The sequence below is a fragment of the Choloepus didactylus genome, chromosome 25 (assembly GCF_015220235.1).
Source record: "Choloepus didactylus isolate mChoDid1 chromosome 25, mChoDid1.pri, whole genome shotgun sequence".
NCBI classification, from domain to species: Eukaryota; Metazoa; Chordata; class Mammalia; order Pilosa; family Megalonychidae; genus Choloepus; species Choloepus didactylus.
In genome coordinates this window covers 3,277,818-3,349,758 of record NC_051331.1, presented here as the reverse complement: position 1 = coordinate 3,349,758, position 71,941 = coordinate 3,277,818, and the positions used below count along the sequence as shown (strand labels likewise).

Here is a 71,941-nt window from a genome sequence, read left to right as displayed (position 1 = left end):
TTTCTACAGCACCGTATGTTCTCCACAGATTGCTTTAAGTGCAAAACTACATGTTTTGTGGAAGAACAGAAAACCTGAAATTTACAAAGGAACCATTTCTTTTGCCCAGAGTATAAAATTGCTCTTAAAAGAAACTTAATTTAATGCTGATGATATTTAATGAAGAATTCCCCTAAGTAGTTCCACCATTGTTATTTCCTTCTAGCTATTCTAATACAATGTAGGAAACCCAGTCAAACTTGAACTTCAGATAAACAACAAATAATTTTTAATATAAATATATCCCATGCAAGATTTGTTGTTTATCTGAAACTCAAATTCAACTTGGCTTCCTACTTTTTTTAAAAAAATATTTTTATTGTGAAATTTAACATGTATACGTAACTGATAATTTTCAAAGTACTATTTAACAAGTAGTTAGACAGCAAATTTCAAAGAATGTTATGGGTTACAGTTCCACAATTTCAGTTATTTCCTTATTGTGAAATGTAACATATATGCAAAAAGGTGATAACTTTCAAAGTACAGTTTAACAAGTAGTTATATAGATAATTTCAAAGAATGTTGTGGGTTACAATTCCACCATTTCAGTTATTTCCTTCTATCTATTCTAATACCCTAGCTTCTAACATATATTTATATAAAGAGTCAGTATTCACAATCCTTTGTTAAATCCTATCTGGTCTGTTGCTACCCCTTCCTCTCATTCAATCACTTTTCTTGATCTTCAGGGGTTTCTAGGCAGTGACCACCCTAAATTGTCCATATTGAAAAGGGGTGTCAACATTATGGGAAAGGGGCTGCATCTGGTTGATGTTTTTAAGGAGGCTGTTGCCTCTGGGTTTTAGGACTTGTCTGGCATAGGAACACTCTGGTGGATTTAAGTTTCTTAGAAATCAACTTAGTGAGTAAATCTTTTATAGAATCTCAGATAGGGACCTAGGTATTTGGGGACTCCTGTTCATTAGGGCTTAGCATTCTGTGGCCATTTGGTATATCTAGCTGGAGCTTGCATAAGAGTAACCTCCTGACAGCCTCAAGATTGAGTGCTTGACTTAAGTAAGGGGTTCCTAATTTCATATAGCATATATTCTGTCCAAGATAAACAATCAGTGTCTCACATAATCTTCACTTAGTTGTACAATCATCAACCCTCTCAATTTTAAACAATTATCATAACAAAAAACATCCAGGAGCTCTTATCAGTTGTAATCATTCATCCCTAGTATCAGTGTAGTACTGGTAACATATTCCTAACAAATATAGTCTATGATATGTATTGGGTAGTTTTTCCATATACTACTCTGTTGTTAACTCTTTGTAACAGTGTCATATCTGAGAAGTATATCATGCAAACACTTATTTATATTTGTAGTACTATCTGTGGGTTACATGCCTTTAAGCAACCACTTTCAATCATTTTCACCTTCAATGCAGCATTGATATTTATAATCCCATTCACGAACCATTATCACCCCTGTGCATTCCCAAACCTTTAAGCTCACCCTCAGTATCACGTCTGTACACATTACATTATTATTATTCCCCCTTTACTACTTTCTGTCTATGTTGAGGGCCCCTGTATTCTACATTATAAGAAGCTGATTTTACATTGTTCAGGGAGTTCACACTAGTGGTAACATACAATCTCTCTCCATTTCAATCAGCATTATGTCTTCAAGGTTCATCCAGGTTGTCACATGTTTCAGGACCTCATTCCCTCTTACAGCTGTATAGTATTCCATCATATGTATTTACCACATTTTGTTTATCCACTTATCTGTTGAAGGACACTTGGATTGTTTCCGTCTCTTGGCAATTGTGAAAAATGCCACTATGAAAATCAGTGTGCAAATGTCTGTTCATGTCACTGCTTTCACATCTTCTGGGTATATACCGAGAGGTGAAATTGCTGGATCACGGGGTAACTCGATATCTATGAGGAACCGCCAAACTGTCTTCCACAGTGGCTACCATTATACATTCCCACCAGCAATGAATAAGAGTTCCAATTTCTCCACATCCTCACCAGAATTTGTAGCTTGACCAGAAATTGTTTGTTTAATGGCAGCCATTCTTATTGGTGCGAGATGATATCTCATTATGGTTTTGATTTGCATTTCCCTAATAGCTAGTGAAGATGAACACTTTTTTCATGTATTTTTTAGCCATTTGTATTTCCTCTTTGGCAAAATGTCTTTTCATATCTTTTGCCCATTTTTTATTTGGGCTGTTTGTACCATTGTCATTGAGTTGTAGGGTTTCCTCATATATGCAGGGTATCAGTCTATTATCAGATATATGGTTTCCAAATATTTTCTCCCATTTCATTGACTGTTTCTTCACCCTTTTGACAAATTCCTTTGAGGTACAGAAACTTTTGATTTTAAGGAGTTCCAATTTATCTACTTTTTCTTTAGACATTTGTGCTTTGGGTGTAAGGTCCAAGAAGCTACTCCCTATTACTAGGTCCTGAAGAAGTTTCCCTACATTATCTTCTAGGAGTTTTATGGTACTATCTTTTATATTGAGGTCTTTGATCCACTTTGAGTTAATTTTTGTGTAGAGTGTGAGGTATGGATCCTATTTCATTTCTCTTTGGTTATGGATATCTAGTTCTCCAAGCCCCATTTGTTGAAGAGACTGTTCTGTTCTAGTTCAGTGGATTTGGGAGCCTTATGAAAAATCAGTTGACCATATATCTGGGGGTCTATTTCTGAACTCTTGATTCAATTCCATTGATCAACATGTAGATCTTTGTGTCAGTTTCATGCTGTTTTGACTACTGTGGCTTTATAATAGGCTTTAAAATCAGGAAGTGTAAGTCCTCCCACTTCGTTCTTTTTTAGAATATTTTTTAGCAGTTCAAGGACAATTTTCCTTCCACATAATTTGATAAGTAGCTTTTCCAAGTCTGCAAAGTATGTTTTTGGAATTTTGATTGGAATTGCATTGAATCTGTAGATCATTTTGGGTAGAATTGGCATCTTAACAATGTTTAGCCCTCCTATCCATGAACACGGAATATCTTTTCATCTCTCAAGGTCCCCTTTTATTTCTTTTAGTAAAGTTATGTAATTTTCTGTGTCGAGGTCTTTTTCATCCTTGATTTAGTTTATTCCTAGGTACTTGATTTTTTTTTAGTTGCTATAATGAATGGAATCTTTTTCTTGAGTGTCTCTTCAGTTAGGTCATTTCTAGTGTATAGGAACATTACTGACTTTTGCGCATTAATCTTGTATCCTGCGACTTTGCTAAATTTGTTTAATAACTCCAGTAGCTGTGTCATTGATTTCTCAGGGTTTTCCAAATATAAGATCATATCATCTGCAAATAATGACAGTTTTACTTCTTCCTTTCCAATTTGGATGCCTTTTATTTCTTTGTCTTGCCAGATTGATCTGGTTAGAACTTCTAGCACAATGTTGAATAATAGTGGTGACAGCGGGCATCCTTGTCTCATTCTTGATCTTAGAGGGAAGGCTTTCAGTCTCTTGCCATTGAGTACTATGCTGGCTGTGGGTTTTTCTTATATGCCCTTTATCATATTGAAGAAATTTCCTTCAATTCTTATATTTTGAAGTGATTTTATCAAAAAAGATACTGAGTTTTGTCAAATGCTTTTTCTGCATCTATTGAGATGATCATTTGATCTTTTCCTTTCAGTTTATTTATGTGTTGTATCACATTGATTTTCTTATGTTGAACCACCCTTCCATGCCAGGAATGAACCCCACTTCGTCATGGTGTATGATTCTTTTAATGTGTCTTTGGATTTGATTTGCAAGCATTTTGTTGAAAATTTTTGCATCTATATTCATTAGGGAGATTAGCCTGTAGTTTTCCTTTCTTGTAGTATCTTTATCTAGTTTTGGTATTAGAGTGATGTTAGATTCATAAAATGAGTTGGGTAGTGTTCCTTTTTCTTCAATTTTTTGAAAGAGTTTGGGCAGCAATGGTGTCAGTTCTTTTTGGAAAGTTTGGTAACATTCCCCTGTGAAGCCATCTGGCCCTGGACTTTTATTTGTATGAAGCTTTTTGATGACTGATTGGATCTCTTTACTTGTGATTGGTTTGTTCAGTTCTATTTCTTCTTGGGTCAGTCTGCGCTGTTCATGTGTTTCCAGGAAATTATCAATTTCCTCTAAATTGTCTAGTTTCATGGCATACAGTTGTTCATAGTATCCTCTTATGATTTTTTTCAATTTCTTTGGGGTCCACAGTAATGTCCCCCCTCTCATTTCTGATTCTGTTTATTTGGCTCTTCTCTTTTTTTGACTATGTCAGTCTAGCTAAGGTTTTGTCAATCTTGTTGATCTTTTCAAACAACCAACTTTTAGTTTTATTTATTCTCTTTTGGTTTTTTGTTCCCCATATCATTTATTTCTGCTTCGATTCATGTTACTTCTTTTCTTCTACTTGGTTTAGAGTTAGCTTGCTGATCATTCTGTAGCTTCTTCAGTTGTTCTGTTAGTTCTCTGACTTTAGCTTTCTTCCTTTTTAATGTATGTATATAGAGCTATAAATTTCCCCCTCAGTACTGCCTTCACTTCATCCCATAGGTTTTGATATGCTGTGTTCTCATTTTCATTCATCTCTAAATATTTAGCAATTTCTCTTGCAACTTCTTTCACCCATTGATTGTTTAAGAGTGTATTGTTTAACCTCCACATATTTGTGAATGCTCTGGTTCTTTGATGGTTATTGACTTCTAGTTGCATTCCATTATGGTCAGAGAATGTGCTTTGGATAATTTCAGTCTTTTTAAATTTATTGAGGCTTGTTTTATGCCCCAGCATATGATCTATCCTGGAGAACATTCTAGGAGCACTAGAGAAGAATGTATATCCTGGTTAATTTAGGATATAATGCTCTCTATATGTCTGTTAAGTCTAATTCATTTATCATATTGTTTAGGTTCTCAATTTCCTTATTGGTCCTCTGTCTGGTTGTTCTATCTATAGAAGAGAGTGGTGTATTGAAGTCTCCCACTATGATTGTAGAAATGTCTGTTGATACCTTCAGTTTTGCCAATGATTGTATCATGTACTTTGGAGCACCTGGTTATTATTATTATTATTTTTTGAATAGGGATGACCTGGCCCATTTGCCCTTCCTGACCATGTGTATCAAGGAGAGCCTGCGGTTACATCCACCAGTCACTGGCATCTCCCGTTGCTGTACCCAGGACGTCATGCTCCCAGATGGCCGGGTTATCCCCAAAGGTGTCCGCAGTGGCAGAGGCAGGGCCTCCTGGGCAGGGTGGTGTACCCTTGAGCATTGGAGGACCTTGTCTGACTGCACCCTTCTCTTGCACAGGGAACGTGTGTCTCATCAGCATCTTCGGGATTCATCATAACCCGTCAGTCTGGCCCGACCCTGAGGTGCTGCCCCTCCCCACTTTCTCAACCTATGGAGACCTGAGGGAGGGGCCAATATGCTGACAGGGGAAATCTGACTCTCCCTCTCCGCTGTGTCCATTTCTGTCTTTTCTGGTGGTGGCTGAATGTCCTGAGAGACCCCCACTCACCAGCCATATCTTCCCCATCCCAGGTGTATGATCCCTTCCGCTTTGACCCAGAAAATCCCCAGAACAGGTCACCTCTGGCGTTTATTCCTTTCTCTGCAGGACCCAGGTGAGGATAGCGTGCGTCTGAGAGCGGGGATGGGAAGGTAGTCTGGTGGGTGGGGCGTTTCAGTGGGTCAGATGTTTGGCCAAGATCCTAAGAAAAGGGGGTGGGTCCAAGGAGGGGTCCTAGGTGTGCTCAGCTCCCCTTCCTCCACATTTGCTGTCCGAATTGGGGGGTGGAGTTTGGGCCAAGCTCAGTGGATATGGAAGCCCACAGGGGGGTCCCATGCACGGTTAACACCCCTCTCTCTCCATCTCTCAGGCTGGTGAGGGAGAGGGTGAGGGTCCCGGGCCAGGTCCAGGAGCCATGGGGGCCTGGTTGGGAGTCCTGGGCACAGTCTGAGCCCCAGTCCCATCCGCAGGAACTGCATCGGGCAGACGTTCGCCATGACCGAGATGAAGGTGGTCCTGGCGCTCACGCTGCTGCACTTTCGCGTCCTCCTGGACGAGATACAGCCTCGGAGGAAGCCGGAGCTGATCCTGCGCTCAGAGGAGGGACTTTGGCTGAGGGTGGAGCCTCTGAGCGCTGGTCTGCAGGGATCCACCGCCACACGGCCTTAGAGCCATCCCTAACCCCACCCATCTATCTTGGCAGATTCCCAGGATAAAACTTTACTGACACATCTATCCGAACCTCATTGGGATTCAGCAGGGGGCACTTGGAGACTCTGGGAATCCAGGGGGGAATGGTGGCTATTGGGACGTGGGGCTGCTGTCTCAGAGCCTAAGATGCTGGCTACTTTGCAGACTGACAGCAGGGATCCCCACACAGATGGTGGGTTCTCCTAGAGCCCAATCAGACATTATTCTGTAGGCCATAGGGAGTCATGGAAGGTGTTTGAGCAGGAGAGGAACCAGGGTTAAAGACACACTTAATGAGCAAGCTTGAGGTTCCCAGTCCAGAAAGAGGAGATCCCAGGGTGGTGGATCTCTTCCCCTGGGCCTTGGGTGCCCCTAGACAAAGACCCCTGGGATCCCTGGACAAAGCAGGAGAAGAGCTGGAGCCCACAGCCTGACAGCCTGTCCAGGACATGTAATTCCCTCCCTGCTGTTTCCAACAGCTCCACCCATGTGTCTGCCCCTCCTAGTCGTTCCATCAGTGATCCCCTTCCCCTGCCTTCAGGGTGTCTCCTCCCTTTTGTCCTCTGGGCTCCCTGATGCTGCCCAGATACCAGCTGAGTCCCCACTCTGTGCTAGGCATTCTCCAAGATCACCAGGGGGTCACTTTGTTGGACTCCTGATATTCATAGCCAAACCACTGGAAACAACAATAAACCCCAAGAGCATGAGCTGTGGAGTCAGATTGCTTGGCTCTGCTGTGTGATCTAGGCAAGTTAATTCTCCTCTCTGTGCTTCAGTTTCCTTATTTCTAAAATGAGACCAGCAACAGCACCTGGGTTGTCCCAATGACTAAATGTGAATAACTTAAAGCTGTTCCTTGTGCCAGCAAATACTAAATAAATGTGACTATTCTTTTGTCTCTCAGAAAGTCTGTCTCTTGCAAATAAAATGCATGCTACCTTTCAAGACTAGTATCTGGGTTACAAGTTTTAAGAGTGTCTTGAAACTCAAAGGCAAGAATTTTAATCTTTGTGTTCATGGACTCAGCTCTCCTTCCCTGAGAGCTGTGCACATGGGAAGCAATTGTTTCTGAAGGTGGTGGGGGCATCTGGAAGTGCAAGGGGGTGGGGATGTCAGAGAAACTTCAGTTAATATCTTAGACTAATATCCTGCTACAAATTTTCTCTTTTTATAGCCCAAGTGTCTCTGCACCACTGAACCTCTGCTGACCCTCAAAACCTTCTCCAGCTGATCTCCTCTCCCTCATGACCTCCCAGGCACCTTGGCCTCCTTCCTGTGCTAATATTTCAGTCTTCTCACCACAGGGTTCTTTACTATGTTTCTGTGGTTACTAAGTTACTATGTAACACTGTTTATTTAAAGATGACAAGCCTAGTCATTTTATAGTGCATATCTGATTGTCGCAATATCTGAAGTCTTTAGCATATCTGTTACGTTGTCTGCCCGTTTTTGCTGGTTTCACTCATGGCTCAGTGTTCTTGTGTAGCTGGAATCTTTGCATATTGACCATCATATTTGCAATAATATTCGTGGAATTTGAAGAAGATGTCTTTTTCAAGAGAAGAATCTTTGGATCCCTGCTGGGCAAGGTTTGTATTAAAGGAAGCTCAATGCTTGGGGCACCTAAAATGACTAAGGCAGTTTAAACTCAAACTGTAATCACTCTTGAGGAGGGTTCCTTTACTTCATTTTACTCTCACCTTGAGCATGTAGCCCTTTGAGATCTCCACTTGTGTGAGGAGGGTCTTCTTACAGATTCTCCTCTGTGTAACACCCCTGGGTTTTGCTTCTTTGTCCCTTTACTGTGAGGCCATCAAAACAGGCTCATATTTCATTGAACGGAGAAATGCCTCCAGGGTAAAAAGTCTAATTTGTGTTCATTTTATATCTAGGCTTCTCCTCTCATTTGAGTGTGTCATCATAATTCTTTTTTGTCTTTTTGGTCATTTATTCATTAATAAGATTGGAAATGTATCCAGTTTCTAAAGTTGTTTTTAAAATGTTGGAAGGTTAATCCAAATAACACAGCTTGCCATTAATGGAAACAGGAAGTCTCAAATGGGATTTCAAATTTTCCTGACCTGGTTATTACTCTACTTGTGGATGTATTATGACTGGCAATTGCTATTGAGGTCATAGATTTCCAGACCACAAAACCCCGTATCAGGGTCTGGGGGGAGGAATGCACCTCACACAGAGATCCTGAACTTTGGACTAGATGGAGGTACCAGTTGGAATTAGAGATTGATTCCTTTAGGGATGATTGAGTATGTTCTATATACAGGAAAGAGGGTAAACATTGTTTGAGTGAGTAGCTAAAGGGGTTCGTTGTGTCAGAGACTACTAATTGTGTACTCTGAGAGGCATTCTAGCCCTTTTAGAATCCATGATTTTAGCTGGGTGCATGGCAGCCTGATATGTTTGTAATCAAATTCAGCACAGATTGAGTTAGAAGCCTTCCTTGAAGCTAGAATGGTTATACAACTTTGTCTGCTCCCATATGGAGTTCCAGATGATTTTGTGGTAATTCTGGAGACTTTCTTTAAGAGGAAGCTGGGACAAACTCTGTCCAGTATTTCTACTTCCTTCTTCCTGCTGGTTGGCACATTGATGTGGCAGCTAGTAAATCCATCTTGGTCCACAAGGACAAATAGTGCACTTTAGGGATTGTGGAGCAGAAAGCTGGACGCAAGCAGGGTCCTGTGGCCTTGGATCCACCACACCCTGGAGTTGTAAATATCTGGGTTAGAGTGCCCGTCTGCTATTTACTAGTTGTTTGGTTTGGGGACAGTTGTTGAAGCCTCAGTTTATTACTACCTCGGAGCATCTGTCTTATTGGGCTATCATGAAGATTGAATAAACCAGCATTTATAACATGACTTAACCAGTGTAAAATAAGCATTAGCATTCCTTGGGGGTTGATTTTGCCCCTCTTCTTTGCATCACATTTTAAGTTTCAAGATGCTTCATAAATCACAAAAGTTAAATAAACATAAGTATCGGGGAAGGTGGCAACCTTCAGGTAAAGAAAACCATGTTTAGATTATTCAGTAAGTTGAAAATTCTCATAGTTATATTTGAGAAAGTACAAGAACCTTTGATGTGATGCTGGCTTGAAGCTGAGAACCGGGGAAAGAGAAGAACAGAGCAAAAGCGTGTCCCAGAGAGTCACGACTTTATTCTCGCCCAGGTGTTCCGTGAAGTGGAGGCCAGGCATGTCCGCGAAGCTGAGGGGAGGAGCCGCCTCCTTCAGCACCTGGGACAGCAGCTACCCCCGCAATACAGCCTCCTGGCCTGCAGGGGGCGCCCGAATATGACCATCCCATAGACGACTGGGGCATAGAGGTCAGGGACAGAGTTCCTTGCCTAGAGAATGGGGGCGGGGGCAGATTACTGGCCTCAAAATAGGAAAGGAAAATTGCAAAATGAAATGCAAAAATACTTAATGTATTCTAAGCTGAAAGATTTGTTTTTCTTTGCCTTTAGACTTTTTAATTTAAATTTTTTTTCTAAAAGTGTTGCATATTTATAGATGAAATTAAACAAAAGTCAGAAATAAAAATCGCCCACAATTCCAACTCCTAAAAATAATCACGGTTTAAATTTTGTTGGATATCCTTCCAGATTTTTTCTTACATGCAATCTTTATACATGTAAATATTCTAATTTACCAGTAAATTTATTCACAGGTTTTTTGTTTGTTTGTTTGTTTAAAAATACTATTTTACCATACAACGTTGTGTTAGTTTGGGGTTTTCACGTAAGAATATATTAGTATGTATTATATATATATATTTATAATTTATTATATACTGACATCTTTCTGGGATATTAAGTAATCTTATGAAATGTCATTGTGCATCTTTAAAATCTTTAAATTTTAAGTATTCAAGCCACTCAATTTTTTTATTGTGGTAAAATGCATATAACACATCTTTTGCCATTTAACCATTCTAAGTCTACAATTCAGGAACATGTATTACATTCACAATCTTGTTTAAATAACTGTTTCTAAAATTTGTCATCACCCCAAGAGACTCTCTGTACCACTTTAGCAATCGCTCTCCATTCTTCCCCCCCAACACTTGGAAACTACCCAAATATCCATCAACAGGTGAATGGATAAATGAAATGTGGCATAACATACAATGAAATATTATTCAGCCATTAAAAAGGAATGAAGTTCTGATATATGTGACAACACAAATGAACATTGAAAACATTATGCCAAGTGCAATGAGCCTGATGCTTTATTTTTAAAATGGCATTATGCTAGAAAATAATTTAAACATGAATTTTGTTTCATTTTGCAAGAATTGTCTTTATGCATGTTGATGGCTTGTGATATCACTGCCAGTTATAAATTGAGTTACTCTTGAATATAACTTTTGGTGTAGAAATTTCCTTTTTCTGACAATAGATATACATACATTCATGTAAGATGGAGGTGTGGTTAAACACCTTTCGTATAACATGTGTGACCTGGAGACCCTCACAGACCCTGACTTCTTTGTCCTCATAACAGAAGTAGATCACTGAGAAGTGGGAAGGCAAAACTCTGCTGCATCAGGTAAGAGCTCATTTCATCCTCACACCAATCATATTGATCGGAGAGGTGAACCCACCTGTCCAAGGTCTCTCAGGTAGATGTCGAGCAAGGGATGAATTTCGTCACCTTAGCTTTAGGGGTTTGCCTCAACCTACAAAGGAAGTGATTTTCAAAGCATGTCTCCACCTGAGGTGCATCACCTGGAGAATCACCCAAGTGATTTGCCAAGTGTTTGCCTAAATTTTTAAATTAATATTTTTTGACAGGCAATATATTCACTCACATAAATAGTAACATACAGTAAATAAAATATATCCCTCATTTGCCAGATTCTTCACTTTTAGGTAAACAAACACATTTATTTTGAGTATGCTTTCATTGTATATGTATGCAATCACCCTCAATGACATTTAAAAATTAATTATCAAATACTAAATATTTAAATTTACATAAAGTAAAATGTGTTCGGTTTGGTGAACAGTTCTGGGTTTTGAAAAATGCCTAGAGTTGTGTAACCATCACCACCATAATCAAGGTACAGAACAGCTTCATCTTCCGAAAACATTTCCTTGTACTGCCCATTTTGGTAGTCAAAATCTCCTTGCACGCTTAACCCCTGGAAACCACTGATCTGTCCTCATTCCCTATAGTTTTTTTTAATTAAGATTTATTCACATACCATACAATCATCCAAAATATATAAACCATTGATCACATTGCCATCATATAGTTGTTCATTCATCACCCTGATCTATTTTTTTTTAACATTTTCCTTGTACCAGAAAAAAGTGAAAGTAAGAGTAAAAAGTTAAGAGTAAAAACAGAACACCCAAATTGTTCCCCCCACCCCCGGCCCTATTTTTCCTTTAGTTTTTTTTTTTTTTGCCCCCATTTTTCTACTCATCCATCCATACACTGGAAAAAGGGGAGTGTGATCCACATGGCTTTAACAATCACATTGTCACCCCTTGTAAGCTCCATTGTTATACAATCATCTTCAAGATTCAAGGCTACTGGGTTGTAGCTTGATAGTTTCAGATATTTACTACTAGCTATTCTAATTCATTAAAACCTGAAAAGAGTTGTCTATATTGTGCGTAAGAATGTCCACCAGAGTGACCTCTGGGCTCCTTTTGGAGTCTCTCAGCCACTGAAACTTTATTTCATTTCATTTCATATTCCACTTTTTGTCAAGAAGATGTTCTCTATCCCATGACGCTGGGTCTAGAGTCCTCCTTCGGCATCATATTCAATGTTGCCAGGGAGATTTACACCCCTGGGTGTCAGATCACATGTAGCAGGGAGGGCAGTGATTTCACCTGCAAAGTTGGCTTAGCTAGAGAGAGAGGGCCACATCTGAGCAACAAAGAGGCACTCAGGGGGAGACTCTTAGGCAAAATCACGAGCAGGCCTAGCTTCTCCTTTGCATCAACAGGCTTTCCAGGGGGCAAATCCTGTGATAGAGGGTTCAGCACGTTAAACCGTCAGTCCTCAATGTCTGTGAGAACATCAGCAACCTTCCAGGTGAGGAAGCCCAACACCTCTGCATTTTCCCCCAGCTCCTCAGGGGCGCTCTGCATATTTTTTTCATTATTTTTTTAAATTAACTATTAACTATATCAAAAAATTAAAAGAACGATACAATAAAAAAAAATTTCAAACAAACCAGAACACGGGAATAAGAAAAAGACACCTAACCTAAAATAACTAGATAACGTCCAACATATTCTTATTCTACCCCAAGAAAATATACAGACTATAACCCAGCAAAGGAACAAGAGAGACAGATAACCTAAGATAACCACATTTCTGTGAACTTGTTCCTGCCATACCAACCAGAAATTAACAAACCATAGTCGTTCCTGGGCATTCCCAAAATGTTAAATTTACCCGCAATAAGTTATCTGTTCTTATTAGATTATCATTCCCCCTTCACTAATTGCTATCTATCACTAGGTCTCCTACATTCTACATTTTAAACCATTTATTTTACATTTTTCAGTGTTCACATTAGTGGTAGCATATAATATTTCTTTTTTTGTGCCTGGCTTATTTTTGCTCAGCATTACATCTTCCAGGTTCATCCATGTTGTCATATGTTTCATGAGATTGTTCCTTCTTACTGCCGCGTAGTATTCCATTGTGTGTATATGCCACTTTTTATTTACCCACTCATCTGTTGGAGGACATTTGGGTTGTTTCCATCTCTTGGCAATTGTGAATATTGCTACTATGCACATTGGCACGCAGATGTCTGTTCGTGTCACTGCTTTCAGATCTTCCAGGTATATACTGAGAAGTGCAATTGCTGGATTGAACGGTAACTCTATATCTAGTTTTCTAAGGAACTGCCAGACTGTCTTCCAGAGTTGCTGAACCATTATACAGTCCCACCAACAATGAATAAGAGTTCCAATTTCTCCACATCCTCTCCAGCATTTGTAGTTACCTGTTTGTTTTATGGCAGCTTTTCTAATTGGTGTGAGATGGTATCTCATTGTGGTCTTAATTTGCATCTCTCTAATAGCTAGTGAAGCTGAAAATTTTTTCATGTGTTTTTGGTCATTTGTATTTCCTCTTCAGAGAACTGTCTTTTCATATCTTTTGCCTATTTTATAATTGGGCTGTCTGTACTATTGTCATTGAGTTGTAGGATTTCTTTATATATGCAAGATATCAGTCTTTTATCAGATACATGGTTTCCAAAAATTTTTCCCATTGGGTTGGCTGCCTCTTCACCTTTTTGACAAATTCCTTTGAGGTACAGAAACTTCTAAGTTTGTGGAGTTCCCATTTATCTATTTTTTCTTTTGTTGCTTGTGCTTTGGTGTAAGGTCTAGGAAGTGACCACCTAATACCAGGTCTTGAAGATGTTTCCCTACATTATCTTCTAGGAGTTTTATGGTACTGTCTCTTACATTGAGGTCTTTAATCCATTTTGAGTTAATTTTTGTGTAGGATGTCAGGTAGGGGTCCTTTTTCATTCTTTTGGATATGGATATCCAACTTTCCCAACCCCATTTGTTAAAAAGACTGTTATATCACAGTTTGGTGGCTTTAGGGGCCTTATGAAAGATCAGTCTGCCATAGATCTGGGGGTCTATCTCTGAATTCTCAATTTGAGTCCATTGATCAATATGTCTATCTTTGTGCCAGTACCATGCTGTTTTGACTACTGTGGCTTTATAATAAGCTTCAGCGTCAGGGAGTGTAAGTCCTCCCACTTCATTTTTCTTTTTTAGAGTGTTATTATTATTATTTTTTTTTAGCAATTCAAGGCATCTGCCCTTTCCAAATAAATTTGATAACTAGATTTTCCAACTCTGCAAAGGAAGTTGTTGGAATTTTGATAGGGATTGCATTGAATCTGTAGATGAGTTTGGGTAGGATTGACATCTTAATGACATTTAGCCTGGTTTTGGTATCCATGTACTTGGAATATTTTTCCATCTTTTAAGGTCCCTTTCTATTTCTTTTAGTAGAGTTATGTAGTTTTCTTTGTATAGGTCTTTTACACCTTTGGCTAAGTTTATTTCTAGGTACTTGAATTTTTTAGTTGCTGTTGAAAATGGTATCTTTTTCTTGAGTGTCTCTTTACTTTGGTCATTTCTAGTCTATAGAAACATTACTTACTTATGTGTATTAATCTTGTATCCCGGTACTTTGCTAAATTGTTTATTAGCTCTAGTAGCTGTGTCATCGATTTCTCAGGGTTTTCAAGATATAAGATCTATCATCTGCAAATAATGAGAGTTTTGCTTCTTCCTTTCCAATTTGGATGCATATTCTTTCTTTGTCTTGCCGGATTGCCCTGGCTAGCACTTCCAGCACAATGTCGAATAGCAGTGGTGATAGCGGGCATCCTTGTCTTGTTCCTGATCTTAGGGGGAAGGCTTTCAGTCTCTCGCCATTGAGTACTATGCTGGCTGTGGGTTTTTCTTATATGCTCTTTCTCATATTGAGGAAGTTTCCTTCAATTCCTACCTTTTTGAAGTGTTTTTATCAAGAAGGGATGTTGGATTTTGCTGAATGCTTTTTCAGCATCTATTGAGAGGATCATTTTTTTCTCTTTTGATTTGTTAATGTGTTGTAATACATTGATTGATTTTCTTATGTTGAACCATCCTTGCATGCTTGGAATGAACCCCACTTGGTCATGGTTTATGGTGTATGATTTCTTTACTGTGATTCGCAAGTATTTTGTTGAGAATTTTTGCATCTATATTCATTAGGGCGATTGGCCTGCAGTTTTCCTCCCTCTAGTTTTGTTAGGTAAATGCATAAATGAGATTCTATGATATGTAGCCTTGGTGTCTGACTTCTTTCACTTAGCATAATGCATTTGAAACTTACTCATATTCATGTATCAATACTTTGTTTCTTTTTATTGCAAAGTAGAATTCCACTGTATGTTTACCAGCTGAAAGATGTGTAGGCTGAATTCAGTTGGTGTCTTTATGAATAAAGCTTCTATGACTATTCACTTACAGGTTTTTGTGTGAGCATAAGTTTTCATGCTCTTGGAATGTGATTGCTGGGTCATATGATATGTGTACATGTAGCATTATAAGAAACTGCCAGGAGAATAAAAATGTATTTGCAGGGCCCCTCTGAGGAACTGGGGAAAATGTTGAAATGTTGGACTCTCCCACCTGGGTTATTACTGATATTCTCACAAGCATTGTGTACTACCAATTTAGAAGGCCAAGCCCTTGATTCTGGGGGCTTTCTCTTATGAGGTGTGTTACTGCAAGGGAGAGGCTAAGCCTCTTATAATTGTGCTTAAAAGTCTCTCCCAGAGAGCCTCTTTGTTGCTTAGATGTGGCCTCTCTCCCTAAGTCTATTCAGTAGGTAAACTTGCCGCCCTCCCCACTATGTGGGACATGACTTCCAGGGGTATAAATCCCTCTGCAAATGTGGGACATGACTACCGGGGATGAGCCTGGACCCAGCATCATGGGAATGAGAAAATCTTCTTGACCAAAAGGGGGAAGAGAGATGAAATGGAGTGGAGAGATCACTCTGTAGAGTATTCCTATGCACTATAGAGATATCCCTTTTTAGGTCTTAGGGTGTTGGAATGGCTAGAGGGAAATACCTGAAGCTGTCAAACTTCAACCCAGTGAACTTGATTCTTTAAGACAATTTTGTAACTATGTAGCTTACATGGTGCAACTGTGTGATTGTGAAAACCTCGTGGCTCACACTCCATTTATCCAGTGTATGGGCAGATGAGTAGAAAAATGGGTACAAAAATTAAATGAAAAATAGGGTGGGAGAGGGGGAATGACTGTTTTAGGTGTTCTTTTTTACTTTTACTTTTTTTTTTTGGAGTGAGGAAAATGTTCAAAAATTGATTGTGGTGATGAATGCACAACTATATGATGGCACTGTGAATAATTATTGTACACTGTGGATGATTGTAGGGTATGTGAATGTTTCTAACTAAAACTGTATTAACAGTAGAAACTGCCAGAATGCATCCTAAAGTGCCTGCTATTTTGCTTTCCTATGAATAACATATGATAGTCCTCATTGTTCATGTACTTGTCAGCACTTGGTGTTTTTCAGTTTCTCTTAAAAACCATTTACATAGGCATGCAGTGGTGTATCACTGCAATTTTAATTTGCATTTCCTAATAACTAGTGATGTTCACCACCTTTTAAAGTCCTATTTGTCATCCATGTATCTTCTTGGGTGAAACGTCTGTTCACATCTTCTGTTTGTTTCTTTTCCTTGGGTATGTTTGCTTTCTTATTGTTGGATTTTGAGAGTTCTTTATGCATTCTGGATAGAAGCCCCGTGTCAGATAATCGATTTCCAAGTATTTTCTGCTACTCTGTGGCTTGTGTTTTGGTCTCCTGTGTCTTTCAGAAAGCAAAAGTGTTAAATTTGTAAGAAGTATAGTTTTCCAACTTTTCCTCTTTTTTTGTATTATATGTTTTATATGAAGACTTTTATATGAGGACTGTAACTCAAGTTCACAAAGATTTTCTCCCGTATTTTTGTTTCAGAGTTTTATAGTTTTAGATTTCACATCAGGTCTGTACTCTGTTGGATCCTTCCCACTGGAATACAAGTGATGCTGTTATTCTTTCAAGCTTAAATATCCTCCCTTGATCTCCTTCTCCCACCACCAGATGCCCCATTTCTTTCCTTCACTATGCAGTGGAACCCCTCTAAAGAATGATGTCTACCTGGGGTGTCAAATTCCCCTCCCTCACTCCCAGCAGGCTCTGAGACTCCTCTAAGAGCCATGACGGTGAATGAATGGAGAGATGGAGGGGACGAGGTGTGATTTTCTTGGGGTTGCCCTTCCTTGGCTTTTGGATGAGAAACTCCCTTTTCCTCCCTCACGGTGTTGGCCTCTGTTGACCCCCCCGAACCCAAATTTTCAGAACTGGATTCATCTTACAAATCCCGCTCATGGGTCTTCCGGACTTTTCTAGAGTTTCCAAATCAACCCATTTGATCTGCTACTTCTGCCAGGATGCTAGCAATCTTGGTCAACAGATCCAGCCCCTGACCCGGCTTCAGGAGCTTGTTAGTCATTTTATTATTTTATTATAAGCTATGTAAAATGCAGCAAATGCTTCCAGCTTGATTGTTGAGTCAGGTTTTATCACCTACTTTGGTTTCCAGCACAGCTGGCTCTTGTTTCCCTCATGAAGGCAACTGCCCCGTGTTCTCTGTTTATCTCAGCATGTTTGATGAAGGAAGCAAGAATGGACACATTTTTCAGGTCATTCGATTGCCCCACATGCTGCTGGGTCTTTACACTCTTGATGCAGCTACAGGGGCTGATCCCCTCCTCCGTATCATCCAGGTCTGCTCCATGTCACCTTCTTGGGGAGACGTGCCCTGAATACCCCGTGCAGACCAGCCCCTCGGGCATTTCTAGCCTGGCTCATCTGCTCATTTTTTTTGCGGGGCTTTGCCACCACCTTCTGACTTGGTCTCAATACCTGTTGGCTTTTCCCATCAGACACGAGCACTGTGATAGCAGCAACTTTGTCCATCCTGTGTCCTGGATCAGCCTCCACACTGGCCCAAGAGAGGACCCTGGATTCCTGGGAGGGGTGTCCTCAGGGTGATGGAATCTAACAACCTCTTACCTGTTGGTACACCAACTCTGCCCCTGATGCTTTTCCAGTTTAAATCATTATTAATGACAAAAAGTAGACCTGCTTAGTGTGAAAAACAAAGCAACAAAGACATGTAGAAAGATAAAATGGTCTTTACTCCAATTCTGCTTCCAATTGCATGTGTGTATTCTTCTGGATCTTTTTTCAATGTACAAACACACGTGTGCACAAACAGACTCATATGTTTTATATACAGATGGGATCTTTATACACAAATCATTCTGGGACTGATTTTTTCCCTATGATGTCTGCCTGTGTCTGATCAAACCCTCCTAGCACTTTGCAATATTTTTTCAGCCCATTTTACAGATGAGGGGACTGAGGTTGGTCACTCACAAGTCCCAGCCCCTAGTACTCTGATATACTTGATCCCTGCCCCACTCTGGGTGGGCTGGAAGGTTCCTTCCCTCCCACACACACTGGGGACATTCCACGAGTCCCGCATGTGTGATTTGGGAGCTGTGTTTATGGTGTGAGAATTCACTGGGGAGCCCACAGCCCCCTCAGGCAGGAGCTCCCAGAAAAGGGAGTTTCCCCTTACAGTTTCCAACCTCTCACACTGATTCCCTTTTCCCTTCCTTATTCAGCAATTCAGGATGTCCTGTCAATGGATCCTGGTCAAGATTGCAGACTTTCAACACCCACTTCTAGTTGAATACTGGGCCAGGTTCTGCTGCCCATGTTGACTTTCCCAAGGATACAGACTGAGGTCCCACTCACTGGTGAACTCAGTGTGAGTCCAGAGATCAAAAACCCACACTCGTGCTGTGCCCACCCCATGCCCAACCTTGCAAGCTCTCCCTCTTCATTCACGTCTCCGCTCCAAACACCTCCCTGAAGCCCTCCCCAGCCCTATCTTAAGGTGGGGTGCTCTAAGCACCCACCTACTCTGGCTCACTTATCACTGTCTGATATATTTTTAATTGAGGTAAAATTCACATAACATAAAATTAACTAATCATTTAAGTGTGCAATTCAATGGCATTTAGTTACATTCACAAGTTTGTGCAGCCATCACTTTTATCTAGGTGTGTGGCTAGATGTGTAAATGGTGCAAGTTGCTCCAACTCTCTGAATCTCCAGTTTCTCTTCTAGGAAAACAGGCTTGTGACCATAATGCAGGGTTGTTGGATGGTTAGACATCAAGCATGACAATAAAATGATTGGTATTTACTGAGGGCTCAGTATGTTCTAAGCATTTTGATGCACTGACTTTTCATCCTTACACTATCTTGAGAGGTGGGTGCTACTGAATGCCCCTTTCCAGGCAGGGAGGTGTACACCTTAAGGCTTAAGGGCACACCATGGGAAAGGGGACTTCCCAGGGGCACATCTTGTTCCAGAACTACCAGCTGTGTGACTTTGGGCAAGTTGTGTAAATATCTTTCAGCCTCAGTTTCTTTATCTGTAAAATGAGAAAAATAAAAAAATGGCTAATGTACCTAAGGACTTAAGTCAGTTTCAATTGCTTGTGTTGGCTATTGCTGGTGGTGTTCCCTTCTCCTGCTCTAGGCTTCCAGACCACTCCAGGTGCATAGTAGGTCTGCAGTGAGCTCAGCTCCTCTAGTTTGGGGCTCTTTCTTTTGTGCCTTCCAGGATCCTGCCTCTTTAATCAAAGTCTAGGGAAGTCTGCCCCAGCAGAGGGGGAAGGGGTATGGGGAGGGATTGCAGTGCATCCTGCTGAAGGCTCCAGCCAGGACTTGTTGTCTGAAGCCTGGAGCCAGATTGGGCTGCAAGGGGCAGCGAAGGTAGGCAGATGGGGGTTTGGGGTCTCCCTGACAACCTAGCTGTCTCAGGAGGACTGACTTTCCCGTCTTCTTTCTCTGCAGATCTTCTGTGACCTCATCCTTGAATTTCTCCCTCACCCGAGACCACCCCTTGGGGGAATTCTGACCAGAAGCGAGGGAGGGTCAGGAGGGCAGCAGTAGTCCCACTGGGTTTTCCATCCTGGTTGTGGGAGAAGGAGCCAGGCAGGGACATTAGGCCTTGAGGTATTTCCCCCACGGGGCCACTCGATGCTGAGATTCCACCATCAGACATGTCCCTGGAGAAAGGGGTGGACAGTGTGGCAGAGAGAAAGGGTTTGGGATTGGGAGTTTGACAGACCAGGGTTCATTCCAGCTGTGCAGCCTTGGGCCAGTGGCTTCCCCTCTCTGATCCTCAGTTTCTTCTGTTAAATGGGCGTCTCCCCTCCTCTGGATGCCACCTGCTGGGTCTCTCTGACTTGCCTCTGGGTGCTGGCCTAGAAAGCTGAGAGGAGGGTGGCAGGGAGGATTTGGACATTGTCTGATGGGCAGAATTTCTGGGATAGGGTAAGCATGTGTATAGCTGACTACATATCACACAGTAGGCATGCTCCAGGCACAATGCCAGACACAGAGTAGGCACAGTGTGTAGATTGCTGACATACAATAGACACACCTTATGTAGAGTGCCTGACACACAGTAGGCACACTAGGTAGAATCCTGACCCACAGAAGGCATGGAATAGACACACTATGTAGACACACTATGATGTAGAGTGCACAACACAAGAATGTGCTCTGTGAAGAGTGCTTATCACACAGTGTTGCTGTATGTAGGGTGCCCAGCACACAGTAGGTGCTCAATGTAGGCTGCTTGGCACATAGGAGGTACACTCTGTGTAGAATCCAGGCACGCAGTAGTTGCTGTATGAAGAGTGCTGGGAACACAGTAGGTGTTCTTAGAGAGCCTCATGCACATTAAGTACACTATATAGGGTGATTTTCACACAGTAGGTACAGCCCTCCAGGTGTGCTTTTATGTATGCTCTTATCCAAAGAATCTGTTCCCAGGAATCCATGGCGAGGCTGGAATCTCTCTTCCCGAGCTGACTGGAGTCAGGGTTGAGTTCCTGACAGACTGAGAGGCCCGCACGATCCACTCCTGGCCCATTTGCTGTTAGGCATTTTGGGACAAGGACTTGGCTTGGCGATGCTCCCCAGGCCCCTGAAATCTGTTCTCACTACACCCCAGCCTTGGAGAGAACAGGGTGGCTGTAAACTTGGGGGCACAGGGAACTTTGTCTTCTGTTCTCAGCTCATTTCCTACCCCTGGTGGAACATGCCATGCCTTGAGGATCTCTGGCCCATGCTGTGTGACATTGAGCCAGTTCTTCAGCTGCTGTGGACACCCTGCCCTTTCCCCCTGTTTTGGGCAGGTACCAGGCAGGAGGCCAGTGGAGATTGGCTGGTTCAGCCCCTTCTCTCCCAGCTTTCCTAGGTCAGGGACCAGAGTCAAAGAAGCCCCAGGAAGAGGCAGGAGGATGTTGCACTGGACAAGCCTCTTCTGACAGTAGGTGCCAGCCGGGGGTTGGCAGGGCTGGGGGGAGCGAAATGTCTTGGCCCATGTTGAGAAGGGGTGCAACCAAGCCTGAGTGAGCAGGCTGGCCCAGAACACTGCTTATTATTATCTGGTAAAATGCTCCCCCTGACCTCCTCGCTCTGGCTTCTGGGCTTTTCTGGACTCCAGCCGCCTCTGTTGCTGTATCGCTCATTTCTCTCTTGCTCACTTTCTCCCTCTCTCTGTCTCTTTCTGTGTCTCTCTGTCTCTGTTTCTCTGTCTGTCTTTCTCTTCCTCTCCCTTTCCCTCTGCCCCCTGATTTTCCCTGGGCCTCCCTCCCTCCCTCAGCCCCAGGCTCACCCATTTCTGAGCTTTCCCTGCCCTGGTTCAGTGCTCCACCTCACTTTCCTTCTCCTTCTCCCTCTCTTCTTTCCTCTCTCCCTCCTTGTCCCCTGTGCCAGTTTGGATGTTTTGTGTCCCCCAAAACACTATTATCTTTGATGCAATCTCGTGGAGGCAGATGTATTAGTGTTTATTAGATTGGAATTCTTTGATTGAGTGTTTCCATGAAGATGTACTCAATCAACTGTGGGTGAAATGTTTGACTGGATAATTTCCATGGAGGTGCTACCCCACCCATTCAAGGTGGGTGTTAATTGGATCACTGGAATCGTCTAAAGGAATTCATAGACAGAAGAACCTAGAGCAACAGAGAGTGACATTTTGAAGAGTAGCTGCAGCTGAGACAGACACTTTGAAGACGGCTGTTGGAAGCTGACTCAGACATTTTGGAGAATGCCATTTTGAAACTCAACCTGGGAGCAAGCAGACATCAGCCACATGCGTTCCCAGCTAACAGAGGTTTTCCAGATGCCAATGGCCATCCTTCAGTGAAGGTACCCTATTGTTGATGCCTTACCTTGGACACTTTATGGCCTTAAGACTGTAACTTTGTAACCAAATAAACCCCCTTTATAAAAGCCAATCCATTTCTGGTACTTTGCAAAATGGCAGCATTAGCAAACCGGAACAGATTTTAGTACCAGAGAGGTAGGGTTCTGCTGAGCTTGCAAATACCAAACATGTTGAAATGGCTTTTTAAATGGATAAGGGGAAGATTCTGGAAGAATTGTGAGGAGCTTGATAAAAAAGGTCTAAACTGCTTTGAAGAGACTGTTTGTGGAAATATGGACTCTAAAGATACTTCTGATGAGGCCTTGAGGAGAAATGATGAATGTGTCATTGCCAACTGGAAGGAAGGTGATCCTTGTTTTAAACTAGCAGAGAATTTGGCAAAATTGTGTCCTGGTGTTTGATGTAATTTGAAAAGGATGAGCGGGGATACTTGGCTGAAGAAATTTTGACACTAAATATCTGAAGTGTGGCTTGGCTTCTCCTTGCAGCTTATAGTAAAATGCAAGTGGAGAGAGATAAACTTAGAACTGAACTCTTGGGTTCAAAGAAACAGAGACTGATAGTTTGTAAAATTCTGGGCTTCTAAAAAGTGAGACCCCAGAAGCTGTAGCTTCTGGATTTAACCAAACATGGAATCCGACCGCCATTTAAGTACAAGCCAGGATTGGAGATGGAGTTATCCAGAAAGGATTTGTGGAAAGTCCTAAGCACCCGTGTGCTTCATGTCAAGCTAACAAGATTTTTGAGAGAATTGTATAACTGGAGCCATGGCCAGTCTGGACTGGCGAGGACAGACAAGGAACAAATTGAAGGAAAAATGTATTCAAAGATAGAGCCGTGGAGATTGAAGTCTGGAGTCAAGAGGTCTCAGGCTGGGAGAGCAGAGTGGCCCACACAAATGGAAAAGGTCAGTTTGCCCCAGAGTTCGAGGGTGGGCCTTCCACCTCCATGTTCAGGAAAAAATGCTGCCACCCCAGGCCCCAGAGAGGGTGGAGCACATTCCTCGGGGACTGGGGAGAGCCTGGCCACCAACCTACTCTTCTGAGAGGGGAGAGCCTTTGTCCTGGAGAGGCAGAGTCTGGGTGGCACCTCGATGTTTAAGGAGGGTGGGACTGAGAAGGTGGTCTCCCCAACGCGTGGATATGTTGGAGCACTCACCCCAGCATTCAGAGAGAAAAGGGCTGCCGCAAAGGCCCTTGGAAAGTATGGGACTGCCTCTCTCTCAAGCCCCAAGGATACAAGGTCATTCTGTAAATGTTTCTCAGGCTTTGAAATTGAATGGTTTGCCCTGGGGGTTTTAGAAACTGTTTTGGTCCCTTAAACTCTGTTTTCCTTACTGTTTCTCCTTATGGCAATGGGAATGTTTATCCTATTACTGTCCCTCCTTCGTATATTGGCAGCAGATAGCTTGTTCTAAGTTCTGCAGGTCCACAACCAGAGGGAATTTTGCTTTAGGGCAGACCACGCCTGTAACTGATTTTGATGGGATCTTGCACTTACCTACTGCTACTGAAATGATTTAAGTTTTGTAATATTGTGATGTGCTGAACGTATTTTGTATATGGAAAGATCATGTCATTTTGGGGTCCAGGGAGTGGAATGTACCAGTTTGGATGCATTATGGCCCCCAAAACACTATTATCTTTGATGCAATCTTGTGGAAGCAGACCTATTAGTGTTGATTAGATTGGATTTCTTTGATTGAGCATTTCCAAAGAGATGTGACTCAATCAACTGTGAGTGAAACATTTGATTGGATAATTTCTATGGAGGTGTTTCCCTGCCCATTTAGGGTGGGTGTTAATTGGATCACTGGAGTCCTCTAAAGGAGTTCACAGACAGAAGGACCTCAGAGCAACTGAGAGTGACATTTTGAAGAGTAGCTGCAGCTGAGACAGACACTTTGAAGACAACCATTGGAAGCTGACGCAGACATTTTGGAGAATGCCATTTTGAAACTCAACCTGGGAGCAAGCAGACTCCAGCCACGTGCCTTCCCAGCTAACAGAGGTTTTCTGGATGCCAGTTACCTTTCTCCAGTGAAGGTACCCAATTGTTGATGCCTTACCTTGGACACTTTATGAGCTTGAGACTGTAACTTTGTAACGAGACAAACCCCCTTTATAAAAGCCAATCCATTTCTGGTATTTTGCAAAATGGCAGCATTAGCAAACCGGAACATCCCCCTACCTCCCCCCATCCTGTCCTCATCCTTGTCCCCACCCTTTCCCTCCCTCCCCTACTCCCTGCATCCTCCCTTGTCCTGCAGCTCACCTCCTTGGCCCTCTCCCTCTCCTTTGTGAACCACCTGCCTCTCCCTCCAAGCCCACCATCACCATCCTTTTTCCTCACCCTCAGAACCTCACCCTCTGTCTCACCTTTCCTGAGGATGCTGCTGCTGAACCTGTCCTGGCTGGGACTTGGGCCTGTGGCCCCCTCCCTGTGGCTGCTCCTGCTGCTGATTGGGGCCACCTGGCTCCTGGCCCACGCCCTGGCCTGGTCCTACACCTTCTACAAGAAGTGCTGCCTCCTCTGATGCTTCCCGCAGCCCCCAAAACTGCACTGGTTCTTGGGTCAAGTGGGCTTGGTGAGTGGGGCACCAGGATAGGATGAGACTTCCTGAAGGGTCAGTAATGGGGCTCAGGAAGCTGAGAGATGGGAGGCTGGGCTGTGTCCAGGACAGCAGAAATCCAGGGAGGTTGAGGGGAACCCCTCTTTCCTCACTCACCTTTCAGGTCTTTCTCTCTCCTCTTTGGTCCACCCCATGCCCTGAGGCCTTTCTCTGATTCTACCCCCACCTCCTCCAAGCCTGCTTGGGGTCACCTTCTTGCCTGTTGTTCCCACAGTAGTGCACCTTCCTGGGGCAGGCTTGATGGAGCCGATGAACTGCCCTGCCCTCAGCCGCCACCCTGAACAAGGAACCTTCCTCAGGGGCATAGTCCAGGCTCTGCTTCCACCCCTGGTCCTCTCAGTGGACCCCAGGCCAGTGCCTAATCTTCTCTGGGCCTCCCCTCCCCCAACCCTCCTGTTGCATCTTCCTCTTCTTATCTTGCCCTCCACTCCCAAGATGTACCATGAACCCATTGCTCAACCTGGGTAAGAGTTCACCACTTCCCCTTTCAGAAGCCTTCCTTGACTCCCCAGCCTTGACCTCCTATGACTTGGCTTTGTTCATAGTTTTAATTAAAAAGTTAATTGTCTAATTAGTTGGTTAATTAATTGGTAAGTTGATTATCTATCCCTCTATTAGACTAGGGTTAGGTCCTCTATCTGCAATCATCAGTCAAGGGCTGGCATTCAGTAGGTGCTCAACAAATGTTTGATGCCCTAGAGGTTGAGTTTGCCATCACCACCTTGGGTTGTCCAAGGCCAGACCCCAGATCAACTGTAGGATGCTCAAAGCTAACCAGCTTCCTTTCTCCCAGGTATTAGGACTACAGCTTGGGAAGGGGTGATGCTCCCAAACTCTTCCTGGAGGTTTCCTGAGATACTGGTCTTGGAATTCCTGGAGGCCATGGAAGTGTCATAAAGTTACTGCAGTTCTGCCTCCCATCTTGCCTTGGAGGCTGATCTTGATCACATTTCTCCTCCTCCCATTCCTCTTACTTTGGGACCTTAGCAGAGCAGTCTACCTCTCTTGACTGATTTCACCCAGCATATTGAATCTTTGTCCCAGAATCTTTGGGAGCAGGTAACAGGTCACAAATGTAACAGGTCACAAAGGTGACAATGACATATGTCCACCTGCCCAGAGAAGCCTGGGCATCCTGTGGGACCAGGGAGGATAGTTGACCAGCTCCTCTGGGGATGTGGTCTCAGTTTCTTTATTTGTGAATGGCTCCATCAATGGGCATGCCTGTAGGTTCAGGGAGACAGTGCATGGAGACACTCTGCACCCAGCCAGGTATACAGGTGGTGCTCCTGGTGGAAGCACAATCAGAATTCACATCCATTTCCCGGGTGCTTCCAAGGCTGAAAGTTGCCCATTTGTAGACCTCCCTATAGTATCTCCCTACAGGACACACCCAACTGGCCCTCCCCCACACCCGCCCACCTTCATGGCCCCTCCTCTTCTGGCTGTCCTCTGTGCTTTAATTCACCTAGATGAAAACATCTGTCTCTTCTTCACCCAAGCTCTGCCTCTCAGTGGGCAGAGAAGGTGCCTTCTCTATCTGCCCTGGGTCACACCCTTGGGACTTGAAGACTCCAGGATCTTCTGGCCTCAGGGACATTTTATTCCCTCCATCATTGCATTCCCTACACACTCTTTATGCAGAGGCTGGACCAGGGCATGGAAGGAGGGAACTGCCAGTGGCTCCTCGTGGGGAGATGACCATACCCTCCTCATTTGCAGATCTCCCCCAATGAGCAGGGCTTGATCAATTATGCTTGGCTGGTGGCCACCTACCTCCAGGCTTTTGTGCACTGGATGGGGCCCATCATCCCTGTCATCAGTCGGTGCCACCCAGATGTCATCCAACGTGTCACCAATGCCTCAGGTACCCATGTAGAGCTTGTGGTGATGTGTATTGTGGGGGTCTCAAGGGTGTAGAGACTCTTCACCCTCTAGCTTCTGAGACCTCTGCAAGGATTCTGGAAACTCTCCCCTCTCCTTTCTCCCCATCTTTTTCTTTCTTTTATATATTCACCAACCCTCATCTCACTGTCGGCACTTGCCCTGTTGTTCTGGGCACCTTTGGGGCCCTATGAGGCGTCAATCCAAAACCAAGTTCTGGAGGAGCTCTCAGTGTTGGGGAGATGGATGTGGGTAGAGATACCCCCAACCCCATGTGGTCAGGAATGGGGCCAGAGAGAGAGAGATGGCCTGGGGCAGCCCAGAGGAGATGCAAAACAAGCTGGAAGGCTTCCCTGAGGAGGGGTTGCTGGAACTGTGTCTGGAAAAAATGAGTAGGAAATTTTATGTTGGGGGCAGGGTGGTGCAGTGGACAGTGGTAGAGGGAAAATCTGGCCAGGTCCTTGGTCTCTCTGGCTGCTGAGGTCTAAGTGAAAAAAAGGGAATAAGTTGATTGAAAAGTCTGGGAAGAACTATCAGGCACAGCTGGATCCAGGGTTCAAATGATTTCATCAGGAATCTGAATCCATCTCTTAGTCCTACTTTTCTCTGTGTCAGTCTTATTTTCTAGGCAGCTGTTTCCTCATGGTGTAAACAGTGAGTCACAGAGTTCAATTCCTAAGGGAAAGCTCCCCCATAATTCCCATTCCCATAAATGTCCTGGATTTACTTCCCATATCATGGTCTTGGTCACAGGACCAATTCCTGAGACAATCATCACATCCCTGCTTGGCCATTCTTGGTGGACTTGGGACTCTTAGAACTACTGATGTCACAAAAGAGTCTGGATGTTGATAACGCAGGTCTTGGATTCAGACATACCTGGGCTTGGGACTCAGTTACCCCGCTTACAATCTGAAGGACTCTCACAACTGACGTCATCATCACAAACTCCATTTCCTTATTGGGAAGATGGGAATGGGAAGAGAACCAAGGTGAACATGATGTTTCTGGACAGAAAAGAGGAAAGACGTTTTCTGTTCCTGTACCTAAGGGATCCTGAATTGTTGTGTGTCAGGCTGTGGGCCCAGGAGAAGGTTAGGGGCATAGAGTGTGAGATTCTGGCTGGGTTCACAGGGCTTGGCTCTGGGTCTCTGCAATCCAGGTGCTTCTCTTGAGAAGCCTGGAAATGTGTGAATTTGGTCCTCTTTGTTCCTACCCACATTCAGAGCTCAGAGGAGGGTCTTCTCTACACACAGTGTCTGGCAAGCACCTATGGGGAGGTGTGCTTCTGTGGGTGGGGCCTATCACACAGTCGTCCACATCTTCCACAACACCTTCATCAAGCCTGTCGTCTTTGCTCCAAGAAGATTCCCCATCAGCCACAGCCTGCTCACTGCTGAGGTCTCTGTGCTGCTTGCAGTTGTGTGGGAGACCAGGTGTGAGGGACAGGAGGGGCTGCTGCCTCCTGCCTACCTGGACCCCCACCCATCCAACCACTGGATTATCTGGTCCTGTCTAGGCCAAGTCTGTGTGATGTCTGCTGTGTAGCCACATTTGGTCCTGTCTGGTGTGTGCTGACACTTGGGATCATAGGGAGATGGTCTTGGTCACATCTGGGGCTCACCTGTGGCCAAGGACCTTTGGGTCATGACTGGGTCTGTCTGGGTCTTGCCAGAAATGCTGTTTGAGATAGTCTGGTTTTCCTTCTGGTCACATCTGAGTCATGTTTCTGTCTTATTTGAGGTCAATGCTGGAATGTGTCTGTGACCCATGGCCCCTCTGAAAAATGCCTGGGACTTTATTTGAATCACGTATGAGGCAGGTATAAGGTTTGCTGGGATCACATCTGGTTCATTTTGGGACACGGACAGGGCCATATTCCTATTATGTCTGGGGCACATTTGTGGGGCAAGCTGAAGTCATGTCACGTAGTCCTTGGCCCAAGTCAGAGCATGCTGTTTCATGTTTTGCACACTTCAGGGCATGTCATGTAGGTTGCTGTCATGTCAGACATCAAGGTCCATGTCAGGAGATGTCATACAAAGCTGGAGTGGTCGTGGTGTCCTAGGTCTGCGTGATGCATTTTGTAGAATGTTGGGCTGCACTCAGGTCTTTCAGAACATGTTGGACTGTGGAGGAACATATCATGGTGTGATGGGGTGGGATGAGCCTTGTCAGGGAGTGTCTAAGCGTGCTGAGGTGTGTCTGTGGGCTCTGTCTTTACTCTTCTTTGCTGCTGCAGATTGGCCTGGTCACCCCTTGTCTCCCCTTATTCCCTGCTTCCTCTGTGCATGGCCCCATTCCTGCTATGCTGGGCTTGGTGGAAGAAAGGGAAGTCTCCACCTGATGTCCCTCCATGATCCCCTCTTTGACTCCTGATGGCCTGTCTCTCATGTCAGCCACCATCGCATCCAAAGATATGGTCTTCTACCACTTCCTGAAACCATGGCTGGGTGAGTAACTGCAGAAAAACAGGTTGGGGACAGCCTTTGGGGGAAGGGGGAGAGTTTCCCTCTCCTACTGCCCATGACTGCCTCTTCTAGGGGATGGGCTTCTCCTGAGTGCTGGTGACAAGTGGAGACACCACCACCGCATGCTGACACCTGCCTTCCACTTCAACATCCTGAAGCACTATATGAAGATTTTCAATGAGAGTGTGAACATCATGCACGTGAGTCCCTTCAACCCATGGTGCTAGATGGAGTCTTAGGTGGAAGGGACCCCAGACACATCTGGTCTGGAGTGTTGGCTCAGTTAGGTGGCTTTGAGGCCATGGCTCTTTCTCTCTGTCCCTCAGTTTCCTCATCTGCATAATAGGGATAATAGCTCTACTTTGAAGGGTGATCAAGGTGACTTAATGGAATCATGTCTCTAGTATATAATAAGTGATCAGAAGGTATTGGTTTCTAATGTACCTCCCAGAATCTTTGGGATTGATGAAAGATAATGATGAAGAGTGCACAGTAACTGTTGTCAAGTAACCACTTCAAAACTCATTGGTTAATAACAGTAAGAGTTTATTATTGCTTAGAAGTCAATGGATCAGGTGACTGGCTCTCCAGTACTTGGATGGGCTCACTCATGAATCTGTGATCACATGGGCATCAGGTAGGCAGATCTGTCAGTCCAGGCTCACCTGTCTCACATGGTTGAGTCTTCGCTGCCTCATGCTGACCTAGGATGGCCACTGCTGGGACAACTGCACTTTCCTCCATGTGATCTCTTGCCCTCCAGCAGGTAGCCTTGGCTTGCACACATGGTGGAGGCAGGGTTCCAAGAGAGTTAGAGAAAACTGCAATATCTCTGGAAGACTAGGTTTAGAATTACCATGTCATCATATTTATTACATTCTGTTAGAAAAAGCAAGTCACAGCACCAGCATAGAATCAAAGGGTGGGGATATAGGTTCCCATTCCTAGTGGAAATTGCTGCAAAGTTCCCCTTCAAAGGGCATGGATATAGGGTAAGGTGAAACTAGGGAAAGGATTTGGTTAATTGTCTGTGTTTTTTCCCTACTCGTAATCTGATAAATTCTCTTGTAACTATTTCATGGATTCTGCCAGAAGACATGAGACTCTTGGGTCAGAGACAAAGGATTTTCCTATTTATGGCACAGCATGCAGTATGCACTTCATGTTGGTTTGTATTCTTTCCCCAAGCCACGAAAATCTCGTTGGAGTGGCACAAAAGCACCTAAATGGATGTCTGCACATACAGAGTGTTGCATTATGGGGGGGGGGCATTACATTCAGGAATCTGTGAGTTTATAGGAAGCAGAAGCAAGCCTGATTTTTGTCCAAGGGAAAACATTCTATCACCCTTCTAGGTGGATCACTGCAAACACAACTCTGAGAAATAGTTCATGTAAAGAGTGTCAGGTCCTTGCATTCTTGGCATGACAAGCAAAATTGTGAGGTGATGCTTGGATCCCTTGATGGACTGCCTCTCCCACATAGGAGACATTTTTGCAATCAGCCTATAACAAGGATGATATTGATGGTGAAGATAATGAAAGCTAACATATACGAAGCACTCACTGTGTGTCAGAAACTGTGCCACTCCAAGATATAAGTTGTCCAATGTAATTTTCACAACCCTAAAAGGTAGAGCTGGCCATTTACTTGCCCTACTACAAATGATGAAAATGAGGCTCAGAGATTAAGGAGCTTGCCCAGGATCATTCAGCTATTAAGTAAATTACTTTATCTGACACTGAAGGAGGTCATCCTAACTGTTACTAAAGATTTGACAGCTAGTACACAGAGGAGCAGGATGACTTGATCAAGGACATACAAAGCACAAGAGGCACAGCTGGGATTGAGCCCATATCTCCTGACTCCCAGTCATGGAATCTTCATATCTTAATAGTGACAGCTTTCCCACCCAAGCCTGGTCTTCCCTGAAAGTGGGTGTCTGTGGTGGCAAACAAGGAGACTGGGTTCAGTTGGGTGGCTGGGGTTGGTGAAGGGGATCAGGGCAGCCATGGTCCAGCCCCAGTTCTTCTGTCTTCTCTGCTTAGGCCAAGTGGCAGTGCCTGGCCTTGGAGGGCAGTGTCTGCTTGGACATGTTTGAGCACATCAGCCTCTTGACCTTGGACAGTCTGCAGAAATGTGTCTTCAGCTTCGCCAGCCACTGCCAGGAGTGAGCTCTGACCAGGTCCTGGGAACTTGGTCCATGGACGAAAGGGAGAAGGTGGGGAAGGAAGGACTGACAAGGGCAATCAGTGGGTGAGGAGGTGGGTGAGAGCTCAGCATTGAAGGACAAGGGAAGGGAGATAGAAACAGGAATTTCCAGGTAGGTAGAAATATTTGAGTGAAGGCAAGGAGGCTCCCATGATGAGTGCACAGATGCACCTAGGAAATGGGATTGCAGAGATATAGAGGTCTAGAAATTAATGCTCTCAAAAACCATGCAAAGGTATATGAACTTTATTCTGAAGTTTCTAGGAAGCTATGAAAGGGAGAGAGCAGATGAGGGGCATAGTCAGAAAAGAGCATTGGATATCTGTTTCTGTGTAGGTATGAGTTCTGACTGTCCTGCTGACTTTGGATATGAGGATACCAGGGAGAGGGCTGGGCCCACGGATCTGTTGAGAAGATGATGTCTGATATGGGCAGAGAGGTTGGGGGAGGAGAAGGGACAGGATGGAATATTGGACAGGAGGGGAAAGATAGTCATGATGTTCAAGTTCTGCCCTTGGGTATGGGGGCAAGGAGGCAGTACATTGAGATGGGGATGCAGGGCAGAAGGAGGTTTGAAGAGTCACGCCTCTGAGGTCATGCCCACCATGTATTTCCGGGGCCATCTTCTCCTGGTTAGGAGGTTCCTGGTAGGAGGTAACTCTGAGATTCAGGTGAGAAGTACTCCTCAGGCTTCAGGTGTGCTAAGTTATTCCCTCCTTTATGCCCTCCTCTTGCAGGAAGCCCAGCAAATATGTTGCAGCCATCCTGGAACTCAGTGGCCTTGTAGCAAAACGGTATCAGCAGATCTTCCTGTACACGGACTTCCTGTACCATTTCACTCCTGATGGGCAGCGCTTCTGCAAGGCCTGCCAGCTGGTGCATGACTTCACAGATGCTGTCATCCAGGAGCAGCGCTGCACCTTCCCTGATCAGGGTGCTGATGACTTCCTCATGGACAAAGGCAGGACCAAGACTTTGGACTTCATCGATGTGCTTCTGCTGACCAAGGTTGGCTTCTCTGGGATCTGAATTCAAGAGTTAGACTGGAACTTGATGTCAAATGCCAGATCAGAGAACTTGGATTCAATCCAGAGGGCACTGGGGAGCCATGGGAGGTGTTTGAGAATAGGATGCATATCAGAGGTCACTGTATGGATGCAATCTGCAGGGAACGGTTTAGTCTGAAACTGACGGGCATGAGAATTTACCTTATTAAAAGCTAATAAGTTAGTAAGTAACCCTGCTGAATTGTGTGTGTGTGGGTTTGTGTGTGCGCAGTCTATATATATACTCACAGATGCATTAGATTTTAAACCTTGGGATCAAAGCAGATCATTTAATACTCAATGCAACAACAGCAGCCAGTAGAATAATAACAACAATTCCTTTCTCAAATTACTCTGAGGCCAATATGATGTGTGCCAGTGTTTGCCACAGGCCAGCAGAGTTTGCACCACACAAGATGAAAGCCCACATTATCATTCTTGAATCTTACATAGGAGAAGTGGTACATCTGCCCTTCTTCCTTTCTGGGTGAGAATGAGATAAATGACAGGTAGATAGATGGATAGATGGATAGATAGATGGACAGATGGATAGATGGATAGATGGATAGATGGATAGGTAGATGGATATAGATACATAGATAGATGGACAGATAGATAGATAGATGGTTAGATAGATAGACGGATAGATGGATAGATAGATAGATACATAGATGGATAGATGGATAGATAGATGAAGAGATAGATGGATAGATGGATAGATGGCTAGATAGATGGTTAGATAGATGGATGGATGGATAGATAGATAGATGGATGGATGGATGGATGGATAGATGGATGGATAGATGGATGGATAGATGGATAGATAGATAGATAGATAGATAGATAGATAGATAGATAGATCGATAGATAGATAGATAGATAGATGGATAGATATATAAGACCTTTGTTCTGGAGTGAAAACAAGTCCCCTATAGCAAGAAGACAAAGTCTCTAGTTTACAACCCCTCTAGGGGGAGTTGATAAAGGATTCTGTGGATTCACTAGCCTAGATTTTGAGCAAATGTCTCATGAGCAAAGCACAATCTCTAACTTCCAAGGCACATTATCATTCAATCCTCTCATAACTCAGATTGCCAGTAATTTTTTTCTCAGAAAGCTCTCATCATGCAGAAACATGAAAATATTCACGGAGCATTGATTACTCCCATTAGGGTCAAAACAGAAGGCCAGGACAGCAAGGAGGTGGCTTGTTGGGAAGGTGCTATGAAGATGGTAAGGAAGGGAGATCTAGGAGTGCAGGGTGGGCCTGGGTTTCTGGAATGATGACGGATCTTCAGACAATGTGTTGGTTAGGGTGGGAGGCTCTCAGAACTTGAGTGATTCTAGGAGTCTTGACTTCTCTCCTGGATGAAGATGGGAAGGTACTGTCAGATGAGGACATCCGAGTGGAGGCTGACACCTTCATGTTTGGAGGTGAGAGTCCCAGCTTGGGATTATGGTAGGGGCAGGGGTCTCTCCATTAATGGACATGGTGGGTGGATCCCAGACCACCCATTCTACTTCATCCTCCCCCATCCTCCTTGAGGCATCCGTGTAAGGGAGCTGTCCATCCAGCAGTGCCCAATCAGCCCAGAGACTCAAGCCTACCTCGTTGCCCCTCAGGCCATGACACTACAGCCAGTGGTCTCTTCTGGGTCCTGTATAACCTTGCAAAGCATCCGGAGTACCAGGAGCGCTATCGGCAGGAGGTGCAAGAGCTCCTGACGGACTGTCTGTCAGAAGAGATTGAATGGTGAGTGCAGGTTCTCATGGCCTTTTCCCTGACCTCTTTTCATTGGTTCTGCTTCCCAGGTGGTAACAGATCTTTTTGTTGATTCTTCATTGATTAGTGAGAATAGGAGGAAAGTCCAGAGGCAGGACTATACACAGTCTGGCTATCAAGGGAAATTTTGTAGGCTTTTGGGTGAGAACGACTGGTTTTGAACCCTTGATCTTCCACTAATTTACAGTGTGATCTTAAATATGAGTCATTTCCTTACTCCAATACTGAGTTTCTCCCTCTAATATGGGACCAGTATCCAGCCCTCATTGCTTTTTGGAGAATTAGCAGCAATATGTAAGTTCAGATGCTGGTTAGGACGTGGTCAGTCCATGAGCTTCTCCTCTCCTCTCAGTTTTCCAAAGATGATCACTCTCCGAATGTTTGCTCTTCTTCTGCCATATAATTCCTACCCTTTGATTCAGTCCAGGGATTCAAAGGAGAGATCTGGGGGTAAAAGTTTTCCATCTCTTATTGAGAAACACCTGCATCATTTATCCATCCTGCAGTGTTACTCATCTTCACCTTTGCTCCCAGCCTCGGTTCTGGTCCAGGAGGGATCCAGTCTCAGGTTGTGCCTCCCAGGTGCTCCCAGTCTGGTGGGAGAACAGCTCCAGACCAGGATACCCCCAGCTCATATGGACAGATCTACAGCTGAGAGAAGGTGATGGAGATGCTGGTGGTGGTGAGAAAAGGTCTCAGATAAGACCTTGAATGATTATCAGTAGCCATTTAGGTGCAATTAGAGAACAGCGATGCAGGCCAATGAGACAGAGTCTATGGAGAGAGGGAGAGGGAAAGAGGAAAGTGAATCAAGCCAGTTGAGTCAATCAAGGGTTGAAATGTGTGGTGTGAGGGACAGAGAGGCTCACAAGATAGTGATGTGGAGACAGCAGAGACTGAATGTGGGAAATTTGAAAGTGCTGTTAATGGCTTTAATTTTACTTAGTCATTGATTTTTTTTTATGTAGAAAAGCAATTTGTCCCATTATAAGCATTTAAACAGTTAGTCATGAAGAAAAACAGGCCTGTTGGTGAAACAGGTCACCCAAAAGGGACATGGTACCAAACTAGTGGTCAAGGACTAACTCCTAAAAAAAAAAAACAAACTCTTATCCAGGATTAATTTAATTTTAAAAACAAGTATCCACTATTGAGTCATTCTTCTCAACTTAACTGGACAGACTACCTGTGATATAACTGTCAGGTAAAAACATACATCTTTACAACTTGGTGGTCCCAAGTTTAAAAAAACAACCCTTTCACAGAAAGGAAAGAAATAATATGAAACAGCTCAAGAAATCCACAGAGATGCAAGTCTGGGTTGCACTCTCCAGAAGGGTCTGGTTTAGAAGGGTGTTTTGTGTAGTCAAAAACAACAACATCATTGGATGGAGTCTTTGTTGCAATGTTGCAAGGGTTCTGGGGCACATAATGGCCCTCTTCACTTCTCCTTCATGGTTGAGCTTGATTTCTATTTCAATTTTTCCACTAACTGAGCCAAAACCTCCAAATTCTCCTTTCTCACTGTCGTAGTGTGATGCATCAAACTGAGCATCATCATTAGGGAGCTGCACACTGGCTATTACAAGTGGTTTTTTTCATCTGAGGTGTGTGTCCCCAGGACAAGTCGAAGAATGCTGAAATCTTTTCCTTCTGGTCTGTTTACACCTGGAAGCCACGGTGCAGTGAGGCTGGGCCATTCCAGAGCATGGGTCATGACCAAATCATAAAGAAAAGGAGTGTTCTTTTTCCATATTTTGTACTCCTCGTAGATCACGTGTTCTTCCACTGCATCATCAAAGGCTGCTTCCTTGTTGGCTATGGTGGACAGGCCGAGGTGGGGGGTTTTCCCGGAGTTGAGTGTTGCAAGAGGGGTGGGGAGGCTGGGGGGGCTTGCTCAGCATGCTTGGCCTCTATTGTTCAGTCACTGATTTTTTTAGAGAAGTTGTAGGTTTATAGAAAAATCATGCAGAAAATACAAAGTTCCCATATACCTCCCTATTATTAACAACTTGCGTCAGTGTGGTATTTGTTACAATTGATGAAAGAATGTTATTTCAATTGTACTATTAGCCATGGTTCATGGTTTACATTAGGGCTCATTGTTTGGGTTGTACAGTACTATGGTATTTTTAAGACTGTTTTTTATTTTCTGGTAGTCTAACATTTCCCCCTTTAACCACTTTGAAGTATACAATTCAGTGGTGCTAATTTCATGAAGATGTTGCTATCATCACCACCATCAATTACCAAAACATTTTCATCTCCCTAAACAGAAATTCTGTACCAATTAAGCAATAACTCCCTATTTTCTATCTCTACTCCTGCCTCTTGTAACCTGTATTCTAGTTCTGACTATGAATTTGCTTATTCTAAGTATTTCATATAAGTGAGATCATACAATGGCTTTGACTTTGACCCAAGTGAACAAATAGTCATTGGAGATATTGGAGCAGGGGAGGGGAAGGCCATATTAGGGTACACAAAGATGTCTTTATGGGTAGGTTCAGGAGAATACTGTAGCTGGGGGCCCAGGGAGGAGATTCTGAAGCTTGGGCCAGGCAAGATGCTGGGAGATAGAGAGGAGTTGTTGGACTAAAGAGACATTTTGAAGGTGGTGCCATCCACTCCAAGATTTTTAAAATGAAAATTTGAAACAAGATTATTCATTTGCTAAAAGAAATAGAATCCAAACAGTACAAACTGATTTGTAATAGAAAGGAGCTTCTTCCTTGATCCCCACTGAGTGGTGACTTCCAACAGTTGTTTTCTGGGGATCCTTCTAGAAGGCATCAATTCTTATAAAGACATTTCTGTGGACACACACTCCCAAACACACACACTCTATCTGTGTATACAGTATACACAGGTCTTCGCAGTAAGTATATAAATCTTGGAGTTGGAATTTTGTGGGCTTGGCATGATGCCATCTCTTCTGGTACTGCTGGTGTCTGAGTTAGGAACTTGGGTCAGCAAAGGAAAAGATTCCACCCTTTGGATCACAGTGACTCTAGCTTCAGTGTCTTGCCTCCTTACTGACCTGGTGATTTCAATGTGTTTCGGGGAGTACTGGATGGAATTACTCTAGCTGTGGGCATCGATTATTGAAATTTGATGTTATTCAGATAGTCTACTTACGAATCTCCTTCAGAAATGGCAAGGATAGTTCTTCAAAGCTGAGCAGTTATGATCTGGCCATCTAAGAGGGACAGAAAGGGGCCAGAGCATATCCAATTTAGTTTCCTGGGATCTGTGTAGGACAGAAGCTATGCTGGAGAGAAACTATATGGCTGTAACCAATGTGGAAAAAAGCTTTCAGCAAATACTCTTGGCTTAAGACTCACATGAGAACACACAGTATAGAGGAAACATATAAGGATAATCAGTTTGTGTAACTCTACAAATTGAACCAGCAGTTTCCTCCATGCCATCGCTTGGATTGTTTTCTTCATAGTTCTTATGATTTTCTGAAATAATTATTTAGCCATGTATTGTTCATCTCCTGTGCTATAATGTAAACTGCAAGAGGACAGTCTTAGCTGTCTGGCTTGCCACCATACCCCAGTGTCAAATACAGTGCCTGGCATGGCACAGCTGTTCAGTAATTACTACTGCATGAACCGCTGGAAAAGGCTTCTTTTTGCATTTGTTCCTTATTTAGGTGAAATTATTCATGAATATTTAGGGATAGACTTGGATTGGAAAGCTGTATGGCAGATTTTTAAACAACATTGCTGTTTTTATATCTATTTTTTAAAAAAAAGATGCACATAAAATCTCACATTGGAGAAAAACCATTTAAATGTAAGGAATGTAGGAAAGCCTTTGTGCTGGTTTGGATCTGTTATGTATCCCAGAAAAGCCTATGTACTTTTAATCTAATCTAGTGAGGACAGACCTTTTGTGGGTGGAAGCTTTTGATTAGGTTGTTTCCATGGAGATGTGGCCCCGCTCATTCAAGGTGGGTCTTAATCACCTTGCTGGAGTCCTCTATGAGAGCATAAAAGGCAGAGACATTTTGGAGAGAGTAGAGAGAAGTTAAGAGAGAAGAAAATGCTCCTGGAGAAGCAAGAAGGACCCACAGGAGAAGCTGAGACAGAAGCCCAGAGACATTTTGGAGAAAGCCACTGAAATCAGATGCTAAATCTGGGAGAGAAGGATCAGCAGAGCCAGCCATGTGTCTTCCCATGTGACAGAGGAAGCCCAGATGCCACTGGCCTTTTTTCAGAGATGGTATCATCCTGTTGATGCCTTAATTGGGACATTTCCATGGCCTTAGACTTGTAAATTTGTGAACTAATAACCCCCCATTGTAAAAGCCAATCCATTACTGCTATATTGCATTCTGGCAGCTTTAACAAACCAAAAAACAACCTTCACCCAATTCTTTGACTTAAGTTACACATCAGAACTCATGCTTGAGTGAACCCTATGAATGTAAGGAATGTGGGAAAGCCTTCTCTAATTCCTCATGCCTTATAAAACATACAAAAATTCACAATGGCAACAAGCTCTATGTATATATGGAATGTGGGAAAGCCTTTACTCAACCTATAATCCTTAATATGCACATGCAAATCCACACTGGAGAAAAACTATATGAATGTAAGAAACGTGGGAAAGCCTTTAATTTTTCCTCATGCCTTACAAAACACAAGAATTCACAGTAGAGAGAAGCCCTATTATGCGATGAATGTGGGACAGCCTTCACTACAGCCATAGGACTTATTTTATCTTGTTAATGCACAGTGGAGAAAAACCCTATGAATGTAAGGAATGTGGGAAATCCCTTAATAATATCTCAATGCTTAATCAACGTGTAAGAACTCACACTGGAGAGAAGCTATAAGAATGCGAGGAATGTGGGAAACCATTCACTAAATCATTGATCTTTAGTACACATTTAGGAACTTACACTGGAGAGAGGGCTATGAATGTAAGGAATGTGGGAAAGCATTTTCTCATTCTGTACATCTTAATGTGCACATGGGAACTCACACTGGAGAAAAGTCTTATTAATGAAAGGAATGTGCAAAAACCTTTAGATAGTCCAAAAGCCTTACTATTCACAAGCAAGCCCACACTGGAGAAAAACCCAATGGATGTAAAGAATGTGGAAAAGCCTTCAGTCAGTGTAGAGGACCTGCTAAACATCAAAGAACCATGGCATGTGGAAAAACCCTTCAGTTCCTTAGATCTTTGTATTCATGTCTTAACTCATCTGGAGAAAGATCTTAGAAAAGTAAAGAAGGTGAGAAATTTTCAGTCTGTTTCCATACTTTATATAAGTTGTAGGAAGTGAATTTGGAGAGGAGCCTCATTAATATAAGAAATGTCAGAGACCTGTAATAGTTTTGTAACTCATACTGGAGAAAAACCTTATGTAATGAATGTGTTAAAGTCTTTATGTAGTTCCCAAGCCGTAATATCTATATAAGAATTCTCACTAGTGTAAAACCCCTCAAATATAAAAGATGTAGGAAGAATGCTCCTCATATCTGCCTCAACATTTAAGAACTCACAATGAATAGATTCCCTATGAATGTAAGAAATCTGAGAAAGCCTGTAGAAATTTCTTACAAGCTTGCATGTAAGAAGTGATATAAGGGTAAAAAATATGAAAAACTCTCCATTATTACTTCAAACTGAATAAGCGAGAAATCGTAGTGAGGGAAACCTCATGAAGGAAGACGTGGGAAAACTCCACTTCTGCCTCTCTGGTGATTTCAGAGGAGAAAAATATTATGAATAGAAGAAATGTGGGAATGCCTTCATTTTTTCCACATGAAAGATTGTGCCTAATCCTTTAGAAACACTTGAAAATTCTCATTGGAGGGAAGCTGTATGTTTGTAAAAATGTGGAAATGCTTTTAGCAAATTCATACTCCTTAAGAGATACATGGTAACACACATTAGAAGGATAAACTATGAATGTTAAGAATTTGGGGAAGGCTTCAGGTACTGCTATTCATTTTGTACACAAAAGAATCCATACTAGAGGAAGAATTGAAATAAATGACATGAAAATGAAACAAACAAAAAAGAATATAGAGCTTCAAAATATTCTCTTTTTCTTTCATAATATGAGCTTTGAAAAATTAATTTTGAATTACAAAAACAACAATGAGAACAAGTTCTTCTTGCATAAAATGAGACATTATTGAAATGTCAAGAGTTACCCTTGACATCCCCCTCCAGATCTAATCTGCTCTGTCTCCTGTGGGTTACCAGAACCATCAATTTGTTACCTATCCTTCCAGACCCTTCCCTTTCCCTTTGTGTGTACATTTGTCACATATTCTTCTTCATTCAACCTTGTGTCTCAGAGTTCATTCTTCCTGCATGCTGCCCAGTGTTCCTTAGTTTTACTCAGTTCATCCCTCTGTTGGGGACATTTATGTGAACATTTTCAATTATAATACATATTGCCAAATTGCCTTCCAGTGTGTCTGTACTGATTTACACTCCAGTCTGCAGTGTGTGGTAGGACAATTGGACCCTTTTTCTTCCTTTTTGATAACTGTATAGTATTCCATTGCATGGCTGTACCATGATTTATCTAACTGTCCCCATTCTGATGGACACTTGGACTGTTTCCAGTGTTTGGTTAAAATAAACACAGCATAGTGAATGTCCGTGTACACTGAATTTTGTTTCCACATGTATGTCTTTACAGGGCAAATTCCTAGAAGTGCAATTTCTGAATCAAAGACCCTTTGAGTTTTAAAATTTCATAAATATTGCAAATCAATTCCAATCAGCAGACATTTACACTTTACAGATAGAGTGTGTTATTGAATTTTATATCTTTGCCATTGATATTTCTTATAGTGAACAGGTCTTTAACTAAGAGTGAAGTTAAGCATCCTTTGTACATGTTGATAAGTTATATTTCTTTTTCTGTGAGTGGTCAGTTTATATTTTGAGTTCCTTTTTGTTTTCTCCCCTTTTTTGTATTTACTTATGGTAACTCATTACATATTGAAGCTTAATCCTTTTTTCTGTCTTGTGTTTCAAAATTAGCCTTCTGACATTTTTTTTGGGGTGTGTGTGAGTATTTTGGTTAATTTTTATGTAATCAAATTCATCCATCTTTTATCTTACAGTTTCTGGGTTTTGTATCTGGGTTACAAAGCTCTTTCACCTCCTGAGATACTCAAATATAAAACTTTTGCCTGTTTTCTCATAGTCCTTTTATGGTTTATTGCTTTATGTCTAATACATTAATCTCATGAAGTTCCTTCTCTTTTTCACTTAACACTGGGATTTCATCAGACATTCAAGGTGCTATGTATATTTTGTTCATTGCTTTTAATTATTGGTTAGTATTCTTCTCTCCCCTCCTCAGTCGTGTGCCCCCAGGCTGCCTCCCACTTTCCACTGCAGTGAACATCCTTTCACGTGTCTCTATCTGCCTGAACATTTCTCTGGGATGTATACCATGGAGAAAGGTAACTTGATCACAAAACACACATTTTTTTTTATCTTCATTTTATTGAGATATATTCACATACCACGCAGTCATACAAAACAAATCGTACTTTCGATTGTTTACAGTACCATTACATAGTTGTACATTCATCACCTAAATCAATCCCTGACACCTTCATTAGCACACACACAAAAATAACAAGAATAATAATTAGAGTGAAAAAGAGCAATTGAAGTAAAAAAGAACACTGGGTACCTTTGTCTGTTTGTTTCCTTCCTCTATTTTTCTACTCATCCATCCATAAACTAGACAAAGTGGAGTGTGGTCCTTATGGCTTTCCCAATCCCATTGTCACTCCTCATAAGCTACATTTTTATACAACTGTCTTCGAGATTCATGGGTTCTGGGTTGTAGTTTGATAGTTTCAGGTATCCACCACCAGCTACCCCAATTCTTTGGAACCTAAAAAGGGTTGTCTAAAGTGTGCGTAAGAGTGCCCACCAGAGTGACCTCTCGGCTCCTTTTGGAATCTCTCTGCCACTGAAGCTTATTTCATTTCCTTTCACATCCCCCTTTTGGTCAAGAAGATGTTCTCCGTCCCACGATGCCGGGTCTACATTCCTCCCCGGGAGTCATATTCCACGTTGCCAGGGAGATTCATTCCCCTGGGTGTCTGATCCCACGTAGGGGGGGAGGGCAGTGATTTCACCTTTCAAGTTGGCTTAGCTAGAGAGACAGGGCCACATCTGAGCAACAAAGAGGCATTCGGGAGGAGGCTCTTAGGCACAACCATAGGGAGGCCTAGCCTCTCCTTTGCAGCAACCGTCTTCCCAAGGGTAAAACTTATGGTAGAGGGCTCAACCCATCAAACCACCAGTCCCCTATGTCTGTGGTCACGTTAGCAACCATCGAGGTGGGGTAGGCAAATACCCCTGCATTCTCCACAGGCTCCTCAAGGGGGCACTACATCTTTTTTTTCCTTGTTTTTCTTTTTTTTTTTTTCAACTTTCCCTTCTTTTTTTTTTTTCATTTTTAATGCAATTTTATTAAGATATATTCACATACTATACAATCATCGAAAGCATAGAATCAATTAACAGTGCCATCATATAGTTGTGCATTCATCACCACATTCAATTTTTTTAACATTTTCATTAATACAAGAAATAATGATGAAAATAAGAATAAAATTAAAATTAAAAGCACAAAATTCATCCAGAATAGCACATACTGCTTCCCCACATTATTTGTTTACTTTTGTCCCCCTTTTTCTTCTCATCTGTCCTTACACTGGATAAAGGGATTGTGAGCCACAATGCATTCACAATCACACAGTCACATCATATAAGTTATATAGTTATATAGTCATCTTCATGAATCAAAGATACTGGATTGCAGTTCAACAGTTTCAGGTATTTACTTCTGGCTATACAAATACACAAAAAACTGAAAAGTAATATCTATAAAATGCATAGGAATAACCCCCATAATGACCTCTCATCTCCATTTGAAATCACTCATCTACTAAAACTTTATTTTGTTTCATTTTCCTTCCTCCTTTGTGTAAAGATGCCTTTCTAAATCCCATGATTCTGGGTCCAGGCTCATACCGGGGAGTCATGTCCCATGTTGGCAGGGAGATTTACACCCCTGGAAGTCATGTCCCATGTAGGGGGGAAGGCAGTGAGTTTACCTGCAATGTTGGCTTCGAGAGAGTGGCCACATTTGAGCAATTAAAAAGGTTCTCTGGGGGTGGCTCTTAGCTACAATTATAAGTAGGCTCAGCCTCTCCTTTGCAGCACAAGCTTCATAAGAGCAAGTGCCAAGATCATGGGCTTCACATATTAAATTGCTAATCCCCAATGCTTGCAAGAATATCAGGGGTTCCCTAGGTGGGTAAGTTTAATATTTCCATGGATTTCCATGGGGCTTTGCAAACAGCTTTATATTCTCTGCCCAAATACATGAGGATGGTCAAGACATCATAGTAAACTGTACAAACCAAGTTCTTACTGCCTATTTAAGGTTCTATGTAATTATGGTGTTTGAATAAACTGACCATACAGGTTAAATTATATAGCATGCTACAGAAAACATAGATTTTCCAACAAATAAAAGTCCCTTCCTTTGGTCTCACATAGAAGCTGAAGTTTCAGAATATAGTCAATATCATCCTTTTCCCTTTTGTCTGGTTTACCTTAGTTCTAACCAAGTCCATTTTCTTCATATCTGTAATTAAAATTTGATTTCTTTCTCAGCTTCTTTTAATTTTGCTGTATGGAGTAATGCTGCCATTCACAACTGCTGAACTCTGGCTCTGAGTCTCATGTGTCACACAGATATCTGAAATTCCTGGGACTAACCAGGTTATAAAGACCTCATTTCAGAATTTAGAAAAAAAACACATTAGAACTAATGAAGACATGTGACTGCTGTGAGAGCTAACAACAGAGGAATTTTTAGCATAAGACTTCTCTGGTAACCTATACTCTCATTATCAGTTCTCAGAGTTTGCACATTATACTTAGTCCACATTGGTGAGGTGTTATAATGTTTATCTTTTTGATTCTGGCTTATTTTACTCAACACATTGTCCTCAAGGTCCATTCACCTTCCTGCATATCTCACATCTTCTTTTCTTCTTGACACCAATCACTAATCCTTAGATTCTGCCATGATAATCACCGATGGAATCACCGATGTGCAATGCACATTCATGTCCCTGCTCTCAGATCTTCCAAGTGTATACCCAATAAGAGGGTTGTAGGACCATATAGCACCCCATAATTAGCTTCCTGTGGAAGCACCACACTGCCCTCCAGATACACTGCACCATTCTACTTCCCTGCCAACAGGGAATACGTACATCTCTCCAAATTTTCTCTGGCACTTGAATATCTTTGTTTATTTTTAATGGTTTTATTCACACATCAACAATCCATTCTAAGTAAACATTCAATGATTCCCACTATAGTCACATAGTTATGCATTCACCTCCACAACCTATGTGAAGACATTTCTTCTGCAAAGAAAGAGGAAAAGGAGAAAAATGTAGAATAAAAATATAAAAGATGAAAAAACTAAAGTAAAATACAATAAGGTCAGACAACAAAACAACCACCAAGTATTCCATATCACTCCCTTATAACTACTTCTCCTAAGCATTTAGCTTTGGTATTGCCTTATTTACAATTAATGAAAGCATATTACAGTGTTACCATTAACTATAGACTCTAGTCTGCATTGATTGTACTTTTTCTCTTGTATTATCCAATTTTCAACACCTTGCAATTTTGACCTTCATTTGTTCTCCCTCTTTTAAAAACTTTCTTATATTTGTACATTTAATCACCATCATTGACCACTCTAGATTTCATTAATTTTCACAATCCCAGTCTTTATCTTCTTTCTTTCCTTCTGGTGCCATACATGCCCCTAGCTTTCCTTTATCCAACCATACTCACATTCATCTGTGCTCAGAGTACTTACAATATTTACAATACTGTGCTACCTTCACACAGTATTATGCTATCCATTTCTGGATCTATACAACAAATCCTGTTTACCATTATGTACTCCTTCAGCATCAAATGCACAATTTCGAACCTCTTTCTAACTCATTATGGCCTTTGTTCTCAACTTTAACTCTCAAATTTCTCTCATCCATATTAGTTCATATTACTGAGTCCGTAGAGTACACTTCTTTTTTTTTTTTTTAATCTTCATTTTATTGAGATATATTCACATACCACGCAGTCATACAAAACAAATCGTACTTTCGATTGTTTACAGTACCATTACATAGTGGTACATTCATCACCCAAATCAATCCCTGACACCTTCATTAGCACACACACAAAAATAACAAGAATAATAATTAGAGTGAACAAGAGCAATTGAAGTAAAAAAGAACACTGGGTACCTTTGTCTGTTTGTTTCCTTCCCCTATTTTCTACTCATCCATCCATAAACTAGACAAAATGGAGTGTGGTCCTTATGGCTTTCCCAATCCCATTGTCACTCCTCATAAGCTACATTTTTATACAACTGTCTTCGAGATTCATGGGTTCTGGGTTGTAGTTTGATAGTTTCAGGTATCCACCACCAGCTACCCCAATTCTTTAGAACCTAAAAAGGGTTGTCTAAAGTGTGCATAAGAGTGCCCACCAGAGTGACCTCTCAGCTCCTTTTGGAATCTCTCTGCCACTGAAGCTTATTTCATTTCCTTTCACATCCCCCTTTTGGTCAAGAAGATGTTCTCCGTCCCACGATGCCAGGTCTACATTCCTCCCCAGGAGTCATATTCCATGTTGCCAGGGAGATTCACTCCCCTGGGTGTCTGATCCCACGTAGCGGGGAGGGCAGTGATTTCACCTTTCAAGTTGGCTTAGCTAGAGAGACAGGGTCACATCTGAGCAACAAAGAGGCATTCGGGAGGAGGCTCTTAGGCACAACCATAGGGAGGCCTAGCCTCTCCTTTGCAGCAACCGTCTTCCCAAGGGTAAAACCTGTGGTAGAGGGCTCAACCCATCAAACCACCAGTCCCCTATGTCTGTGGTCATGTTAGCAACCATGGAGGTGGGGTAGGCGAATACCCCTGCATTCTCCACAGGCTCCTCAAGGGGGCACTACATCTTTTTTTTTCCTTGTTTTTCTTTCTTTTTTTTTTTTTTAACTTTCCCTTCTTTTTTAAATCAACTGTATGAAAAAAAAGTTAAAAAGAAAACAAACATACAATAAAAGAACATTTCAAAGAGACCATAACAAGGGAGTAAGAAAAAGACAACTAACCTAAGATAACTGCTTAACTTCCAACATGTTCCTACTTTACCCCAAGAAAGTTACCTAATATAGCAACATTTCTTTGAACTTGCTCCTACTATATCCATCAGAAATTAACAGACCATAGTCATTCCTGGGCATCCCCAGAACGTTAAATAGCTTATCTGTTCTTCTTGGATTATTGTTCACCCTTCCTTAATTGCTCTCTATTGCTAGTTTCCCTACATTCTACATTATAAACCATTTGTTTTACATTTTTCAAAGTTCACATTAGTGGTAGCATATAATATTTCTCTTTTTGTGCCTGGCTTATTTCGCTCAGCATTATGTCTTCAAGGTTCATCCATGTTGTCATATGTTTCACCAGATCGTTCCTTCTTACTGCCGCGTAGTATTCCATCCTGTGCATATACCACATTTTATTTATCCATTCATCTGTTGAAGGACATTTGGGTTGTTTCCATCTCTTGGCAATTGTGAATAATGCTGCTATGAACATTGGCGTGCAGATATCTGTTCGTGTCACTACTTTCCGACCTTCCGGGTATATACCGAGAAGTGCAATCGCTGGATCGAATGGTAACTCTATATCTAGTTTTCTAAGGAACTGCCAGACTGACTTCCAGAGTGGCTGAACCATTATACAGTCCCACCAACAATGAACAAGAGTTCCAATTTCTCCACATCCCCTCCAGCATTTGTAGTTTCCTGTTTGTTTAATGGCAGCCATTCTAACCAGTGTTAGATGGTATCTCATTGTGGTCTTAATTTGCATCTCTCTAATAGCTAGTGAAGCTGAACATTTTTTCATATGTTTCTTGGCCATTTGTATTTCCTCTTCAGAGAACTGTCTTTTCATATCTTTTGCCCATTTTATAATTGGGCTGTCTGTACTATTGTCATTGAGTTGTAGGATTTCTTTATATATGCAAGATATCAGTCTTTTGTCAGATACATGGTTTCCGAAAATTTTTTCCCATTGAGTTGGCTGCCTCTTTACCTTTTTGAGAAATTCCTTTGAGGTGCAGAAACTTCTAAGCTTGAGGAGTTCCCATTTATCTATTTTCTCTTTTGTTGCTTGTGCTTTGGGTGTAAAGTCTAGGAAGTGGCTGCCTAATACAAGGTCTTGAAGATGACAAAACACACATTTTGATCATGTGCCAATAGATGCTTCCAGAGTGGGAGTTGTCCACCACCAGTGCACCAGGACCCTCTATCCCCACATTTCAGCCAACCCTTAGTACAAACATCATGTTAGTTCTTGTCTCAAATAAGTGTGAAATAACAACTCATTGTTATATGACTTTCATTTCTCTGATAACCAGTGACTTTGAGCTTCATTTCATATGCTTGAAAGTCTCTTGTATTTGAGCACTCATGAATTCTGTTTATATCCTTTGCTTTTTTTTCTCTTGGGTTTGCTGTTATGTCTCTTGTTGATTTGCAGGAATTCCTTGAGTATTAAAGATATTCTACAAATATCTCACCTGGCTGTTAAGTTGATCAATCATGTCTATATAATAATGCATAATAACATGTAATTATACATCTATATAATTGTGTAATTGTGTAATATAGGAACAGAAATATTAACATTTATTATTAACATAATGTTATTAACATAATAATTAAAATGTCTATTTCCTTAATTTTGATGCACACTTATTCTTTTATTCTTTTATTTTTGGGTCTTGCAGTTTGTACTTGAGCTGGTTCAGATCTATTATGTCCCCCAGAAAAGCCATGTTCTTTAGTGCAAGCCTAAAGTGTGGGCAGACTTATTAGTATTTTGATTAGGGTGTGACCTCTTGATTGAATGTTTCCATGGAGATTTGACCCCACCCATTCAGGGTAGATCTTGATTAGTTTGCTGGAGTCCTTAAAAGAGAGCTCACACAGACAGCAGAGAGACAAAAATGCCCCAGGATATGCTAAGCCACTAATTGAAGGAGCTGATACTTGGATGCAGACAGAAGGATGTTTGGAGATGCTAAGCTAAGAGATGAAGCCCAGAGTTTGCGCCAGAGAAGCTAAGAGAGGACTCCCACACAGTTAGAGAGAAACACCCTGGGAGAAAGAAGCAAGGACGCACAGGAGCTGAGAGGAGCTCAGAGACATTTTGGAGAAAGTCATTGTGTAACACAACCCAAGAGCAAAGGACCGGCAGACACCAGCCACATGCCTTCCCAACTGACAGAGGTGTTCCAGATGCCATTGGACATTGTTCAGTGAAGCTTCAGCAAACTGGCAACAGTACTTTTGAGATTTTAAGAATTCTTTCCTACTCCAAGGTCACAAAGTTGTCTTGCATTATTTTCTTTTAACTCTAGGTTTCTACCTTTCCCTTATAGGCATCTAGTCCACCTGGAATTCACCTGTATGTGGAGTAGATGAGGATATATTTCTATTTGTTTGCACTTCATCAGTTGTTTGAATATCTTTTACCAAACCATCCATACACAAGGATTTTTTGGGTACTCCTTTACCAGATGTTAAGTTTTCACCTTTTATGTGCCTGTCTCTGAGCTCTATATTATTATTCATGGGTCCATTTTCCTGTCCTTGCAGCAGGAAAACAGTTTTTTTTCCATTTTTTACTGCAGGTCTTGATATCTGGTGGAGTGCATTTCTCTTCTTTGATGTTTTAGTTTTAAATTGACCTAGCTCTTCATGATCTTTCATTCTTCCAGAAAAAAATTTAGAGTAAATTTATAAAATTCCTTAAAGAATTCAGCTAGATTTTCACTTGGATTGAATTGAATATGTAATTGATTTGTAGAAAACTGGTTATGTCATGATATTAGCACATACTATCCTAGAGTGTGGAGTGGATCTCCATTTACTCAAACTATCTTAAAGTCTTTTAGTAGAGTTAAAAATTTCTGTGTAGAGATCTTTGCATGCATTGTTAAATTAACCCTTAGATGCTTTCATTGTTATGGCAAATATTATCTTCTGTGGGTGTGCTGGTTTGTATATATTATGTCCCCCAGAAAAAGCCAGATTTTTTAATGCAATCTTGTGGGGCCAGATATATAATCAATAGTGTTGATTAGGTTGGAACTTATTGATTGAGTGTTTCCATGGAGATGCAACTCAATCAACTATGGGCAAGAACTTTGATTAGATAATTTCCATGGAGGTGTTAACCCACCCATTCAGGGTGGGTCTGAATTAAATCACTGGGGCAATATAAAAGAGCTAACAAACAGAAGGAACTCAGAGCAGCTGTGAATGACATTTTGGAGAGCAACTGAGAGAGACAGTTTGGAGATGGCCATTGAAAGCAGACTTAATGCTAGCCGAGAGTTTGCTCTAGAGAAGCTAAGAGAGGACAGAATGCCCTAAGAGCAACATTTTGGAGAACGCTATTTTGAAACACAACCTGAGAGCAAGCCCATGCCAGTCACATGACTTCCCAGCTAACAGGTTTTCCAGATGCCAACAGCCTTTCTCCAGTGAAGGTACCCTATTGTTGATGCCTCACCTTGGACAATTAATGCCCTTAAGACTGTAACTTTATAACCAAATAAACCCCCTTTATAAAAGCCAATTCATTTCTGGTATTTTGCATAAGAGCAGCATTAGCAAGCCAGAACAATGGGCATTTCATTGAAGAAAATGTATAAGTTCATTTGGAGTGGAGAGCTTTAACATTTCTTGCTGTATTTAATCCAGATGTTTCATATTATCACTATTAGCATCTTTTCTTTTATTATCTTTTTTAACTGATTGTTATTTCTGTTTAGAAAAACTAATGATATATATAATGTTCTGTCAATTTAGTAAATGTTAAAGATGACATTTTATATCAGTGGAGGAAAATATGGATCATTTGGTAAAAGCTCTTGGGACTACTGAAGAGTTATCAGGAAGAAAATCAATCTTTTTCTCATATCTTATAATAAGATAACATTCAGATAAAAAAAGACATATTGTAAAAAAGTTACCAAATCTAGGAGATTTTTCTAAAAAAGAAGTCTTGAAAGCTCTAGAAGAAAACATGAGAAAATAGTGAAGGCCTATTTTGACACATCTCAGGAGATATTCAAGAAGAAATGAGTACAGTTTTAAATGAAAGAGATACAGAATAGTGTGTATATAGTAGGCTAGTGTAGAATTTTTTTTTAAATGCAGAAAAGTAACTCTGGAAGGATACATAAAGAAATAATAACTTGGACAACCTGTCGGGAGGGGAAGTGGGTGTTGCTAGGCCACAGGGGGGCTCCTTTATAGTTTCCAAAATTTGAACCTTTCGATTTATCAGCTATCAAGATTTTAAATAAACATGCAAAAAGAAGGGGATAAAAAAATTCAACCCCTTTACTGAATTCTCCCTGTTTGTAAAAGTTTTCCAGTGGGTTCTTTTGTGTTTTCCAAAAATAAAAACACCATCAGTCAATAATAATACATTTCCTCCTACATTTCATATCACTATATTCTTTGTATTTCTTGTCTAATTGCATTAGCTAAGATCTCTAGTACCATGTTAAAATATTGGATGTGCTTTTCTTACTCATTTGTCTTTTTGTTTTGTTTTCTTGCCAGGAAGAACATTTTATTTATTTTTTTGCAAATTTGTTAACCTTTTTGTGAATGGTTTATAGGAGTTGAATTTTGTCAGAACGACTTCTAAAATTAGCTGGCTAAATGTTCTGTGGTACTTTTGTGATACTGCTTCTCTAATGCTCAAATCTTTGATCTATCTGGGACTTATTTTGTTGTAGGGAGTGAGAGTCAGAGAGAGGTGAGGAAGGGGTCTCACAGGGCAGCCGGGGGGCGGGAGGCAGGTGCTAGGGGAGTCTGTCTTTGCTCCCAGGTCAACTGTTGGGGGTTTCAATAGGGACGACCTGGCCCATTTGCCCTTCCTGACGATGTGCATCAAGGAGAGCCTCCGGTTGCATCCACCAGTCTCCTATATCACCTGCTGCTGTACCCAGGACGTTGTGCTCCGGGATGGACGTGTTATCCCCAAAGGTGCTTGCAATGACAGGAGGAGGAGGCTCCTGGGCAGGAAGGGGGTTCCATCAGGCAGTGGGTCCTTCTCCTGACTACCCCGTCCTCTCCCACAGGTGTTATCTGCCTCATCAGCATTTTCGGGACCCATCACAACCCGTCAATCTGGCCGAACCCTGAGGTGCTGCCCCTCCCCCACTGGTTTAAACACTGCGGGGACTTGAGGGATGGTGCAAGGTCCTGACCCTGGAAATCAGACCCACCTCCCCCACCAACACTCATCTGCCTCTCGAGGGCTTCCTGTCCTGGGAGACTGTCCCCCCACCCCCCACCCAGCTGTCATGTCTTATCCACCTCCAGGTCTATGACCCCTTCCGCTTTGACACAGAAAACACCAAGGAGAGGTCACCTCTGGCTTTCATTCCCTTCTCGGTGGGGCCCAGGTGAGGTCAGCAGGCCTCTGACCAGGGAAGGGGTGACGGGTGGCGGGGGTCTAGGACTGTCTTATCTTGATTGTGGGAAGAGGGAAGTTTCCTGAAGATCAGAGTTCCAACCTCCTTCTCTCCACTCCCCGAGAGGATGGACAAAGATCTGGAGAAAGGGGGAGGGGCCCAAAGAGGGGTCTCGGGTGTGCTCAGCGCCCCCTCCTCCACATCTACCAGTTGAGCTGGGGTTTGGAGTCGGGCCAAATTCTGGGGACGCAGACGTACACATGGGGGTCCCAAGCATGGTTAGGCCCTCTTCTACCTCTCAGGCTGCTGAGGGAGAGGGTCGGGGTCCCGGTCCAGGTCCGGTTGGGAGTCCCGGGCGCAGTCCGAGCCCCAATCCCGCCCTCAGGAACTGCATCGAGCAGACGTTCGCCATGACCGAGATGAAGGTGGTGCTGGCGCTCACGCTGCTGCGCTTCCGCGTCCTGCCCGTGGAGAAAGAGCCCCACAGGAAGCCAGAGCTGATCCTGCGCGCAGAGGGGGGACTTTGGTTGCAAGTGGAGCCGCTGAGCGCTGGTCCTCAGGAATCCACTGCCACACGGCCTTAAATTCATCCGTGACCATGTCCGCCCACCTTAGCATACTCCTAGGAATAAAAATTTGCTCTCACCTCTGTCCGAATCTCATTGGGATTCAGCAGGGGGCACTTGGAGTCTGCGGGGATCCAGGGGATGATGGTAGCTGGTGAGAGGAGGGGCTGCTATCACTGAGCCTAAGACCCTCACTAACTTGCGGGCTGACCACAGGGACCCCCACAGTGATGGTGGGTTCTCCCAGAGGCCAATCACAGACATTATTCTGTGGGCCATTGGGAGCCATGGAAGATGTTTGAGCAAGAGAGGAACCAGGGTTAAAGACAGACTTAAGGGACAACCTTGAGGCTCCAAGTCCAGGAAGAGGAGATCCCAGGGTGGTGGATCCATTCCCCTGGGCCATGGGTGCCCCTAGACAAAGACTTTGTGTATAAAGTAGGAGAATGGCTGCAGCCCACACCCTGTCCAGGACCCACAGTTCCCTCCCTGTCGTTGCCAACGTCCCCAGTCATGTGTCTGCCCTTCCTAGTCATCCCATCAGTTGTCCCCTTCCCTGCCTTCAGAGAGTCTCCTTCCTCTTATCCCCTGTGGCCCCTGATGCTGCCCAAGCAGCTTGGCCAACAGATACCAGCTGGGTCTCTACTGTGTGCCAGGTGCTCCTTGTAATAACACCTCTAGATTTTGATTCTTTGTCCCTTTACCATGATGGAATCAAAATAGCTCCAACATTCCTTTTCAATATGAAGAAGTTAAGGTGGTCACTGCCCAGATATCCCTGAAGATAGAGACAGGATTAAATGAGAAAGAGGGGTAGCAACTGAAGAAATATGATTTAACAAAGGATTATGAATACTGAATCTTTATTTTGTGTGTGTGTGTGTATATATACATATATATATATATGTATATATATGTATGTATATATACATATATATAGTTACTAGGGTACTATAATAGCTAGAAGGAAATAACTGACATGGTGGAACTGTAACTCATAATATTCTTTGAAATTGCTCTGTAACTACCTGTCAAATAGTACTTTGAATGTTATTACTTTCTTGTACATGTTTTATATCTCACAATAAAAATATGTAAAAAAAAAAAAGAGGTTAACTTTCCCTAAATAGAGAAATGCTTCCAAGATAAAAGTATAAATTCACATTCATTTTATCTCTAGGTTTCTACTTTCATTTTAGTAATGTCATAAATCGTCTTTGTCTTTTCAGTTCATTTATTCACTTAATAAGATTGGAAAAGTATTGAGCTTCTAGTTCTGCTTTAAAAATGTTGGAAAGTTAATCCAAATAACTGAGCTTGCCATTAATGGAAACAGAAAGTCTCACATGGGATTCTAAATTGTCCTGACCTGGTACTCTACTTGTGAATGTATTATGAATGACAATTGTTAATTGAGTTTATAGATTTCCAGACCACAAAAACCCGTATCAGTATCTGGGGGAAGAATTGCACCCTACCCAGAGATCCTGGACTTTGAACTGGTTGGTAGTACCAGTTGAAATTTGGGCTTGATTCCATTAGGGATGTGATATGTTCTATATATAGGAAAGAGGGTATATATTGTATGCTTGAGTAGCTAAAGGGATGGACTGTGTCAGAGAATACTCATTGTGTACCCTGAGAGGCATTCTATACCCTTTAAAGTCCATGATTTTAGCTGGGTACATGGAAGCCTGATACATTTGTAATGAGATTCATCACAGATTACACTTGAAGTGTAATTGGATACAGCACAATTTACACTTGAAGCCTTCCTTGAAGCTAGAATGGCTGTATCACTGTGTCCTCTCCCATATGGAGAAGATTATTTTGTGGTAATTCTGGGGTCTTTCCTTAAGAAGAAGCTGAGACAATTAAAAATAAAATACTTTTATCTTGGGGGCATTTCTCAATCCAGGGAAAGTTAATCTCTCTGTCCATTCTTCCCACCATCTTCTTCCTGCTGGTTGACATACTGATGTGGCAGCTGGAAATCCATCCTGGGCCACAAGGACAAATTGTGCACCTTAGGGATGGTGGAGTAGAAAGCTGGAAGCAGGCAGGATCTTATGGCCACAGATCCACCACTCTTTATAAACATTGGGGTTATAGTGTCTGTCTGCTATTTATTTACTAGCTGTCTGGCTTGGGAAAGTTTAAGCCTCACTTGCTTTTACTACTTTATAGCATTGCCTTATTGGGCTATTGTGAAGATTGAATAAGCCAGTGTGTTTAACATGACTTAATCTGTGTACAGTAAGCATTAACATTCATTGGGGATGATTTCCCCCCTCCTTTTTTTAAGTTTTGATTTTCTTTATTTATAATAGTAAATGTTTGGCTGCTTGGGTATTGTGGCTGAGATTCATTTATCTCCATCCCTAGTCTGTTGACCACCATTTGGGATGCTTAGACGACGGGACATAAGTCTGTTCTCAAGTTTCACAATGTCTACATGGGACCCTGCCTGGAGGAGGATTTGGGTTTTGTCCTTATGTCTTTTCACCTCTGGTGGTACATCAGAGCCAAGCCTCACCATACCCATTCATTGGGAAGTGTCTGGCATGTGTAGAAAGGAAGATGCTTGTGTTTCCTAGGAATACCAGAATTCTCACTGGGCTGAAGACTGGCATCCATCTCCACTATGAAGTTTTTTTCCCTATTTTTCAAATTGTGAACTTTAACATATATACATAACAGTGATAACTTTCAATGTACAGTATCACAAGTAGTTAGAGAGCAAATCTCAAGAATGTCATGGGTCACAGTTCCACAACTTCAGCCATTTCCATTAATGTAAAATATAACACACATATATAAAGGTGTCATCTCTCTATGTACAGCTCAACAAGCAGTCATTAAGGTAATTTCAAAAATTGTTATGGGTTTCAGTTCCACAATTTCAGTTCTTTCCTTATTATGCAATACAAGTTATATATAGAAAGGTGAAGACCTTCAAGGCACAATTCAACGAGCAGCTATAGAGCCAAATCCAAGGGATGCTACAGGCTACAGTTCCACCATGTCATTTACCTTCTTCCAGCCATTTCAACACCCCTTGTTGTTGCTACTCCTTCCTCTCAGTTAATCTCTTTCTCCGTCTTCAGGGGCATCTAGGCAGTGTTGTAGAAATTACAAAAGTTAAATAAACATAAATTTTGGGAACTGTGGCAATCTGCTGGTAAAGACAACCATCTTTACATTATTCATTAAGTTAAAAATACTCCCAGTTATATCTGAGGAAGTACAAGAGACTGTGATGTGACTTTGGCTCAAAGCTGAGAACTGGGGAAAAACAAAAACAAAGCAAAAGTATGTCCCAGAGAATCTCTATCAAGACTTTGATCTCTCCCAGATGTTCCGTGGAGGCCACGTGGGTCTGCAATGGTGAAGGGAGGGCCGAGGGGGTGGGAGGAGCGATGCCTCCTTCAGCACCAAGAACAGCGGCCGGTACCCGCGATACAACACCGGGGCCTGCAGGGGGCGCCCGAGTAGATACATCCCTTAGACACCTGGAGCACGGAGTCCAGGGCCAGAGCGCCTTGCTTGGGCAGACGGAGTGGAGGCGGGGAAAGATTACTGGCCTTAAAATAGGAAAGGAAAACCGCAAAATGAAATGCAAAAACACTTAACGTATTCTAAGCTGAAAGTCAGATATGTTTTCCTTTGCTGTTAGACTTTTTACTTAAAATATTTTTATTTTACTAAAAATGAAGTGTATTTATAGAAAAGATGAAATTAAGTGAAAGAAAATCTCCCTACAATTCCGATGTGTAAAAATACTCACTGTTAATATTCTCTTGCATATCCTCCCAGTTTTTAATTTATATGTCATCTTTTTATATGTAAATATCCCTATTTACTCATAAATTTATTCACATGTAACTTTTTTGTTAAAAAATGCAATTTTACCATGCAACATTGTATTAATTTGGGGTTTTCATATAAAAATATAAGCTGTGTATTAAAAATATGTACTTACAATTTATAATATACTAACATCTTCTCATATGTTAAGTACTCTTATGAAATGTCTTTTTTCATCATTAAAATCTTTAAATGTTAAATATTGAAGCCACCCAATTTTTTACTGTGGTAAAATGTATATAACATAAAATGTACCATTTAACCTTTATAAGTGTACAATTCAGGAAAATTAATTACATTCACAATATAGTGCAAACTTCACCACTATTTCCAAAATTTTTCATTACCTGAACAGACACTCTGTACCCTTTTAGTAATTGCTCTCCATTCTCTGCTCCCCCAACTCTTGGAAACTGCCCAAATATCCATCAACAGATGAATGGATAAACACAATGTTATGTATACATCCAATGAAATATTATTCAGCTATAAAAAGGAATGAAGTTCTGATACATGAATGAACCTTGAAAGCATTTTGCCTGGTGAACTGAGCCTGACACTCTATTTTTTATAATGGCATTATGGTAGAAAATAGTTTGAACATTAATTTTGTCTCATTTTGCAAGGATTATCTTTATATGTGTTGATGGCTTCTGATATCACTGCTAATTATAAATTAAGTTACTCTTGAATGTATAACTTTTGGTACAGAAATTTCATTTTTTATGGCCATAGACACACATATACATGTTAAACACATTTTGTATAACATGTATGGCCTGGAGACCCTCACAGACCCTGACTTCTTTGTCCTCATAACAGAAGTAGATCAATGAGAAGTGGGAAGGCAGCATCAGCTGTCCCAGGTAAGAGCTCATTTCATCCTCACACCAATCCTCTTGATTGGAGATGTGAACTCACCTGTCCAAGGTCACTCAAGTAGAGGTGGATCATGGATGAATTTGGTCAGCTTAGCTTTAGGGGTTTTGCCTCAAACCTACAAAGAAAGCAATTTTCAAAGTGTGTCTCCACCCGAGGTGCATCACCTGGAGAATCACCCAGGACTTATTAGGGGATACTCTGACAGGCAGTGCCTAAATTTTAAATGGAATATTTTGACAGATAATATAGTCACTCAAATAATAAAATACAATAAATATTTATGTCCCTCATTTGCCAGATTCTTTATTTTTCAGTAAACACTTTCATTTTTTGAGTGTCATTTCATAGTAAATTTATGCAATCACGTTCAATGCCATTTAAAAACTATATTTAAATTTACATACATTAAAATGTGCTCTATTTGGTGAACAGTTCTGAGTTTGAAAAATGCCTAGAGTTGTATAACTACCACCACCATAATCAAAGTAGAAAACAGCTTCGTCATCCACAAACATTTCCTTGTGCTGCCCCTTTTTGTAGTAAAAATCTCCTTGCACTTTTTTTTTTAAGTTTCAGATTTTATTTATAACTTAATTGAATGAGATCATCTCCTCAGTCTAGCTTAATTTTCCTTGCTATGAAATAATTATTTCACCTCCTTGGCCTGGGGGTTGGAGAAATCCATAGACAAGGTAAAAGTAAAGAGCTGCAAGTGAAGACGCATTATTACATTGTCCCAAATACAAACATGAAACATCTTTTCTCCTTGAAAGAAAGACCCCAAGGCCTCCATTGCACTTTTATTTGAATGTGATATTTGGGACAATTTTCCAAAAGGGCCAATATTTCCCAATTTAATCTGAAGTCATTATAGAACAGCAACAAAACAGTATTTGGGATTTCAGTTTCTCACCCTTATCATTAAGACTCACTGCCTCCCATCATCAATATTTATTGAGCATTTACAGTGTACTAGGCACAAGAGAACATATAGAAAACATTGTCTCTGCTCTTGAGGAGCTTACATTCTAAAAGAAAAAAAATACACCTCTTTAAAACGGTATTTTTGTTTGGTGTTTTCTGCAAGGTACTGAGGAAAAAGTCTGTAGGTGAGCTTTGGGTATAACTTAGCCCCATCATTATTTAGAGAATAGAGGAAGAAGGAGGACTTAAAGGCAGACAATGACAGACAATTCAAGATAGGTAGGGCTTAGAGGGAGATAAACACAATCTCATCAACCAAGGAGAGATTTGCTGCAGTAAATAGGATGAGGGAAAATAGTCTGTGGGATGCAAAGGAAGGAGAGTAGTATCTTAGACATTTGAGTGGAGCCAGAAAGATCATGCGGCCTTTTTCCAAGTACACGGCCACCAAGTAGGAATAGTTGGTGACGGGACAGAAGGCTAAAAAAGGAAGGTAATCCTGTGCACCTGACAAATAGAAGGAATAAAGGATCAAAACTAAAGGCAGGCTACAAGAGTATCAAGAAGTTCTTAAAAACCAATAGTGGAAGCACAAAACTTACAGTTAATGCTACCCAACATCATGGTAGGCCAAGAACATTGTGGCTTGTGGCTTCCTAAGTTAGAAAATGCCCTATCCAAAAATTTAAATGAAACACATTACTTTTATCCAATTGACAACCCCCCACCCCTCAATAGAAATTGTTGGGGGGGTGGGGGGAGGAGGAATGGAAAGGAGAATGGGACATGGTTGGGAATAGTAGTTACATGAGTAGTATTTTTGTTATTATGATAAATTTCTTATTTAAACTTGGTAAAAGCCCATTAGCTGCCAAAAGGGAATAAGGAATAAATTCCCAAAAATGTACAATTTTTTTAGAGAAGTTTTACAACCAAAAAACTAATTTACATGAAAAGCTGTAGAGAAAGTAGTTGAAAAATCCATTCATAAAACTTTTATTCCACTTACATCAACTTAATACACGTGTTCTTAGCAATTATGCTTGGATTGTTCAAGAAAATTTCATAAGACATTAAACAAAGCTAGCCATCATCAAGTTATTTCCCTGTTAACTATTTTTACAGCACATGCATGTTAGGCAAGTATCAAAAAAAAAAAAAAATCACAAAAGCAAAAACCTAAAAAAAAGTTAAATACATGGGTTTTTTGTTTTACTGCTGTGCTTGATATACACAAAGTAATGGATATCAAGCAACTCATTTTTACTGCATCGTTACTTGTACATTTGTTCTTAGGTTGCCTAAAACAATTAAATACAAATAAAACGAGTGTAGCAAAAATAATGAAAGCAAACAGCAGGTAACTTTACAAATAATGGAATGTGAACCGTTTCTGCCCTTCTTCAGAGTAAATTGGGTCACAACTTTTGTCTAAAGGAACATTTCTGCAGCTGTAGTCAAAGGTATGCACATTGAGACTGTGTATTCCACAGATACACATGGTTCAACATGTAATATCTGTGGGGTATCTTTTCTACCACAGCCTTGAAAGTGCTCTAAACCTTAAAGTACCCACAATAACTACACTTGTGACTGAAACCAATTATCCCTTTTATCCCCCACTAGGACAAACCAGTATGTAGGCAGTTTTCTTTGCTTAGACATGGAAGCAGTTTTAACACTGGCCCTTGTGAAGCCACAATGTACCAAAAGTACTATGCCAAACATTTATAACTTGTATAAAAATTCCACTTCCCCATATTGGCCACCTCAAGATGAAAACAGATAACTCTCTAATGTTAACTGGCTCTACTCCCCTAATATTAAACATAAAAACCACATGGGAAATACAGAAATTCAAATAGAAGTAACATAAACCTGTCATAATCGTAAACAAAAAACTATTTGTGGGACAGCATGGATGACAAATGGTCTACTGTGTAAATTTTAGAATGAGGCAGACAAAAGTTGGAAGGCCAGTTAATTTTCCCCTCCTTCTCCTGCTTCAGTTTCATCTCCTTGAGTATCCGATGTCCACAATGTCAAGTTATCTCTCAGTAATTGCATTATTAGCGTGCTGTCTTTGTATGACTCTTCACTTAATGTATGAAGTTCAGCAATGGCTTCATCAAAAGCTGTCTTTGCAAGAGAGCAGGCTTTCTCTGGGGAGTTCAGAATCTCATAATAGAACACAGAAAAGTTAAGGGCTAGACCCAATCTGATAGGATGCGTAGGTTGCATTTCCTTTTTGCTGATTTCAAATGCTTCTTGGTATGCTTGTTGTGACTGATCCACAATCCCTTTCTTGCCATCACCAGCAGCAACCTCAGCCAAGTAGCGATAGCAGTCTCCTTTCATTTTCAAATAGAAGACTTTGCTCTCTGCTTGTGAGGCATTGGGGATCAAGAACTTTTCCAAAAGAGACAGTACATCGTTGCAGATATCTCTGAGCTCGGTCTCAATTTTCTCTCTGTATTCTCGAGCCATCTGCTGTTTTTTCTCAGCACCTTCCGTCTTTTGCTCAATACTTGAGACGACCCTCCAAGACGACCTACGAGCTCCTACAACATTTTTATAAGCAACTGAGAGAAGATTCCTCTCCTCATTGGATAATTCAGCTCCTTGCTCAGTTACAGACTTCATGCAGGCTGCCATGTCATCATATCGCTCAGCCTGCTCGGCAAGTTTGGCCTTCTGCACCAGCTCATTTTTATCCATGACTGGATGTTCTGTATCTGGAGTAGGAGGCGGTGGACAGACCGGGCTCGGCAGTCTCTGTCCTTGCACTTTTAACATCTGGAAACCACTGATCTGTCCTCCATCCCTAGAGTTTTGTTATGTAAATGCCTAAAGGAGATACTATGATATGTAGCCTTGAGGTCTGACTCCTTTCACTTAGCATAATGCATCTGAGACTCACTTATATTGCGTGTGTCAATACTTTGTTGTTTTTATTGCAAAGTAGTATTGCATTGTATGTCCACCAGCTGAAGGATATGTGAGTTGAATTCAGTTTTTGTCTTTATGAATAAAATGTCTATGAATATTCACACACAGGTTTTTGTGTGAACATCAGTTTTCATGCTCTTGGAATGTTATTTCTGGGTCATATGATAAGTGCATGTTTAGCATTATAGAACACTGCCAGAATGCATCCTAAAGTGCCTGTTACTCCTATGAGTAACATATGATAGTTCTCATTGTTCTACATAGCTGTCAGCACTTGCTTTTCTCAGTTTTTCTTAAAAGCCATTAATATAGGCATGCAGTGTTATTCACTACAATTTTAAATTTCATTTCCTAGTAACTAGTGATGTAATCATCTTTTCAAGTCCTATTTGCTGGATATAAGCCCTGTGTCAGGTAAGTGATTTGCAAGTGCTTTTTCCTAATCTGTGGCTTAGGCTTTCATTCTCTCATGTCTTTCAGAAAGCAAAAGTGTTAAATTTGTAGGAAGTACAGTTTTTCAACTTTTCCTCTTTTTTTGGATTATGCTTATATATTTTATATGAGGACTCTTTGTCTAACTCAAGTCACTATGATTTTCTCCCATATTTTTTTTCAAACTTCCGTAGTTTCGGATTTTACATTCAGGTCTATACTCTGTTGGATCCTTCCCACTGGAAAACAATTGATGCTATTATTCTTTCAAACTTAAAATTCCTCCCTTGGTCTCCTTATCCCACCGCCAGATGCTCCATTTCTTTCCTTCACCATGCAGTGAAACCCCTCTAAAGAATGATGTGTACTTGAGGTGTCAAACTTCCCCTTCCCCACTCCCCGCAGGCTCTGAGACTCCTCTAAGAGCCATGACGGTGAATGAATGGAGACATGGAGGGAATGAGGCGTGATTTTCTTGGGGTCCCCCTTCCTTGGCTTTTGGATGAGAAACTCCCTTTTCCCCCCTCACAGCATTGGACCCTGTTGATCCTCCATGAATTCAAGTTTCCAGAACTGGCTTCACCCTACTAATCCCATCCATGGGTCTTCTGGACTTCTCTGGGGTTCCCAAATTGAATCACTTAATCTCCTGCTAGGTCTGCAAGGATCCTAGCAACCTTGGCCAACAGATTCAGCCCTCAATGTGGCTTCAGGGGATCATTAGTCATTTTATTATTTTTATTATAATCTATGTGAAATGCAGCAAATGCTTCCAGCTTGAGTGTTGGGCTAGATTTCATCACCAACTTGGGTTTCCGGCACAGCTGGTTCCTGTTTCCCTCATGTACCCTGAATGCAACTGCCCTGCGTTCTCTGTTTATCTCAATGTGTTTGAGGAAGGAAGCAAGAACAACACATTTTTTAGGCCACTCGATTGCCCCACATGCTGCTGGATCTTTACACTCTTGATGCAGCTACAGGGACTGCTACCTCCTCCATGTCATCCAGGTCTGCTCCATGTCACCTTCTTGGGGAGACCCACCCTGAATACCCCATGCAGAGCAGCCCCTCAGGCATTTCTAGCCTGGCTCACCTGCTCATTTCTTTTGCAGTGCTTTGCCGCCACCATCTGACTTGGTCTCAATACCTGTTGGCTTCCCCCATCAGACACGAGCACCGTGATAGCAGCAACTTTGTCCATCCTGTGTCCTGGATCAGCCTCCACACTGGCCCAAGAGAGGACCCTGGATTACTGGGAGGGGTGTCCTCAGGGTGATGGAATCTAATAACCTCTTACCTGTTTGTACACCAACTCTGCGCCTGCTCCTTTTCTAGTTTAAATCATTATTAATGATAAAAGGTGTACCAGTTCAGTGTGAAAAACAAACAGCAGAGATGTGTGGAAAATCAAAAGGGTCTTTACTCCAATTCTGCTTTCAATTCTGCTTGTGGATTCTTCTGAATCTTTTTTTCAGTGCACATACGAACATGTGCGCACACACAGACTCATATGTTTTCTATACAGATGGGATCTTTACACACAAATATTCTGGAACTTGCTTTTTCCTACCAGGTCTGTTTGTGCCTAATCAAACCCTTGCAGCACTCTGTGAAGATTTGTCTGCCTATTTTACAGACGAGGAGATTGAAGCTGGTAGCTCACAGGTCACAGCCCCCACTGCCCTGACACACTTGATCCCAGCCCCACCCTGGGTGGGTGGAAGGACCTGGAGAAGAACCTCAGTCTCCCCTTTTGTGGCTCCATCCACCCCACACTCCCTGGGGACATTCCACAAGTCATGCATACTTGATTTGGCAGCTGAGCATTCCTGGTGTGAGAAATCATTGGGGAGCCTGTAGTCTCCTCAGTAGCTCCCGGAAAAGGGAGTTTCCCCTTAGAGTTTCCCACTTCTCACACTGATTCCCTTTTTCTCTCCTTGTCCAGGAATCTGGGATGCCTGTTTGATGGATTGTGGTCAAGACTGCAGACACCTGCTGATTTTGAGTTCTTGGTCATGGCTAGTGAATATTCAACACCAGCTTCTGGTTGAATATTGGGCTGGATTCTGCTGCCCACCTTGACTGACTGTGTTCGCACTCACTGATGCACTCAGCATGAGTCCAGGGAGCACAAACCCACACACGTTCTGTGCCTACCATGCCCAATCTTGGAGGCTCTCCCTCTTCATTCACGTCTCTGCTCCAAGAAGCCTCCTCCTGGAAGCCCTCCCTGACCCCTGGCCTAAGGTGAGATGCTCTAAGCACCCACCCACTCTGACATCATTTATCACTGTCTGATAGTTTTTTTTAATTGAGGTGAAGTTCACATAACATAAAATTAACCAATAACAATTTTAAAGTGTACCATTCAGTGGCATTTAGTTCCATCACTTCTATCTAGTTCCAATGTATTTTCATCACCTCAAAGGGAACCCCATAGGCATTGAGCAGTCACTCCTTTTTCCCCTCTTCCTTCAGCCCCTGGCAGCCACTAATCTACTTTCTGTCTCTATGAATTTTCCTGTTCCAGATATTTCACAAAAATGGAATCATACAATATGTGGCCTTTTGTATCTGGCTTCTTTCACTCAGCATGATGTTTTCGAGGTTCATCCATGTTGTAACTTCAATCAGAAATTCGTTTCTTTTTATGGTTGAATCATATTCCATTGCATGGACAGACTCCATTTCTTTATCCATTTATCCATTGATGGCCACTTGGATTGTTTGCACCTTTGGGCTCTGACCATCCTTCAACAAGTGTTTGTATGAATTATTTTGGATAAATACATAGGGGTGGAATAACTGGGTTATATGGTAATTCTATGTTTTACTTGTGGACATGCTGCAAAATTGTTTTCCAAAGTGACTGCACCATGTTACATTCCCTCCAGCAATGGATGAGGGCTGTTTGGTAGGCTCTGGCTCATTTATTTAATGATTGTCCACCACTGCATGTAAGCTTCTTGATGATTTAGACTGTCTCCTTTATTCACTGCTACATCTACAGCATCTAGACCACACAGTAGGTGCTTAACTAACATATGATTATTGAATGAACAGCTCTGGGAGATGTAGATTTTTCTCCTCATTTTATATCTAGGAAAAACCCTGAGAATCATGGAGGGTAAAACACTCCTGCCAGCATCCTTTGCAGAGCCTGCATTCACAGGCCTTAAAGCAACACCTCTCAAACCTGAGTAAATGCACACAAATCCTCTGCAGATCTTCCTAAGATGCAAGTCTGGTTCAGCATTTCTGGGTGGGAGCTCAAGGTTCTGCATTTCTGACACACTCTCGGGTGATACCAATGGTGCAAGTTGGTGGACCACCCTTTGAGTAGTTGGGCCTTTGAGCTCAAGGCTCCAAACCTCCCTTTCTTTCCCTAGATATCTCATCAGTGCCTACTACGTGCAAGGCTTTGCTGTCACCAGTGCTGCCTCATTTACGTAATTTTCTGTGTAGCTGGAACAAGTTGCTTCAACTCTTTCAATTTCCAGTTCCTCTTCTAGGAAAACAGGCTAGTGACCATGATAATGCAAGGTTGTGGGATGGTTAGACCACAAGAATAACAACAACAATGACCAGCATTTATTGAGCACTCACTAAGTTCTAAGCATTTTGATGCACTGACTCTTTTCATCCTTACCACTAACTTGAGATGTAGGTGCTACCGAATGCCCCTTTACAGGCAGGAAGGGGTACAGCTTAAGGCTTAAGGTCATGCTTTAGGAAGTTGGGCTTCCCCAGGTGCACATCTTGGTCCATTAATTATCAGCTATGTGACTTTGGGTAAGCTGTGTAAATATCTTTCAGCCTCAGTCTCTTCATTTGTAAAATGAAAAAATAATAAAATGGTTACTGTACCTAAAGGACTTAAAACAGATTCAGTGGCTTTATGTTGGCTATTACTGGTGGTGTCTTCACTTCTGCTCTTGGCTGCCTGCCCACCCCAGGCACATAGTAGGTTTGCAGTGAGCTGAGCCTCTCTAGTCTTGGGGCTCTTTCTTTTGTGCCTTCCGGAACCCTGCTTCATTTATCAAAGTCTGGGGAAATCTTCCCCAGCAGAGGGGGAGGGGATTCTGAGAAGGGATTGCAGTGCATCCTGATGAAAGCTCCAGCCAGGACTTGTTGCCTGAAGTCTGGAGCCAGATTGGGCTGGAAGGGGCAGTGTGGGTGGGGAGAGGTAAGTTTGGGGTCTTTCCAACATCATACCTCTCTTAGGAGGACTGTCTTTTCTCAGCATTCTTGCTCAGCAGTTGTTTTGGTCTGCTAAAGCTGCCAAAATGGAATATACCAGAAATAGGCTGACTTTTAACAATGGGATTTATTAGGTTACAAGTTACAATTCTAAGGCCATGAAAAATGTCCAAATTAAGGCATCAAGAAGAGAATACCTTCTCTGAAGAAAGGTTGCTGGCATCTGGGATTCCTCTGTCACATGGGTCGTCTGCTAGTCCTTCTCTCCTGGGTTCTGGTTTCAGTGGCTATCTCAGCTCCCGTGTGTGCTTCTTGCTTTTCTGGGTGAGTGTCTCTCTAAGCTCTCTCCAAACAGTTCTGCCTCTTATCCTCTCTTAAAGGACTCCAGTAAAGGATTAAGACCCACCTTGAATGGGCAGGGTCACATCTCAACTGAAACAACCTCATCAAAAGGTCCCACCCACAATAGGTCTCCGTCCACGAGGATGCTTTAAAAGAATACAACAGCTAAAAACTACCACTGCAGGTCTCCCGGGAGCCTCATCTTTGAAGCTCTCCCTCACCTGAGACCTCCCCTTGGTGGAATTCTACCAGAAGGAAGGGAAGGTCAGGAGGGTAGCACTAATCCCATTAGGTGTTCCATCCTGGTTGTGGGAGCAGAAGCCAGGCAGGGGCATGAGGCCTTAAGGTATTTCCCCCATGGGGCCACTCAGTGCTGAGATTCTACCATCAGAAATGTCCCTGGATAAAGGGGGTGGACAGCGTGGCAGAGGGAAAGGGTTTGGAATTGGGAGTTTGACAGACCAGGGTTCATTCCAGCTATGCAACCTTGGGCCAGTGGCTTCCCCTCTCTGAGCCTCAGTTTCCTCTTCTGTTAAATGGGCATCTCCCCTCCTCTAGATGCCACCAGCTGGGTCTCTCTGACTTGTCTCTGGGTGCTGGCCTAGAAAGCTGAGAAGAGGGTGGCAGGGAGGATTTGGACATTGTCTTAAGGGCAGAATTTCTGGGATAGGGTAGGTGTGTGTTTAGCTGACTACACATCACACAGTAGGCATGCTATGGGCCAAAGTACCAGACACAGAGTAGGCACACTGTGTAGATTGCCAGCACACAGTAGGTGCACTCTATGTAGACTGCTCAGCACACAGTAAGCACACCTTATGTAAAGTGCTTGAGAACACAGTAGGCACACCCTATGTAGGGTGCCCATCACACAGTAGGCACAATGTGGAATGCCTGGCATGGCACACAGTAGGTGTGCTCAATGTAAAGTGCATGGAACACAATAGGCACACTCTATACACAGGGTCTGGCTGAAGTAGGTGCTCTAAGTGGGTACGCTATGTGGAGGTCCTTGCATACAGTTGGCGCTCTATGAACAGTGAAGGCACACAGAAGGTGCACTCTGTAGAATCCCACCACACAATAGGTGCTCTCTGTAGAGTATTCTGCACACGGTAGGTACACCATGTAGTGCCCAGCACACAAGTAGGTGTTCTTTGTACACTGGCTGGCACATAGGAAGTGCAGATTGTATAGAATTCTAGCACACAGTAGGTGCTGTATGTAAAGTATTTTGCACACAGTACATACACTGTGTAGTGCCCAGCACACAGTAGGTACTCTATGTAGAGTGCTGGGCACACAGTAGGTGTGCTCTATGACAAGTACCCAGCACACAGTAGTTGCACTGTGTCTGGAAACTCGGCATACAATAGGCACATGGTACAGACTGGCCAGCAGACAGTAGGTTATCTATGAAGAGTGCCTGGCACACAGTAGGTGTTCTATGTATAGAAATTCAGCACACAGTAGGCCTATTGTACAGACTGCCCAGCACACTGTAAGTGCTCTTTGAGGAGTGTCAGAACACTGTAGGTGCACTATGAACAGTGCCTGGAACATAGTAGGTGCTCTACCTAGATGCCCGGCACACAGTAGGTGCTCAGTGTACACTGCCTGGCACACAGTAGTGCCCGGAATACAGTAGATGCACTATGAAGAGTTCCTGGTACACATACGTGCTCTTTGAAGAGTGCCTGGCACACAGTAGGCAGTCTATAGAATTTTCAGAACACAGTAGGTGCTCTATGTAGTGTGTGAAATCCAGTAGATGCTCTATGAAGAGTTCCCAGCCCTGAATAGGTGGTCTATGAAGGTGCCTGGCACACTGTAGGTGCACTATGAAGTAGAGTGCCTGGCACACGGTAGGCACACTATGCAAAGAACTTTACACAGGGTAGATTACTTTATGTACCTGGCTCCTGATCTTTCCACCTCCTGAGGAACCTTCCTCTCCCCCTCTAAGTCCCCACCCCAAGCCTCAGTTCTGGATGGGAAGACTGAGGACACAAAAAGAGCCAGTGACGCCATAGTTAGAGCAAGGAGGGGACAGAGTGGGGCCCCCACTCTGGGGTCCCGTACAAGTACCACATCCTCTCAAGGCCCCTCTCAGGCTGACCCCCACTTCTCCCCCGTCCTCCTCCCCAGTCCCTGAACTGAGCCCAGCCCTTTGAGCTTTTGCTGACCACAGAATCTGATCCTAATAATCCATGGTGAGCTGGATTCTTTCTTCCGGAGCTGATGGGGTCAGGGTTGAATTCCTGCCAGGCTGAGAGGCCTGCACGACCCCCTCCTGGCAGCATTCTGTTAAGCGTTTTGGGACAAGGACTTGGCTTGGAGATGCTCCCCAGGCGCCCGAATTCCTGCTTTCTTCAACCATACACGAGAGCACAGGGTGGCTGTAAAGTTGGGGGCTGAGCCTTGGAGATCCCTGGCCCACGCTGTGTGACACTGAGCCAGTGATTCAGCTGCTGTGGACACCCTGCCCTCCCCCTATTTTGGGCAGTTGCCAGGCAGGGAGGAGGCAGGAGGCCAGTGGGGATTGGCTGGTTTAGCCTCATCACCCCCAGCTTTCCCCAGGCCAGAGACCAGAGGCAAAGAAGCCCCAGGAAGAGGCAGGAAGAGGCTGTACTGGACAAGCCTCTTCTGACAGAAGGTGCTGGCTGGGGGGTGGCAGAGCTGAGGGTCTTTGTCGTGGCCCTCATAGAGAAGGGGTGACACCAAGGCTGGGTGAGTGGGCTGGCCCAGGACACTGTTTATTATTATTGGGTAAAATGTTCCCCCTGACCTCCTTGCTCTGGCTTCTGGGCTTTTCTGGACTTCAGCTGCCTCTCTGTCTCTGTATCTCTCATTTCTCTCTTGCCCACTTTCTTCCTCTTTTTGTCTCTTTCTGTGTCTGTCTCTGTTTCTCTTTCTGTCTGTCTTCCTCTCCCTCTCACTTTGCCTTTGCCCCCTGAATTTCCCTGGGCCTCCCTCCCTCCCTCAGCCCCATGCTCACCAATCTCTAAGCCCTCTCTGCCTGGCTCAGGGCACTCCTCTCTCTCCCCACCTCCTCCTGATCCCTCCCCTTGTCTTTCCCCGTCCCTGTCCCCACCCTCTCCTTCCCCCCTCCCTTTCCTTCTCCCTGAGCCTCTCCAAACCACCCTCCTTCTCCCCCCTCAGCCTCTCCCTTGTCCTGCAGCTCACCTCCTTGGCTCTCTCCCTCTCCTTTGTGAACCACCCGCCTCTCCCTCCAAGCCCACCATCACCATCTCCTTTTCCTCACCCTCAGAACCTTACCCTTTGTCCCGGCTTTCCTGAGGATGCTGCTGCTGAACCTGTCATGGCTGGGACTTGGGCATGTGGCCCTCTCCCCGTGGCTGCTCCTGCTGCTGATTGGGGCCTCCTGGCTCCTGGCTCATGCCCTGGCCTGGTCCTACACCCTCCATGACAAGTGCTGCCGCCTCCGATGCTTCCCACAGCCCCCAAAACGGAACTGGTTCTTGGGTCACTTGGGCCTGGTGAGTGGGGTGCCAGGACCGGGATGGGACTTCCAAGGGGTCAGGAATGGGTCCCCGGGGGCCTCAGAGCTGGGGGTCTGGGCTGTGCCCAGGACAGCAGATATCCAGGGAAGTCAATGGGAGCCCCTCTTTCCTCACTCATCCTCCAGGTCCATTTCTCTCCTCTTCTGTCCACAATATGCCCTGAGCCTTACTCTTATTCTTACACCCACCTCCTCCAAGCCTCCTTGGGGTCACCTTCCTGTCTGTTGTCCACACATTAGTGCACCTTTCCAGGGTGGCTGGATGGAGCCGATGACCTGCCCTGACCTAGTCTTCACCCTGAACATGGAGCCTTCCTCAGGGGCATAGTCCAGGGTCTGCTTCCACCCTTGGTCCCTCAGTGGACCTCAGGCCACTGCTCAACCTTCTCTGGGTGAAGGGGCACAGTCAGGCCAGAGTAGGGGCCTCCTCACCCCCTCCTGGGGCACCTTCCTCTTCTTATCTTGCCTTCCACTCTCAGGATGTAACAATGACCCCGTTGCCCAACCTGGATAAGAGTTCACCACTTCCCCTTTTGGAAGCCTTCCTTGACTCCCCAGCCTTGACCTCCTCTGACCTGCCTTGCTCATGTTTTACTTAAAAAATTAATTATCTAATTAGTTAGTTAATTAATTAGTAAGTTAATTATCTGTCCCTCCATTAGACTGAGGTCAGGTCCTCTATCTGCAATGCTCAGCCAAGGGGCTGGCATAGAGGGGGCACTCAACAAATGTTTGATGTTCTAGTGGTTGTTTGCCATCACCACCTTGGATCATCCAAGGCCAGAGGGAGGAACTCCCAGCTGCTTCCCTCCCCCAGACCAACTGTCAGATGCCTATAACTGACCAGCTTCTCCTCTACCTGGGATGAGAATTATATCTTGGGAAAGGGTGATGCTCCCAAGCTCTTCCCGGAGGTTTCCTGAGATTCTGGGTCTTGGAATTCCTGGAGGCCATGGGACTGTCATAAAATTATGGCAGTTCTGCCTTCCACTTGGCCTTGGAGGCTGGTCTTGATCACCTTTCTTCTCCTCTTTGGTCCTCTTTGTTCCTTTCCAGATTCAGAGCTCAGAGGAGGGTCTTCTCTACACACAGGGCCTGGCAAGCACCTATGGGGACTTGTGCTGCTGGTGGGTGGGGCCCTATCATGCAGTCGTCCGCATCTTCCATCCTACCTTCATCAAGCCTGTCCTCTTTGCTCCAGGTAGATCCCTCATCAGCCACAGCCTGCCCACTGCTGAGGTCTCTGTGGTGCTTGGATGGTTGGTGACCAAGGTGTGAGGGATAGGAGGGGCCACTGCCTCCAGTCTACCTGGACCCCCACCTTCCTGACCACTGGTGATGTCTGATTCTGTCTAGGGCAAGTCTGTGTGATGTCTGCTGTAGTCACATCTGGTCATGTCTGCTGTGTGCTTATACCCGGAATTATAGGGAGATGATCACGTCTGGGGCTTAGCTATGGCCAAGGACCTTTGGGTCATGTCTGGGTCTGTCCAGGTCTTGCCAGAGAAGCTGTGTGAGATAGTCTGGTTCTCCTCCTGGTCACATCTGAGTTGTGGCTCTGTCTTGTTTGATGTCAATTCAAGAATGTGTCAGGGACCAATGCTCCCTCTGAGAAATGTCTGGGACCATATTTGAATCACATATGAGGCAGGTATAAGGTATCCCTGTATCACATCTGGTCAATTTTGGGACATGAACAAGACCATATTCCTATTATGTCTAGGGCACATTTCTGGGAGAGACGAAGTCATGTCAGATGGTCTTTGGCCCAACTCTGAGGATGCTGTTTCATGTGATGCCTTTGCTGATCTCTGATTCTGCAGCTTGATCTGGTCACCCCTTACCTCCCATTCCTTCCTGCTTCCACTGTGCATGTCGCCATTCATGCCATGTTGAGCTTGGTGGGTGTAAGGGCATATCCTCACCTGTGGTCCATCCTCAATCCCTTTCGTGACTCCTGATGGCCCATTTCTCATGTCAGCCACTGTTGCACCCAAAGATATGGTCTTCTACAAATTCCTGAAGCCCTGGTTGGGTGAGTAACTGCCAGAAAAGGGGGTGTGGATAGCCTTGGTGGCTAGGGGAAGGGGTGCCCTCTCTCACTGCCCATGGCTGCCTCTACTAGGGGATGGGCTCTTGCTGAGTGCTGGTGACAAGTGGAGGTGCCACCGCCACATGCTGACACCTGCCTTCCACTTCAACATCCTGAAGCACTATATGAAGATTTTCAATGAGAGTGCGAACATCATGCACGTGAGTCCCTTCAACCCGTGGTCCTAGATGGAGTCTTAGGTGGAAGGGACCCCAGACACATCTGGTCTGGAGTGTTGGCTCAGTTGGGTGGCTTTGAGGCCATGGCTCTTTCTCTGTGTCCCTCAGTTTCCTTATCTGCATAATAGAGATATCTCTACTTTGAAGGGTGATCAAGGTGATTTAATGGAATCATTTCTCTAGTATATAATAAGTGATCAGAAGGTGTTGGT

General features: G+C 42.9%; 3 protein-coding genes and 1 pseudogene across 11 annotated transcripts in view; 3 read left to right on the top strand and 1 right to left on the bottom strand.

Moving 5' to 3' along the window:
- LOC119520318 (cytochrome P450 4F3-like) overlaps nt 1-7,118 on the top strand; it is a 25,977-nt gene extending 18,859 nt beyond the window's left edge. Inside the window, exons 10-13 of the mRNA XM_037818078.1 lie at nt 5,092-5,225; nt 5,320-5,384; nt 5,554-5,636; nt 5,992-7,118. Of these exons, the coding sequence (XP_037674006.1) occupies nt 5,092-5,225; nt 5,320-5,384; nt 5,554-5,636; nt 5,992-6,190 (481 nt within the window). The 3' untranslated portion in view covers nt 6,191-7,118. The remainder of the gene's footprint in view (nt 1-5,091; nt 5,226-5,319; nt 5,385-5,553; nt 5,637-5,991) is intronic.
- A 17,395-nt stretch (nt 7,119-24,513) lies between these two features.
- LOC119520425 lies at nt 24,514-52,386 on the top strand (annotated as a pseudogene).
- Nucleotides 52,387-59,444: 7,058 nt separating this feature from the next.
- Nucleotides 59,445-60,760, bottom strand: LOC119520426 (14-3-3 protein zeta/delta-like). Its single transcript, XM_037818272.1, has one exon. The coding sequence runs from the start codon at nt 60,728-60,730 to the stop codon at nt 59,993-59,995; it is 738 nt and encodes a 245-aa protein (XP_037674200.1). The 5' UTR covers nt 60,731-60,760; the 3' UTR covers nt 59,445-59,992.
- A 7,677-nt stretch (nt 60,761-68,437) lies between these two features.
- The window catches only part of LOC119520419 (cytochrome P450 4F3-like), a 16,932-nt gene continuing 13,428 nt past the window's right edge, over nt 68,438-71,941 (top strand). For 2 of the 9 annotated variants that reach the window (XR_005214183.1, XM_037818254.1), the window contains exons 1-5: nt 68,513-68,665; nt 69,207-69,435; nt 70,515-70,659; nt 71,440-71,493; nt 71,584-71,711. Coding sequence is in view for 8 of the 9 variants with exons in the window: in XM_037818254.1 (XP_037674182.1) it covers nt 69,238-69,435; nt 70,515-70,659; nt 71,440-71,493; nt 71,584-71,711 (525 nt within the window). In the remaining variant the exon portion in view is untranslated. Of the gene's footprint in view, nt 68,666-69,206; nt 71,494-71,583; nt 71,712-71,941 lie in introns of those variants that run through there. The other 7 variants (XM_037818255.1, XM_037818252.1, XM_037818253.1 and 4 more) reach the window with 6 other exon arrangements.

Coding starts and splice junctions, on each gene's coding strand:
- LOC119520426 (XM_037818272.1), bottom strand. CDS start 60,730: ATGGATAAAAATGAGCTGGTGCAGAAGGCCAAACTTGCCGAGCAGGCT.